Source organism: Thalassophryne amazonica, chromosome 18 (genome assembly GCF_902500255.1).
Source record: "Thalassophryne amazonica chromosome 18, fThaAma1.1, whole genome shotgun sequence".
Lineage (NCBI taxonomy): Eukaryota > Metazoa > Chordata > Actinopteri > Batrachoidiformes > Batrachoididae > Thalassophryne > Thalassophryne amazonica.
The window spans coordinates 14,764,370-14,836,458 of NC_047120.1; the positions used below are offsets into that span (position 1 = coordinate 14,764,370).

Sequence of the window (72,089 nt, forward strand, 5' to 3'; positions counted from 1 at the left end):
CAGACAGGATGCTTGAGGAAATGGAAAAGTTGACCTGTGTGATCTATGGCAGACCTAGAATCACCAATGTCAATGATCTACGGTACCAAATGGTAAAGAAGTGTGGTGCTGAAAATAACAAGCTGGATTTCTCCAAAACTATTGACCTGTCCTGCCTCCCTCCATGCAAGAGTACTCTGGAGCAACACATTCGGCGTGTGAATTATCAAGTTGGAATCTGGAAGAGGTCCCATGAGTGCTTCCCTGAGGTCCCCCCACCAACTGAGGGACATGGCTGGACAATGAGAGGTAAACTAATCTATGTCAAATTGCAATATAATGTGCATATATAGCGAAAATATGGATGTTAGTCTTAAATTGGTTATCAAGAAACCCAATATAATGTGCATATGCAAAGTTAATTTTAATACCTGTAATATAGTGTAAATATGTTAAGTTGATGTCATATATGTTTTTTCAGACAATTCACTAGAACCATTATGGATTGAAGATGACATCCACCCACCATCGCTTATAGATGTTGTAGAGACACTAGATAGTGAGAGTGATGAATCTGAGGATGAGACAGGACCACCAGATGACTTTGCATGTTCAGACAGTGATGATTAAATGTTGAGCTAACCAGCTCATGGCTAACTGTTTGTTTGTGAAACTTTTTGTGCTTTTGAACAGCATTTCTAGTATGTTCAGTTGTTTGGATGCCTGACATTTTAAAGTGTAACAAACTCTAGAACTTGAACTATTTTTGTTTCAACAACAACTTTGATATCAGAGAGATATTATTTGGTATACATAATAGATATTGCTTTGTAAGTAATATGTTATTGTAGCATATTTCAATTTAAAAGTTATATTATAACCTTGGTGAATGAGCATGTTTTATGCAGTTACTCATTTATGATGCCAGAAAGTAAAGATATCATTAACATGTACTATAAACATAAGTGTTAACAATAGGTGTTTTTTGATATGTTATAAGTCATTCAAAATTCCAAGGTATTAGTTCCTGATGATCAAACACAATACTTAGAACACCATTACTATTTTCATTGTATTTGGAACATATAACTTTGCAATAAATAGCACTTTAAAACCAGAGAATGACATTGTCCCATTTCTGAAGCCATAAATCTTCAACTGGAAATCTTTAATGTATAGTATATACTACTTTATATAAATATAGTTTTATTGAGAGCTATTTTAAAATTCAAAATGGCTGCTGACCAGATATATTCATATGCACACAATCAGCTTGACATACATGAAAACCTAATATTAGGCACCAAGAACATATTTCAAAGTGAAAATATTAGACTTGATACTTTTTTAAGGCAGCCATTTTGAAATCCAAGATGGCTGCCATATATTGACTTTCTAAACCCAACCTACAATATCTTTCCTAGCCTAAAAATGGGTTTGGGGGCCAATACCATGCACAGAGGTTTATAACAGAGTTTTATAACAGAATTGCTATTTTTTGTCGTAGTCAGTTTCCTGGGGGTTCCTTTAAAAACAACCGCCAAACCACTATCGGGATTGAGTTTATTCATAGGAACGTTTGAAATGAGTCCCAAATCATCAAAAAAATGTAGTGGCGCTGAGTCCTGGAGGGGGAAGGGGGGGGGGGTGCACGGTAGCCTACGGACTAACATGAAACTTAAGTTTCTGCAACGCAATAATCAAGCTCTGTCCAGACAGGTAAGAAAGTTTTATCAACATTTTTACATCATGTCATCCTCAGAAACAAAGGTGCATTTGACTGGAAACTTCCCGAATGTCCGAGGGTTCTGCAAGCGCCATACGAGCAGTCCGTCAGGGGCGCGCGTCTCTCTGAACGCGTTTCCTTTTGTCCCTTTGGAAAATATTTCTACCGATTAAAGGACTGTTTTCTTTAAAGAGACTTTACGGCCACGAGCCACTGCAGTGAACATATTAGAAACGGTTCATACGTTTATAAAACAGAAACAAAATTAATTTTTATGTTAGCTGCTATGCTAACTAGCTCCAAACTAGGCCCACTGCTAACGTCACGCTAAACTAGTCTGTTAATGAGTCCTCAGCGTCCATTAGTGTCCTTTGGCTCATGTACAAATAAAGTGTTACCTTCTGAAATGCTACGCTCCACGGACTCGGACAAATGAGAAGAATAAAAAAATAATTTGAAATGTTGGAGAAGAACAGAGAACGTCAGCGATCAGACAGACACCTCCATCCAAGCAGCACAGTGACTGGCTCAGACACATCAGCCAATCAGACAGTCGCTTCTTGGAGAGGTAAACGTTTTTCGCTCACTCTCTATATTAATCATCTCCTTGGACCAAATGAATGCCATTCATACCAAAAATAAAAGATTTTTTTGTTTCAAGTTTTAACGTTTATTCGGTTCTGGACTGGACGGATATTCAGACAGATATTCGCAATTTCAGGCCGATTTCCTATATTCTGCATCTCTGTGGATCTACTGGATGTCATTCATACCAAAAATAATTTAAAAAAATTGCTGAATAAGTGTCTGAATAAGTCACTAATAACCAACTTCACTCAGAATTATAAGTAAAGTAAGTAAATAAATGTCATTCTCCAGGATTCACAACCTGGTTCTTCTTTCCTGAAGCTTGTGGCCATCAGCAAGACAAGATTTTTTTTTTTTAAATTGAGCACAATAAAACAATATAGAAAATCATATATCTTGTAGGGACTATACATTTTCATACAATAAAAGTGTTGTCAAAATATAAAGAAATATAAAGTAAGAATTACAAAACAAAAAGAAGAAAGAAAATGCAAGAACTACCTAGAAAGCAATTTGAATTTAAGTTAATTTATTAGGCAGCAATGCAAAAAACAAAAAACAAAACAAAACAAAAAAACTCATTTACAGACCACAAAATCACTACAAAAAGATAATAATAAAACAAAAGTTACAGGAAAGAAAGAACAAAAAAAAAAAAACAATAAACATGGTGCCCAAAAGGTGTAGGCAGAAACAATGCTTATCGATGCCTACACCCACTCGTACAGTCAAATTAACCCAAGCTAAATGCCAGTTCATACACGTTCATTTCCAACAAAGTCCGACCAGTAGTAGCTCATAACTACAGCTGAGGGAAGTGAGTATTTCACAACAGCCCCTATTTCGTTCTAGTTATCCTGGTACATATTCAATAGTAAGAATTCAAATGAAGCGCATTCATCATACAACACAACTCAACGTTTTCCATCAGATACATGTCCGGCGAACACCATTTCTTTGTATAAATATTTAAACTGGTTGATATTTGGACATCGTTTGAGTTTCTCAGGTAGCTTATTCCATTTTTTGGGCCACAAATAGAGACACAGAAACATTTCCTGGTCGTCTTAGTGCCAGCAATTTGAAATGATACAAACCCCTTAAATTATATATTCCTTCTCTTTGCATAAAATATCCTTGAATTCTAAATGGTACTTGCTTATTTTTCACTTTATACATCAATTGCACAGTCTTAAATGAAATCATGTCATAGAGTTTTAAAATCATTGATTTGATAAACAGTGGATTGGTATGAGCCTGATAGCCTGTTTTATGAATTATTCTTAATGCTCTTTTTTGAAGGATGACTAATGGTTGCACTGTAGTTTTATAGTTATTGCCCCATACTTCAGCACAATAAGTCAAGTAGGTGCAATCAATGTGCAATACAGAGTATGTAGTGCTTTGCCCTACGTAATATTGCAATACGTTTTGATACTTTCTTTTGAATATATTGAATATGAGCGTTCAAGTTGATTCTATCATCAATGATCACACCTAACAACTTGTTCTCTTTGACACATACTATATTTACTCCCTGTGTTTAACTCTATTTGTTCATCTTTTTTATGGTTTCCAAATAACATTATTTTAGTTTTAGACCAATTTAATGACAATTTGTTCGTACTGAACCATCTCTTCAACTTTATCATTTCAGATCCCAAATCAACTAATAATTGTTGCAAATTATCTCCTGAACAAAATATGTTTGTATCATCTGCAAAGAGAACTGCTTTAAACACATCCAAGACTTTACATAAATCATTGATATACAATATAAATAACTTTGGTGCCAACACAGAACCCTGAGGAACCCCACAAACGATGTCCAGATATGAAGAACAGCAGTCCCCAAGTTTAACAAACTGTCTCTGGTTTTGTAAATAGCTTTTAGTGTTGTATGGCTGGGGGGCCTGGCTGCCTTTTTGTTTCTGTCTTTTGTTTTTCCTTCCAGGTGGCTTGCATTTGGGACTGAGTGGCTGTGTAGCTGAGTTTATCAGGACCTCACCCTGATCACCTGAGGCTGATCACCTGCGGCTCGTCAGGACTCACAGCTGTGGTGCATCTACATGGATTGGAACATGGTGGCATTTAAGACTGGAGTACACAGTATGTATTTGCCAGAGACTCGACCTTGTGACCAGATGGGTGAGATCGTCGTCTCAAGAGCCATCTCATCATCAGTGGATGCAGAGAACGTCCAGGTTTGATGCATGGTCTGTGAAAGAGGAGGGGGTGAGGTCTCACGCTCGTCAGCACACTTCCTGAGGTACGTTAGATTTTGTGACTAACATTTATACAGTCAGTAAATGTGGTGTCCCTCACACCTTTATTATATTGAGCTGTATGTTGGTCGTTTAAATCAGCTTCCACTGCAGTGGAGTTTTGTGAACAGGGTGTTCTATGCCTGCAGGGTGGGAAGCTGATTTGCAATTAAGCCAGGAAGTGTTTGCTGTTTGTACACCTTTGAGTGGTCTCTCTCTGTGTGTTGAGTGTGGACTCACATAAGGATTCCTTCTTTCACAGACTCGGTTTGTCGCGGCCACCTGGGGGGTGTCGGTGGGGTCCTTGGGTCCGAACTGGTTCTGGCTCCGGACCATTTTGTGCTGCTGGGAGCACACCGCAAATCCGCCACGCCAGACCGCGCACTTATTTGTATTTTTTCACAGCACTGTTATGTTCATTAAACTCTGTTATCCTTTGTACCGTGCTCTGCTTATTTTATACTGGGTCCTTCAAACGCTGGTCGGTTCTCCGGGCTGCGTCCGACACATAACATTTAGTCCAATTCAAAGCCACTCCTCTGATCCCATAAAGCTCCATCTTTTGAAATAATATGTTGTGATTGATTGTGTCAAAAGCCTTTTTTAAGTCAACAAATAATCCTATCACTATTTTCCTTTGGTCCACATGTTTATTCTACTGCATAAAACAAAGCCAGTGTTGTGGACCTTTTTGCTCTAAACCCATATTGACTATCATTAAGCAAGTTGTGTCGTTCAATAAATTTATCCAATCTGTTATTGTAAAGTTTTTCCAATATCTTTGAAAATTGTGACAATCAAGACACAGGCCTATAGTTAGTAAAAAGATGCTTGTCACCAGATTTGAATAAAGGTATCACATTTGCTACTTTCATCTTTTTTTTTTTTTAGCTTGGGACTCCGACGAGGGTGGTCGCATCTCCTCCACTCTCCCTTATCTCTCTGCTTTTAACCTTCAAGTCCCTACTTCACCAGGCTGTGAATTCCTCAAAAACTATATTGGATTCTGGATCTATTGGACTACTATAGGATTAACCATGGAATTGATCAGCTGGTCTCTGAACGCTATTGACACCATTTTTTCTACAAGAAGGTCAGGACTGGGGGATCCTGCCTGCCCAGATGGAACATATCCTGCGGGCTATGTCCTCCACTCCTGGAGTTCCTGGTGTGTGGCATGCTTGGCGCCTTTCTCCGTTGAGGATGTCGAGGATTTATTCATTTTTGGTCTCATGGCAGCAGGGCTGGTACTTTTTGGCTTATGTTCTGCCCTGATCTACCGGAAAATTGGCAAGACGGCGGCATTCGCTTGTCCGTCATGATTAACGAGGTTGGCAAGGCAGTGCATTCTCAGACTGCGTTGACTCTTGAACTCAGACACAAATTGGATGACACCTTGGAGCTGATGCGTGCCTTGCAGTTGAAGCTGAAGGTTTCAGAGGCCGGTGAATATTCTTAATTCATAATTGGGATTTGGCTGTTCAAGTGGAACTGTTAAAAAGTGTTTTTCACTGCTCAGCTGCAACACTACAGGCTATCTAACCTCAAGGTCAACTGCCCACTGTTTACCTCCAGAGGAATTTATTCAGACCTTGGTGAGATTATTCGACTCCATTCTTATCTCAACCCACAAAGACAATAACTGACTTACACATGGACTGAAGCATGCTCCAGTTTCTTCTTTTACCTCTCTTCCTGCCCCCCCCCCCCCCCCGCGGCAGGCCCCCATTCTTCCCAAGCTGACAGGTGGCGCGATTTGACAGTTGCAGCAGCTACTAACACACTAACATCGCCTCAATTGGAAAATGGACTGTTTCAAGTTTAGTGCACATAAACAGTGTCAAATGTATATGTGATGTCCTAATTCTGATGTGTGCCATTATTACGGTAAACAAGTAATAAGTGTAGATTAATTGCTGTTTGTATGTGGAATGTGAGTGCGTAAATCTCGTTGTTGTAATGACAATGACAATAAAAGCTATCTATCTATCTATCTTCATACCTATGGGACAATTCCAGTTTGAAATGATTTATTAAATATATGTTAATGGTTTAGCAATTTCTGTAATTATTTGCTTTACTAAGGGTATAATTCAAATGAGCAAGAAATGAGATATATCCCCACAAATCTTTATAGCTTTTTTTTTTTTTTTTTTGGAGCAGCAAGACAAGCTGCACATACAAGCAACAAGTTGTTCATCTTGTCGAGACACCAGCCATTTTCAGCCACAGTATACTCGCCACTGAGCGCTGACACCCACTTCCTCCAAATGGTTTGTCCCGTCACTGCACACTCAGCCACCCCTATTTTCTGAATAGCTCGTTCCACCACTGCACACTCAACCAGTGCGTTAGTCTCACCCGTGACGAGAATGACAGAGACATTGATTATATTTCCAGTTGGAGCATTGATTCCTTGAAAGATATTTTGTGAAAACGTGGTATTGCTGTCCAAGGAAGAAAAACTGAAGCTTATGCTGCACACAAACTGAAAATTCAGGTTTTGTCTGACTTGACCCACTGCCGGCCCAGACAGTGTCTATTCGCAAACATAGAATCAGCTGATCACTGTTTTGCTTTTCCAACCTCTATAAATCTTGTGCATGACATTTGTTTTTCCGAGAGTGTGAAATTGTCAGGCCGAGTGGCTGTCCGGCAACTATAGCGACTGTACCCGCAAAGCAGATTCCCAGACTTGGTGTAGGAGTAGGAAAAAACATGGTCTCTATTTCAGGCTTTGGTTCGGTGCACAGGTGGTCAAGAAGCAGAGCAGAGGTATAATTGGGGTCGGACAAAAATGCAGTCATGATCAAGCAGGGGTCAAGGCATGAGCAAACACAGTAATCAAAAACGAGGCAAAAGGCATGGTTGAGGAGAACAGAGCAATAATCGGTACATGGCTTGGCAAAAACAGGACTGAGAACAAAAGGCTGGGATGTGTGCAAGAAGCAACAACAAACTGGTAGTGAGCTGTGAGACTGTGATGGTTTAAATAAGGAACAAACAAATTAGGGTCATGTGAAGCAGGTGTTAATTTGGTGCAGGTGAAGGAACAATCTACAACCCCTGGCAAAAATTATGGAATCACCGGCCTCTGAGGATGGTCATTCAGTTGTTTAATTTTGTAGAAAAAAAGCAGATCACATGACACAAAATTAAAGTCATTTCGTCATTTCGTTTTGACTGTTGGGGTTTTTCCGTAATTATTGTATGGCCTTGCCTTACAATATAAAGCGCCTTGGTGGAACTGTTTGTTGCGATTTGGCGCTATATAAATAAAATTGATTGATTGATTGATTTCAAATGGCAACTTTCTGGCTTTAAGAAACACTATAAGAAATCAGGAAAAAAAAAAAACTGTGACAGTCAGTAACGGTTACTTTTTCAGACCAAGCAGAGGGAAAAAAAATATGGAATCACTCAATTCTGAGGAAAAAATTATGGACTCATGAAAAACAAAAGAATGCTCCAACACATCACTAGTATTTTGTTGCACCACCTCTGGCTTTTATAACAGCTTGCAGTCTCTGAGGCATGGACGTAATGAGTGACAAACAGTACTCTTCATCAATCTGGCTCCAGTTTTCTCTGATTGCTGTTGCCAGATCAGCTTTGCAGGTTGGAGCCTTGTCATGGACCATTTTCTTGAATTTCCACCAAAGATTTTCAATTGGATTAAGATCCGGACTATTTGCAGGCCATGACATTGACCCTATGTGTCTTTTTGCAAGGAATGTTTTCACAGTTTTTGCTCTATGACAAGATGCATTATCATCTTGAAAAATGATTTCATCATCCCCAGACATCCTTTCAATTGATGGGATAAGAAAAGTGTCCAAAATATCAACGTAAACTTGTGCATTTATTGATGATGTAATGACAGCCATCTCCCCAGTGCCTTTACCTGACATGCAGCCCCATATCATCAATGACTGTGGAAATTTACATGTTCTCTTCAGGCAGTCATCTTTATAAATCTCATTGGAACGGCACCAAACAAAAGTTCCAGCATCATCACCTTGCCCAATGCAGATTTGAGATTCATCACTGAATATGACTTTCATCCAGTCATCCACAGTCCACGATTGCTTTTTCTTAGCCCATTGTAACCTTGTTTTTTTCTGTTTAGGTGTTAATGATGGCTTTTGTTTAGCTTTTCTGTATGTAAATCCCATTTCCTTTAGGCGGTTTCTTACAGTTCGGTCACAGACGTTGACTCCACTTTCCTCCCATTCGTTCTTCATTTATTTTGTTGTGCATTTTCGATTTTTGATACATATTGTTTTAAGTTTTCTGTCTTGACGCTTTGATGTCTTCCTTGGTCTACCAGTATGTTTGCCTTTAACAACCTTCCCATGTTGTTTGTATTTGGTCCAGAGTTTAGACACAGCTGACTGTAAACAACCAACATCTTTTGCAACATTGCGTGATGATTTACCCTCTTTTAAGAGTTTGATAATCCTCTCCTTTGTTTCAATTGACATCTCTCGTGTTGGAGCCATGATTCATGTCAGTCCACTTGGTGCAACAGCTCTCCAAGGTGTGATCACTCCTTTTTAGATGCAGACTAACGAGCAGATCTGATTTGATGCAGGTGTTAGTTTTGGGGATGAAAATTTACAGGGTGATTCCATAATTTATTCCTCAGAATTGAGTGAGTCCATATTTTTTTTTCCCTCTGCTTGGTCTAAAAAGTAACTGTTACTGACTGCCACAATTTTTTTTCTTGATTTCTTATAGTGTTTCTTAAAGCAGAAAGTTGCCATTTGAAATGACTTTAGTTTTGTGTCATGTCTGTGATCTGCTTTTTTTCTACAAAATTAAACAACTGAATGAACATCCTCCGAGGCCGGTGATTCCATAATTTTTGCCTGGGGTTGTAGAACGAGGTGTGGCTAGTGAATGAAGACTAAACACAGTGCAAGATAGGGAGGAAGAGAGTGCACCAAGTGAAGTGATGTAGGATACAAAGATGCGTGAGCAGGTGCGAGTGAAAGAAAACACAGAGTGTTTACCAAAGCTGAAAAATAAAACTCAAGATTTGTTATTGTTATTTTTTTCAGCAACATAAATGGAAATGATGCTCAGTGAATACTTTGTATTTGTACTTGTAAACAATGGTCCTTATGGAAGCAGAATGTGCAAACAAGACAACATAAAACTATAATGTACCACTAAAGCTCATCCAAATCTAGTCCACCTTAACTGTCTACCTGTCTGCCTTATAACATCAGCACGGGGGTCCATCACTGCACCGTGCAGCTCCAGTTTGAATTATGATATCACATGAAATCTCTCTCAGTAGGATTTCCCAGTCACAAGTCATCTTCAAACGCTTATCCAGGGTCAGGTTGTGGGGCAACAGTTCCAGTAGGGGACCCTAAACTTTCCTTTTACCGGGCCACATTAACCGCCTCTGACTGTGGGATTCCGAGGCATTCCTAGGCCAGTGTCGAGATATAATCCCTCCACCTAGTCCTGGGTCTTCCCCGGGGTCTCCTCCCAGCTGGACATGCCTGGAACACCTCCCTACGGAGGCACCCAGGAGGCATCCTTACCAGATGCCCGAACTACTTCAGCTGTCTCCTTTCAACATGAAGGAGCAGTGGCTCTACTCTGAGCTCTTCATGAATGACTGAGTTTCTCACCCTATCTCTAAGAGAGACCCCAACCACCCTCCTGACGAAACCCATTTCGGCCCATATAGAGGGATTTCCCCTCTATATGTATCTTTAATTTAGTCCTTTAAAAAAAATAATACACCACGTACTTAGAGTATTTGGTGTATGAAGCTCCTGTTTGTTTGTTTTTTTTTTTTTTTTTGCAAAATGACTTTACTCTTCAATGCCAGTCTGCTCTGTGCCAGCCTGATCCCGACAGATCTCAGAAGCTAAGCAGAGCAGGATCTGGTTAGTACTTGGATGGGAGACCTCTTTGGAACACCAGCAGCTGTGTGCGTTTCTCCAGGTAAAACTGGAGTTGCGTCAGGAAGGGCATCCGGCGTAAAACTTCTGCCAAGTACCAATGCAGATCTGGTTGTATCCGCTGTGGCGACCCCAAACATACCGGGAGCGGCCGAATGAACAACAACTTTACTCTTCAATATTACAAATAGTAAGCCAATGATGTTAATATAAAAGTAAGTAAGTCCTTTTGGCTGCTTCCTTGTTTTCACTCTGTATCACCACAGCAGATCCACAGTCGAGCTGCATGTTGATTTAGCACAGTTTTTTTTTTTTATGCCAGTTGCCCTTCCTGACGCAACTCCACATTACATGGAGAAATGTGGCAGGGGTGGGGTTTGACCCGGGAACCTTCCGCACTGAAACCAAGCACACACACCACTTGGCCATCACCCCTGCATAACAATAATAAAAACAATATTTAATAATAATATATAATATTTTTTTCCAACGTGCAGGGGTGGTGGCCAAGTGGTTAGTGTGCTTGGTTTCAGTGCAGAAGGTTCCCAGTTCAAATCCCACCCCTGCCACATTTCTCCATGTAATATGAAGTTCCATCAGGAAGGACATCGGGCGTAAAACTTGTGCCATTTCTACATGCAGATCCACCTTGGATTTCCTGTGGCGACCCCAAGTGCAAACAAGAGAGCAGCTGTAGGGACTTACTATTTTTTTCCCAAAGTATTAGAATCTGATCATTATTATTATGATTATTAGTTGCAAGAAATGTATTTAAAATTGTTGCAAAAGTGGACCTTTAAGGGGTTTGGGGGGCCCTTCCCCACCTCTCACCCCTGTGGCTCCGCCCCTGCACCAGAGGCCTGCAGAGTTTGTCTGCAGCTGTAAAGAGTTTGCTGTCTGTTCTTATCGACTCCGTGCTCTCAAACAGTGACACAGATGATCTTAAATAGACTTGTTGCATATTTAAAGTGAAGCAGTGTGTTTGTATATTTTTGATATACACACAGTGCTGTGTCAACACCCATGAAGTGAAAGGACATACACTTTTTTTTAAAGTAAATCAACTGACTGATCAAAAACACCTTTATCAGATGGATTCTTATTGGATTTGATCAGAACTTTCATCTGTGCATCAACAGGGTGGATTTATCAAAGCAGCTTTTGTGTAAAAGCTTCACATACACAAGGCTGTTTTTCACAGGCTGTGGTCACAGCGTGCACGCGTACTGTCAGGAAAGCTCCGAAACTCACAACAACACAAAGAAATAAATGATTTGACTACTTTAGAAAGAAAACTTGGACTTGTCTGATTCAGGTAAAGTTCTAAAGGATCTGTGCTGTCCAAAAGGCAGAGTTCACCCTGACTGTGTCCTGATGCAAAATCATCAAGGCTGGACACAAGATAGACAATTTACTGCATCCCTGCATCCCTGCCTGCAGAATAAATTTAATTTAACTTTTCATAAAAACCAGGTGTTGTGTGGGCCGCCGAAGAGGAGGTACTGCTGGCTCACCACCAGATGGCGCCCTGCCATGCTGGCACTTTTTGCCCTGCAGAGGGTGCACGGACCGGTTGGATCCTCCAGGTGCACAGTTTTGGCTGTCAGCTGCCATTCATTATTCATCACCACATCCATAAGAACCTGGGAGAGACACCATAACCCTGTCGAGTTATCAGCTTACCGCGCGGGTAAACCAACTCAGCTGTTTTGTGCCGTACGCACATTCATTGTTACTGAAGTCTTTGCAGTTGTGACTTATACTTGCAGCTTGTAGCCGAGTTTGTGGAAGTTGGAGGAGCTGGCGTCTCCACTCCTCACTTCTGACTTACTAAGTACAGTATAACAATTGACACTGCACATCCTCCAGTTTTTCCTCTGCACTCTGGGAGTATTTGGATTTATTCCTACAAGAGGATTTCTGTGAGTTGCTGACTGTTTGCTGGGTGTTCACACACCCACCCTTAACCTGTTTTTGTTCCTGCCAGCAGTACCGGGTCTGACAGCCACGAGCGGTGGCCACCTGGGGGAATCAGGACTTGGCAGCTCTGGTGTGTTGCAGGTCTCCATTGGCGGTGAAACTTCGTGGGTTCCGGCTCTCCTCTGGATAGGCGTCTCCTACCCTCGGGCCTGCCCACGCATCACCTTTTTGATTACTGATTGACTGAAGCATATTTGGTTTTGTTTGCACATTTGCATAATAAATTGTCATTTATTTGACTTCCTATTGACCGTTCATTTACGCCCCCTGGCGTGGGTCCGTGTACTTCACTTTCCCAACAGGATAACTCGGCCACGTCATGGACTCCGAGGGACGTTCACCACCAATTGAACAGCCAATGGAGATGCAAGGTGCGCAGGCTCCACCAGGAGGTGCATCACATTCTCACCAACCTCACTGCTTGGTTGGATTTATTAACCGAGCAGGACATTCACCTCAGCCGTAGGATGGAGGCTCTCACCGCTCTGGTGGGGACGCACGCGTCAGGCGCGGCTGCAGCCCCTCCTCCTGTGGACCTGTCGCTAAACACAGAAAATCCAGTGGTCGTTCAAAGGTCTCCCCCCGTCACCCGAAGCTTACATTAGCCCCCCGGAACCGTACGGGGGTTGTGTCGAAACGTGCGCGGACTTCTTGATGCAGTGCGAGCTCGTTTTTTCGCAACGCCCCGTGATGTACACGTCAGACCATAGCCGGGTGGCTTATGTAATTAATTTGCTTCGGGCAAGGCACGCGCCTGGGATACGGCGCTCTGGGAGCAGGACTCACGGCTCATTTCAACATATACTGGGTTTATCAGGGAATTTCGACAGGTGTTCGATCATTCCAATAGAGGCGAGTCCGCTTCAAATATGCTGCTGTCAATGAGACAGGGACACCGGAGTGCAGCTGATTACGCAATCGACTTCGGTGTTGCGGCAGCGAGGTCTGGTTGGAACTCAGTAGCACTCCGCACTGCCTTTGTAAACGGGCTGTCTCCGGCCCTAAAGGAGCATCTGGTGGCTAAGGATCAACCGCGGGATTTAGATGGGCTTATTGATCTGGTTATTCGCTTAGACAATCGTTTAGAGGAATTTAAGTGGGAGTGAGACGAAGGGCGTGTGCGGGTGTGCGCTGTCCCTCTCCCATCCAGATCCGAGTTAGTGCCGTCCCCTCCCTGCTCCAAAGCCAGGGCTCTCCGCGTTACACCAGCTCCCCCTGCTGACGTTGCTATGGAAACGAGCAGGACAAAAATGACAAAAAAGGAAAAACAAGGGAGACTGACACGTGGAGAGTGTTTACTGCGGCTCGAATGAGCATGCGCAGAATAAGGGGCCCCAGGCGGTTAAACAACAAGGCTCAACTTTAGAGACTGGGCTAAGAGTGAGTCATACTAACCATACGGGTGTCCCATGCAAATGCGCACGACTCCCAGTCACAATCCTCTGTGGGGATTTAACCCTTACCGCTCCAGCACTGATCGACACGGGGTTGGAAGGGAACGTACTGGACAGTAGGTGGGCTAAGGAGGAAGGGCTCCCTCTGGTGGCCATTCCTTCACCATTGAAGGTGCGGGCACTAGATGGCACCCTACTACCAGAAATCACACACCAGACACAGCCTTTAACTTTGGTTGTCTCTGGAAATCACAGGGAGGAGATTGTGTTCTTTGTAACACCTTCTACCTCCAGGATTATTTTGGGATTTCCATGGATGGTTAAGCACAATCCCTGGATTGATTGGCCGTCTGGGGTTGTGGCTCAATGGAGCGAAACCTGCCACCAGGAGTGTTTAAGATCCTCGGTGCCACCCGGCGATGAAGTTAAAGAGGAGGTCAGAGTCCCCCCAATCTTACGGAGGTGCCGGAGGTGCATTGATTATAGAGGGCTGAACGAGATCACGGTTCACAACCGATACCCGTTACCTCTATTGGATTCAGTGTTCACGCCTCTGCATGGAGCCAAAATATTCACAAAACTGGATTTTAGAAATGCTTATCATCTGGTTCGGATACGGAAGGGAGACGAGTGGAAGACGGCATTTAACACCCCCTTAGGTCACTTTGAGTACCTGGTCATGCCGTTCGGCCTCACCAACGCCCCTGCGACGTTCCAAGCTTTGGTTAACGATGTTCTGTGGGATTTCCTGCATCGATTCGTCTTCGTATATCTAGACAACATCCTCATCTTCTCCCCGGACTCTGAGACTCATGTTAAGCATGCCCGTCAGGTCCTGCAGCGGTTATTGGAGAACTGGCTATTTGTGATGGCCAAGAAGTGTGAGTTCCACCGCACTTCTTTGTCCTTCCTGGGGTTTATCATCTCCTTTAACTCCGTCGCACCTAATCCGGCTAAGGTAGCGGGGGTGAGAGATTGGCCCCAACCGGTAAATCATAGGAAGCTGCAACGGTTCCTAGGGTTTGCCAATTTTTACAGGAGGTTCATTAAGGGCTATAGTCAGGTAGTCAGTCCCCTTACAGCCCTAACCTCCACAAAAGTCCCCTTCACCTGGTCGGATCGGTGAGAAGCCGCATTTAGGGAGTTGAAACACCGGTTTTCGACTGCACCAGTTCTGGTGCAACCCGATCCTAACCACCAGTTCATTGTTGAAGTGGATGCCTCTGACTCAGGGATAGGAGCCGTGCTGTCCCAGAGCAGGGAGTCCGATAGTGTTCTCCACCCTTGTGCTTACTTCTCCTGCAGGTTAACCCCCGCTGAACGGAACTATGACGTTGGCAATCGGGAACTCCTGGTGGGGAAAGAGGCTCTCGAGGAGTGGAGACATCTGTTGGAGGGAGCTGTGGTCCCATTTGTGGTTCTCACTGACCATTGGAACCTGGAATACATCCAGACCGCTAAACGTCTGAACCCCAGACAAGCCCGATGGTCACTGTTTTTCGGACGCTTCAACTTTAAGATCACCTATCGCCCTGGGACCAAGAACATCCGGTCTGACGCCCTGTCCCGGGTGCATGAAGAGAAAGTTGGAGCAAGGCTGTTGGACCCACCAGACACCATCATACCAGAATCCACTATCATCGCAGCCCTCACGTGGGACGTGGAGGGAGTGGTCAGAGAGGCCCTGACGTGACACCCAGATCCCGGAGGTGGTCCTCCCAACAGGCTGTATGTCCCACCAGATGCTCGGACTGCCATATTGGACTTCTGTCATGGTTCCAAGCTCTCCTGCCATCCAGGGGTGCAAAGAACCGTGGCAGTGGTCCGGCAGCGGTTCTGGTGGGCATCAGTCGAAGCCGACACTAGGGACTACATCCGGGCATGTACCATCTGCGCCAGGGGCAAGGCTACACACCAGCCGGAGAAGGGGCTCCTCAAGCCATTGCCTGTGCCTCGTCGCCCCTGGTCCCACATAGGAGTGGACTTCGTCACGGGTCTCCCTGCGTCCCAGGGTAAGACTGTCATCATGACGATAGTGGACCGGTTCTCCAAGGCGGCCCACTTCGTGGCCCTCCCGAAGCTCCCGACTGCCCAGGAGACTGCAGACCTCCTGGTCTACCACGTTGTGCGTCTGCATGGTATCCCGATGGATATAGTGTCAGACCGTGGTCCTCAGTTCTCCTCGCAGGTCTGGAGGAGCTTCTGTAAGGAGCTGGGGGCCATGGTGAGCCTGTCGTCCTGGTACCACCCTCAAACAAACGGTCAAGCAGAGCGGGCCAACCAGGATCTGGAACAAGCCTTAAGGTGTGTTACATCTGCGCACCCAACGGTCTGGAGTCAACACCTGGCCTGGATCGAGTACGCACACAACAGCCAAGTGTCGTCCTCTACCGGCCTGTCCCCATTCGAGGTCTGCTTGGGGTATCAACCCCCGTTGTTTCCAGCTGTCAAGGGAGAAGTCAAGGTGCCCTCGGCCCAGGCCCACCTCAGGATATGCCGTCGGGTGTGGAAGAAAGCCCGCTCTGCTCTCCTGAAGGCCCGAACGCGGGCTAAGGACCATGCAGACCGCCGACGAGCCCCGGCCCCAACTCATCAGCCCGGGCTATCCACTCAAAACATCCCTCTTCAGACCGACTCACCAAAGCTCACCGACCGTTACATTGGACCGTTTAAGCTCGTCAAAGTGATCAGCCCCGCCGCAGTGAAGCTTCAACTCCCGGCTTCACTGCGGATTCACCCGGTCTTTCACGTCTCCAAAATCAAACCGTATCACACATCGGACCTCTGCACCCCCGGACCGGTGCTGCCTCCTGCCCGCATCATCGACAGCGAACCGGCGTGGACTGTCAGGAAGCTCTTGGATGTACTTCGGAGGGGTCGGGGGTACCAGTACCTGGTAGACTGGGAGGGTTATGGCCCAGAAGAACGCTCCTGGGTGAAGAGGAGCTTCATTTTGGATCCCGCCCTCCTGGTGGATTTCTACAGGGAACACCCCAACAAGCTGGGTCGGGCGCCAGGAGGTGCCCGTTGAGGGGGGGGGTCCTGTTGTGTGGGCCGCCGAAGACGAGGTACTGCTGGCCCACCACCAGATGGCGCCCTGCCATGCTGGCACCTTTTGCCCTGCAGAGAGCGCACGGACTGGTTGGATCCTCCAGGTGCACTGTTTTGGCTGTCAGCTGCCAGTCATTATTCATCACCACATCTATAAGAACCTGGGAGAGACACCATAACTCTGCCGAGTTATCAGCTTACCACGCAGGTAAACCAACTCAGCCATTTTGTGCCGTACGCACATTCATTGTTACTGAAGTCTTTGCAGTTGTAACTTATATTTGCAGCTTGTAGCCGAGTTTGTGGAAGTTGGAGGAGCTGGCGTCTCCACTCCTCACTTCTGACTTACTAAGTACAGTATAACAATTGACACTGCACGTCCTCCAGTTTTTCCTCTGCACTCTGGGAGTATTTGGATTTATTCCTACAAGAGGATTTCTGTGAGTTGCTGACTGTTTGCTGGGTGTTCACACACCCACCCTTAACCTGTTTTTGTTCCTGCCAGCAGTACCGGGTCTGACAGCCACGAGCGGTGGCCACCTGGGGGAATCAGGACTTGGCGGCTCTGGTGTGTTGCAGGTCTCCGTTGGCGGTGGAACTTCGTGGGTTCCGGTTCTCCTCTGGATAGGTGTCTCCTACCCTCGGGCCTGCCCACGCGTCACCTTTTTGATTACTGATTGACTGAAACATATTTGGTTTTGTTTGCATATTTGCATAATAAATTGTCATTTATTTGACTTCTTATTGGCCGTTCATTTACGGCGTGGGTCCGTGTACTTCACTTTCTCAACACCAGGAACCTTTTCAAGTCAACACATACTGAACCACATTTGTGTTTAATGACTGCATGTCATTAAAGACAACACACTTATTAAACTGCACGTTGAGCGATTAGACAAAAAAATAATAATTAAATAATAAATGTGCTGCAGATTAAATTCATCCAACACGAATGACAAACTGTTAATGAAAAGAAGAGTTTGCATTTACACTCTCTGTCACGTTGTTAAAGTGTCTGATGCAGCTCTGATGTTCAGATTAAACCTACTTTGTGTAGATTTGTGAAAACTGCAGCAAATAAAAGCTCGCAAAAAGGTAATTTTATTTATCTTACAGATTTTAATTGGTGATGAATGAAGTAAAAGCTGTAGAAAATCTGTCCCCTTAAAATGTGTTTATCCTTAAGTATTTAAATAATGTGGAGGTTAAAGCCTTTCTATAATATGATGCTGCATTAGAAAAGAGCAGCAGTGGTTAGTGAGTGAAATATAATCTTCTTTAGCAGTCACCATCTCTCAGAGAGCCCTCGGATACAATACCAGCAATGTTTAGGGTCCAACTATAGACCCCGAGTCTGGGGCCTGTTGCATTTTATTAAAAAGAAATCCAACAGCAATTTAAAAGGTTTGGTACACAGGCTGTCAGTCAGTGGAGCAAAGGTACAAACAGGGCTAGGCAAACACGCAGTCATAATCAAGCAGGGGTTAGTGGCCTGAGCAAACATTTTTCAGGAATGAGGCAAAAAGAGCAAATTTCAAAAACACAGCTAGGCAAAACAGGACTGAATACAAGAGCTAGGATGGATACAAACTGGCAGCGGTGAGGTGGCTGGTAGAAGTTTAAATAGACAGGTGTTAACAGGGTGCACTTCAATCAATCAATTTTCAATCAATTTTTTTTTTATATAGCGCCAAATCACAACAAACAGTTGCCCCAAGGCGCTTTATATTGTAAGGCAAGGCCATACAATAATGATGTAAAACCCCAACGGTCAAAACGACCCCCTGTGAGCAAGCACTTGGCTACAGTGGGAAGGAAACTTGAGGTGAATGATCTAGAAAGGGGGAGTGGCTGGGGGACAAAGATTATACATGGACAAGATAGTGAGGAAGGGAGTGCACAAAGTGGAGTGATGTAAGAGACAAAGACGTGAGCAGGTGTCAAGAGTGAGAAGGGAATAGAAACACAAAGCAGAAAAACTAAGTGAAAGACAGACACAATGGCAGGTGCAGAGCGTGGAGTGACCACAAACAAATGGCGTGAAGGAAAAACTGAGAACAGAGATCAAACAGAAACCTAGCACAGACTATAACTATGAAGAGGGCCAGGACAGAGCATGAATCATGAGAACTAAAAGCGAACCAAGATATACAGTGGGGGAAATAAGTATTTGATCCACTGTCAATTTTGCAAGTTTTCCCACCTACAAAGAATGGAGAGGTCTGTAAGTTTTATCTTAGGTATACCTCAACTGTGACAGACAGAATCTAAAGACAAAATCACATTGTATGATTTTTAAAGAATTTATTTGCATTTTATTACATGAAGTAAGTATTTGACCCACAAGAAAAACAGACCTTAACATTTTGTACACAAACATTTATTTGCCATTACAAAGGTCAGACATTTCCTGTAGTTCTTAACCAAGTTTGAACACTGCAACAGGGATTTTGGTCCACTCCTCCATACAGATCTTCTCCAGATCTTTCAGGTTTGGAGTTTCAGCTCCCTCCAAAGATTTTCTATTGAGATCAGGCAGGACTGAAGACTGGGTCGGCCACTCCAGGACCTTGAAATGCTTCTTACGGAGCCACTGCTTAGTTGCCCTGGCTGTGTGTTTGGGGTCATTGTCATGCTGGAAGACCCAGCCATGACCCATCTTCAATGCTCTTACTGAGGGAAGGAAGTTGTTTGCCAAAATCTCACAATACATGACCTCATCCATCCTCCCTTCAATATGGTGCAGTCGTCCTGTCCCCTTTGCAGACAAGCACCCTCAAAAATGATGCTTCCACCCTTTGCAGAAAAGCACCCCCAAAGTATGATGTTTCCACCCCCATGCTTCACGGTTGGGATGGTTTTCTTGGGGTTGTTCTCATCCTCCAAACACGGCGAGTGGAGTTGATACTAAAAAGTTCTATTTTGGTCTCATCTGACCACATGGCCTTCTCCCATGCCTCCTCTGGATCATCCAGATGGTCAGTGGTGAACTTCAAACGGTGCGGATCGGTGCGAAGCTGCGTTTAAGGAGTTGAAACGTTGGTTCTCATCTGCACCCGTTCTGGTGCAGCCCGATCCCAATTGCCTGTTTGTTGTCGAAGTGGATGCCTCTGACTCAGGGATAGGAGCGGAGAGTCCGATAAGGTTCTCCATCCTTGTGCCTATTTTTCCCTTAGGTTGACCCTGGCAGAGCGGAACTATGACGTCTGCAATCGGGAACTCCTAGCGATGAAAGAGGCTCTTCAGGAGTGGAGACACCTGTTGGAGGGAGCTACGGTGCCCTTCACGGTTTTCACGGACCATGGAACCTGGAGTACATGTGGACTGCAAAGCGTCTGAACCCCAGGCAAGCCCGCTGGTCACTGTTCTTCGGGCGTTTTGACTTCTGGATCGCCTACCGCCCCGGGACCAAAAACCAGCGATCTGACGCCCTGTCCCGGGTCCACGAAGAGGAAGTCAAGGTCGAGCTGTCAGATCCACCGGAACCCATCATCCCCGAGTCCACTATCATGGAAGCCCTCACCTGGGACGTGGAGAAGACCGTCCGGGAGGCCCTGGCATGGAACCCGAACCCGGGGACCGGCCCAAAGAATGGACTTTACGTCCCACCAGAAGCCAGAGCTGCAGTCCTGGACTTCTGTCATGGATCCAAGTTCTCCTGTCATCCTGGGGTGCGAAGAACCGTGGCAGTGGTCCAGCAGCGCTTCTGGTGGGCGTCTATGGAAGCCGACGACCGGGAGTACGTCCAGGCCTGCACCACTTGCGCCAAGGGAAAGGCAGACCACCAACGGGCACAGGGAGTCCTCCAGCCGTTACCTGTGCCCCACCGCCCCTGGTCCCACATCGGCCTGGACTTCGTCACGGGACTCCCGCTGTCCCAGGGCATGACCACCATCCTCACGATAGTGGACCGGTTCTCCAAGGCGGCCCACTTCATGGCCCTCCCGAAGCTCCCGACGACCCAGGAGACTGCAGACCTCCTGATCCACCACGTCGTACGTCTGCATGGGATTCCATCCGACGTCGTCTCTGACCGTGGTCCCCAGTTCTCCTCGCAAGTCTGGAGGAGTTTCTGTAGGGAACTGGGGGCTACCGTGAGCCTCTCGTCCGGGTACCATCCCCAGACTAACGGACAGGTAGAGCGGGCCAACCAGGAATTGGAACAGGCCCTTCGCTGCGTGACCTCAGTGCACTCGACGGCCTGGAGCAACCATCTGGCCTGGATCGAGTACGCACACAACAGCCAGGTTTCATCTGCCACCGGCCTCTCCCCATTTGAAGTATGTTTGGGGTACCAGCCCCCATTGTTTCTGCTTGTGGAGGGAGAGGTCGGGGTGCCCTCGGTCCAGGCCCATCTGAGGAGGTGCCGTCGGGTGTGGCGCACTGCCCGCTCTGCCCTGCTCAAAGCCCGGATGAGGGCCGAGGCCCATGCAGACCGCCGGCGTTCCCCGGCACCTGCATACCAGCCCAGGCAGGAGGTTTGGCTGTCAACAAAGGACATCCCATTACAAGTGGAATCCCAGAAACTGAAAGACCGTTACATTGGCCCATTCTCAATCCTCAAGGTCCTCAGCCCGGCCGCAGTGAAGCTGGCAGCTTCAGCTTCACTGCGGATTCACCCAGTTTTCCACATCTCCCGGATCAAGCCTTACCACACCTCTTCCCTCTGCACTCCCGGACCGGCGCCGCCTCCTGTCCGGATCATCAATGGGGAGCTGGCTTGGACAGTGCGTAGGCTCCTGGACGTCCGTCGACAGGGCCGGGGTTTCCAGTATCTGGTGGACTGGGAGGGTTATGGACCCGAAGAACGCTCCTGGGTGAAGAGCAGCTTCATCCTGGACCCGGCCCTCCTTGCCGACTTCTACACCCGTCATCCGGACAAGCCTGGTCGGGCGCCAGGAGGCGCCCGTTGGGGGGGGGGGGGGGGGTCCTGTTGTGTGGGCCGCTGAAGAGGAGGTACTGCTGGCCCACCACCAGAGGGTGCCCTGTCTGAAGTGCGGGCTTCAGGCACGAGAGGGCACCGGAGCAACCGGGAGTGACAGCTGTCACTCATCAACAAGCACCATCTGTCACTCATCATCATCAACCACATCTCCATAAAAGCCGGGCAGCATCGTCTACCAATCAGGTAAACACTCAGCCGTGGTTTTGTGTCATACAACTTTCTGAACATTTGCAGGCGTACCTGTTTGACTGTTCAGCAGCTGGAAGCCTGGAGGAGACGTCTTCGCTCCTCGGATAAGTAGTCCTTCAGGCGCTGCACGTTTTTGTTCCTGTGTGACTGTGATTGAGAGGTGGAGGTGTTTCCCACCCTTTCTGACTGTTTGCTGGGTGTTCACGCACCCACCATCACCTGTCTGTTCTTCCTGCCAGCAGTACCCGATCTGACAGCCGGAGGCAGTGGCCACCTGGGGACCCTGCGCTTGGTGGCTCCGGGGTGCTTCAGATCCGGTGGCAGTGGAAAGCGTGTGGGATCCGGCTCTTTTCTGGACGGACGTCTTCTATCCTCAAGCCTGCCCACACGTCACCGTGAATTATTGACTGTTGATCTCAATTGTGTTGTGTGTTGCTCTGTTGTGCACATTCACAACATTAAATTGTTATATTTTGGCTTATTCCATTGTCCGTTCATTTGCGCCCCGTTGTGGGTCCGTGTCCCTACACTTTCACAACATTGTATTTTGTAATATTACAATTTTCTATCCATACAGAAGAAACATACTTTAATTGTACTGAAATTATAAGGCATTTCTGAGTAAACTTTGAGTATCTCATTGCCAGCCGAGTGTCCTGGTTTTCGGTAATCAAAATATGGTCCCACTAGACAGAAGGGACCTACGATGAATGGCTGCTTGATAGTTTGGCCCTTTTTACATGGTGCAGCCAGACAATCCTGGTTGGGAGGCAGCTAATGAGAATCTTATCTATATGTTCACTGAAACAAATAATACCTGGCAACATTCACATCTGAACATTCCTTTTGGTCATACGTTGCACAGACAAATCTCTCAGTGGTTGGCAGTAAAGATTCTGAAGTGTCCCACTCTGTGTCCAACTCAGCAAAACAAGGTTACAAAGTCCTCTGACTTCAGGAATTTGCCCTTTCCTTTGGAGACACTCACTGAGTCACATCCAGTGAATGTGTGGAAGTCAAGAAGTGCTCGCTGCATTTTTCTTTCCCAAGTGTTTCAGCAAGCTTGGAGATACAGATGATTCAAGTTATCTCCAGAACCAGTGAGGAAGAGCAAGTCAGCAGCTGGGATTTCATGAGCTGCTGCCAAAGAGACACAAAGACGTCTGTGTCAGGACTTCACCCAAGGCTCACACAAAAATTCAATCAGGTTTTCCTTACTTGACCCCTCAGCCAAAATCTTCTTGAATTGCGTCAGTGTTTTCTGCTCAGGCCTAGTGATTTTAACTGCTTGAGCCCACTGGCTGCCCTGCGTTCTCCTACAGTTTTTAATGATGTGTGATGGATAGTGATCACATACAAAGTCCACCCTATTGCATCCATATTTTTTGGTCATACCAACTAATTCATGCAGAAACGTGTCTGCTAACTGACCAATGTGACGGGGATGTTCTGTGCTTGCTGATCAAAGGCCATTGCATCAATAATCAAAGCTGAACCTCAAGGTATCTCTGGCACACACTCGGCCCCTTTTTCCAACTCATGCATCAATTTGGTTTCCCATTTCCAGTTCCAAAGATAAAGACACGTGTCAGGGAATAACTCAGTGGAGATTTTCACATCCACCTCCCTGCTTTCCCCAATAATTAGAGCAGTCTAAAACAGCCTAATTGGTATGATTAAAAAAGGCTAATTAAAAACTTTAGAGCAATTTTGATCTAGGAACATTTTGAAAATGACATTCTCTCTGAAAAAAGAAAAAAAAAAGAATTTAAGTTGCAATTTGAGAGTCATCACGAAGTGACAAGATACAGCTTTTGCCCCGTGGCTTATGGTTAGCATTAGCTGTTGCAGCTTACAGTAAAGCTAGTTTGTTTAGCTTGGCTTGCCGTTCTTAGAAAGTTATTTAATTACAGAAACGTAGCTGTAATACTTGCTAGTCAGCTTAGTTGATGTTTCATGAATGTTCCTTACATTTGTTGGTGTCTCAGAAAAGTGATTTTAATGGATGTTGGATGGTTGATGGTGCAACTATTGGCAAAGAAATATTCAAGAAAGAAAAATAAAAACTATTAACCTATTTAATAACTTATGTACCCAAAATGACTCGTCACAAGACATGATGAAGCAGAACAGACTTTACATTTGTGTTGCATATACACTGCCATACAAAAAAGTATTATAATTGTATTTTAACATAACAGGATTTAATTATGTTTTTACATACATTTTTTTCAAAAAATTGTTAATTCAATACACATCACAGGATGGTAAAGTTACAACAATCCATACTGACACTTAACAACAAAAAATATAGATAAGTACCCACAAAACATGTTAGGTAGTGATAAATAAACAATCCCTTGACAACAATTATGACAAATATATGCAAAACCGAGAACCCCGAATTACTGATAAAGTACATCACATTCAAATACTCAAAAAACAAGTGTTTAGATCTTGTACATTGCTATTCTTAGGACACGAGTGGTGGGAGAAGATTGTACAATGCTGCACACACAAGACCATGTCATCCAGGAGAGGCAACAGTGTAATTGGCATTTTGTTCTTGAGGATGCCAAACCGTTTCAGGCTGCCTATGGCTCACTCAACATGTATCTGGCATTTACAACTTTCTTGGTCTTGGCAACATCAAGGGAGTTTGCTGCTCAATCCCTGAGCTCAGAGATGATATGTGTAGCTGGGCTCTACGCACCAGCAACTCACTCTTTATTGAGAAACCCTGATCCGCCAGTATTTCATCACCAGGGTTCAAGAGATCCAGAAAGCCTGACTTCTGTAAAATAGCCTTATCTGAAGCTCTTCCCCCATAGCCATCTGATAAAAAGCTGATCATATCTTTGGTGACAATGCAACAAGGTATTTGGCAGTATTGTTCTTTTTGTAGTCAGACCAAGTCAGAACTTGAAGTTCAAGATGCCTTGGTCTTTCTAACAAAATTTCTGTGCAGTCTAGCGTACACCTAAGAGATGGATATTTTAAGGAGAGTCTAGCTGGCAGCATTTTCTTGACACTGTCCTTCTCTTAACTGTGGTGATAGAAAAGGCAGCCATGTATGGGTAATTTCTGCAGCAGACACCCTCCCTAATACTTTAAAGATCACCAAGGAAATCAGTTGACAGCAAGTCTAAGTTTAATAACAACCAAACAAACTCAATCTTTCTACTCAGTTTTCTCTCTGGTCCAAACGTTTTGGAGATTTCTTAAAACATCGCTTAATTACCTCCGCCAACTAAGTTGGAGGGGGTTATGCTTTGGCCACTGTTTGTTTGTCTGTCTGTTTCTTTGTGAACATGGAGCCCACAATTTTTCATATATCATTATGAAATTTTTACTTAAGATTCATATCGTGATTGGCAAGAAACTGATTAAATTTTCAAGGTCATAGATCAAAGTCAGGGAAAATTCTTAGCTTAAACATTGAATGAATTTTCAAAAATGCATACTGTCAAAAAAATATCGAATTTCACATTTGAGAGTGTTATGTAGGGTGGTATCCTTTATCAACTGACCAAGTTTGGTCCGGATCTGATCCAGATTACAGATTTTATGGCCATTTAAATTTCACATTGCAAACCCCATTTAATGAATATTTTATATTATATCTTAATCAAACGTGTTCCAATCACTCTCATAATTGAAAGGGAGGTGCAGACTGACACTCACGATTGCCTGACAAAGTTTGACCCTGACCTGATCCAATTGATTGTGGATTTTGTGGACATTTGAATTGAATATTGAAAAGCCCATTTGGTGTACATTTTGCATTATATCTCAGTCTCAATCACTCTCATTTTTCTGTTATAAATTTACTTACACCACCAAAACTTAATGGAGGTTCCATTTTATGTCTATTTGTCTATCTTCCAATCATCAGTCGGAAACCAAGTGCCAAAAAGCAATGACAAGTTATGTATAGCAGAGTTAACCAATGTTCTGTGAAAATGATCTGAAAAAGAACTGAGGAACTGAAAACGCTGAGGGGAAAAAATAAAAAATAAACTAAACCTGACAACACCACAAAAACTAAAATTCAAGTGCACAAACTAAATACATACTTATATTGCCCACAGCAGTACCTACTCTTCTTCCCGCTTCCACTGACTCTTTTCAAACTCTACCTGTTTCACTTCCTCAAGTGACTGGTGATCATTTATTGATTTTTCTTTGGCTTCTTCCTTTATACTTTGTATTAATTCTGCTGTTAAAAATGTTGGGATTTGAGAGGCAATTGGTTGTAGTTTGTATTTGTGGTATCTTTATTTCTTCACTGCTGGGAGATTCACCTCTTTTATCCTTCCTCAAATACTGCTTTTTTCCTGCCCCACTTCTCCATATTTTGGGTACTGATGCAGTGTAAGTTCTTTTTCTTTCTCCTCAATAGAACACTTTACTGTGCTGTAGTTAGGCTAGTTTCTTTTGGCCCTTTAAGGCTGCTGTTGCTGGGGTCCCAGGATCAGTATTTTTGAGATCTGGTGGTTATCTAGCTGAGTGCTGGCACAGGAGAGATGTCGCCCTACAGCACTTGAAGAAGTTGTATGAATTTTCATGTGTGTGTTCAGGTTGCTCTTTTGTCCAAATCGTCGACCACATTCAGAACAGCCAAATGGCTTTTGTCCAGTATGTATTATCATGTGTTTGTATAGGTTACTCTTTAGTCCAAACATTTTACCACACTCCGAACAGCCAAATTGTTTTGTCCCGAATGAATTATCACGTGTGTGTCCAGGTGGCTCTTTCGGCTAAATCTTTTACCACATTCAGAACAGGCAAATTGTTTTTGCCTTGTATGAATTATCATGTGTGTGTTCAGGTAGCTCTTTTGTCCAAATCTTTGACCACATTCAGAACAGCCAAATGGTTTTTCTCCTGTATGAATTATCATGTGTTTGTTCATGTCGCTCTGTTGTCCAAATCTTTTACCACATTCAGAACAGCCAAATTGTTTTTCTCCTACATGATTATCATGTGTCTATTCAGGTGGCTCTTTCGTCCAAATCTTTGACCACACTCAGAACAGACAAATGGTTTTTTGCCCTGTATGAGTTATCATGTGTTTATTCAGGTAGCTCTTTAGTCCAAATCTTTGACCACATTCAGAACAGCCAAATCGTTTTGTCCTGTATGAATTATCATGTGAGCGTTTAGGTTGCTCTTTTGTACAAATCTGTGACCACATTCAAAACAGCCAAATGGTTTTTGTCCTGTATGAATTATTGTGTGTGTGTTCAAATCGCTCTTTTGTCCAAATCTTTTACCACATTCAGAACAACCAAACTGTTTTTCTTCTGTATGAATTATCAGGTGTCTGTTCAGGTGGCTCTTTCGTCCAAATCTTTGACCACACTTGGAACAGCAAAACTGTTTCTGTCCTGTATGAATTGTCTTGCGTTTATTCAGAGTGCCCTTCTGTTTCTGTCTTGTACCCTGATCAGAACAGCTAAATGGTTTTAGGCTTACTTGCCTCCCCTTGTGTTGCTCTGAATTGTTCATGTGACCAGATGCTTTTACATACTGAGAGCAATTCAACTGTTTCTCATCAATGTTGCAATTGCTTGAACTAACAATATTGATATTTGTTCGACAGTTAAAACTTGACCGAAGTTCTCTGGTCTGTTTCCAGTCATAACTGTCATCAGTCTCACTTCCAGAGCTGTCTGAATTCCTGCCACTGGTATCTGGTTGTAAAGGACTGTTTGGACACTGAGCTGCTGGCTGGTTGTGGTCCTCCATCGTCCTGTCCATCAGCTTCTACTCTCAGTGTTCTGTGTACAGATGAGCTGCTGGCTACAGGCTCAGCCTCTGTGCTCTCATCACTTCGGCTTTGATGAAGTTGTGATGACTCTGGTTTTTCATCATCATTTTCACTCTTCACAGGGACGGCAGTGAAACCAAACTTGGTGAGATTTGCCTCCTCCAGCTGCTGAAGCTGCTCTCTCCATAGCTTCTCTTCTTCTTTAATGTCCTCCTGGTCAACACTCAGATTCCAGTCCTGGTGGTCAAGTAGAATTTCTTTTTCATAAACAACAATGACTGCATATCTGTGAAGAAACAATTAACAATACGAGGTCTATTAGAAAAGTATCCGACCTTATTATTTTTTTCAAAAACTATATGGATTTGAATCACGTGTGATTACATCAGACATGCTTGAACCCTCGTGGGCATGCGAGAGTTTTTTCACGCCTGTCGGTTACGTCATTCGCCTGTGGGCAGTCTTTGAGTGAGGAGTCGTCCACCCGCTCGTCGATTTTTTTCATTGTTTAGGAAGGGCTCAGAGACTGTTGCTTTGTTTGATAAAAAATTTTCAAAACTGTAAGGCACAACTGAGTGGACACCATTCAATAAATTCAGCTGGTTTTCGGTAAAAATTTTAACGGCTGATGAGAGATTTTGGTCTGGTAGTGTCGCTTTAAGGACGGTCCACGGCGCCTGAACGGCGATCTGCGCTTCGAGGCGGCAGCGTCTCGCCGTTTCAAGTTGAAAACTTCCACATTTCAGGCTCTGTTGACGCAGTAAAGTCGTCAGAGAACAGAGAACTTTCAGAAGAAGTCGGCATGAGGAGTTTATTCGGACATTCCATTGTTAACGGTCATTTTGTATGAAAGAACGTGCGGGCACAGTCGCATGTCGGGCTGGACCCGACCGCGGGGGTCCGCAGCAGGAAAAACACCTCCGTTGGAAATCTTAACGGGCAAGTTGGAACATGCCCAAGCTGTTAAACAATTTTCTCGAATAGTGTCCACTCGGATATTCCTCACAGGTCCAGAAAAAATTTTGATAAAGCAAACGCGCGCCGTCTCGAGCAGCGTGTGAAACAAGGAATTCAGCCGAGAGGGCGGGACCACATCTCACTCAAGGCCTGCCCACAGGGAAATGACGTCACCGACACGCGTGAAAAAACTCACGCATGCGCACGAGGGTTCAAGCATGATTGGTGTAATCGCATGTCATTCAAATCCATATAGTTAAAAAAAATATATAAAAGGGTCGGTTTATTATCTAAGAGACCTCGTAAATGTTAGAACAGCACTCATTAAAATAAAGAAGCAGAGTGGTGAGTTTGAACCTTTGAAGTTGTTTTTGCTTTTGTTTTTCATTTGCCTTCGATTTCTTTTAATAGAATGCAGTGGGTCCCAGACCCGGGGTCTAAAGTTGCACCCTAGGCTCTATAGTTACCCTAACCATAGCTGGCATTGTGTCCGAGGGCTCTCTTCAAGATGGCGATCGTTCCCTTATTTGCAGACAACTGCACCCCGTGTTCACTTGGGAGACCGGGAATTGCCTCAAGGTATTTCTTCGGGTTCTTCTTCTCATCAGGCCTGTTGCCCCACCACAACTGGATGATATCAATGTCTTGTCTATGTTAGCTAACATTTTCATTCGTGGATTACTTTCCAGATAACTTTGAAAACCATAAGCGGATCAATTAGCTTCCTGTAAATTTAGTTCCGATAACTTTAGAGCGCTAACATATTTTCGTGGGCATAGTGAATAAAGCATAACAGTTAAAAACATTTATAAAGTCCTGAAATCAAAGATTTAGTACCTGTCTGTTACATGTTTGTAGCAGACTGGCAGGTATGAATGACAAAGCTCTATCCTCTGCAGGCAGAGAAGAGCTCTGCCAGAGAGAAAGGAAGAGTAAAGGTCAACAAGTCTGACGTCATTGGATTCTATGGGCGTGGACATATGTTACCCCATAACCTAACTAAGCCTGAGACATGGTGCAAACTATTCCTTTTAAATGCTATTAACTCAACCAATAATTCAGATTAATACAAATTAAGATTGCAAGATTTAATTTTTGAAGAACAAATTTAATGCCTTTTGAGACTTATTAAGGCTCTGCAGGAACTCAAGGTACTGCAGATAGGCCATGAGAAATCACAAAATTAAATAAAAATGTCTGATGGTCAATCTTGTAAAGTTTAAAAATTACCCAAAATATTTGATTTTTTTTTTTAACAATGTATTCAGAAATAATAAACAAAGCCATAGGTTTTAAAATACGCATTATTCTTCATTTATGTGTCACATTTTAATAGAAAATATGTGGAAAATACTCATCTTAATCTCATGTGTTGTTCAAAATTGTGATGAAGGTTTGGGTGGGCTCCAGAAGGTTTTCAGATCCACAGTCTCAGCTCTGTCCTGCCCACTGGTGTCCTGCTTTAATTTGTGTGAGAATGCAGCATATCTCTGTGGGCACTGAGCTCTGGGTCTACTCTGTCCTTCTATGAGGCACTGTTAATGTGCTCATCATGTCCTTGTTGCTCACGTGTTCTAGTCTTCGTGTCACTCCCCTCGAGCTGTTCCAGACACTGTTAGAGGTTGTGAAGGTTCCTTCTAGAACCTGTAGATCATGAGCTGCTGATGCTGCTTCCTCAGACCTTTGACCTTTATTAACCTTTTGGCATTCAGATTATGAGCTAATGTGCTGGATTGGACCTCACAACTGTGGCAGCCCAACAAGAGTCTGAAAATTTTACTGATTTATTTGCTCACGACAATCAGAATGTTTTTTTTTTTTTTTTTTTAAATCACTTGTTTGCACAACCGGTGGATTATCCGTAGTGTCCGTGCATATCGGTGCATCTCTCATAGGTTTGTCAGTTATATGAAAGCAAATAGAGAGTTACACTAACCACAATAGTTCATTACAGACTCCCTCAATTTATTTTTTTTAGTTATCCACATCAAAAGTGGAAAATAAAAAGTGATATTTCGATTACATATATTGTACTGATTTATGATGCAGTTTATGTAACGGCCCGTGTCAAAACATTTGATGAAAGTACAGTTTAGTGTAATAAACTCTTATTTGCAAGATAATAACAAAGAGAAAATGGACATTAGTTTACCTGTGCTACATCCCGTCTTGATGGGGTGCCTGTAACTAGAGTTACGTGCATCAGTTCTAAACCGGTGACGCTTCCCGGCCTCACCTGAAGATGGTTTCTATCACCACTCAGACTACCAGGCTAAACTGGCTGCTATCACAAAACCAAAGATAGTTCTTGTTAACACAGAATGTTTCTGGGACCTGACCTCCAGCACAGCCTCTCTTTCTCTCTCTCTCTCTCTCTCTCTCTCTCTCTCTCTCTCACAAAGCCACATATGTGCACACTTCCACAGTTTACACACTGAAAAAAGAATCAATTTAAAATGTTTTACAATTGGTAACACCTGAATGAATTAAGTTCTTTGAACTTACACTTGTAAGTTAGAGTTGATCTAAGTTGCTAACTTAAGTTCAAACAACTTAATTCATTCAGGTGTTACCAATTGTAACACTTTTTTTTTTAAGTTGGTTCAACTATTCTCTTTTTTCAGTGCACTATTCAGGTCGACATATTTTAATGTATAACAGAAGATATACCTTACTGAATTTTCATGTCACAGCTGGTAGCAAAGCTGGATATTAATGCTACCAAGTTACCAAGGGAATGGAGGAAAATATTTGACGGTTTACAACATGTTCTAAAGCATCAGCAACACAAACAAAGCCGAGTGAACAAACTTGTTTTGTAGAAGAGATTTGGAGGAATAAAAACAGCATCCAGCCCTTTACCTCTTTTGTTCTCTTCTTTTAAATGCCTCATTTCTTCTTCCTGGTCTGTGATCATTCCTTCATCAGTGTTGGCTGTAGTTTCAACATGTCCGTCATCTGATGGACTCCAGATATGTTTGCAGAAAGACTTTGAAACACACAAAAGAAAGAGAGAGTCAACGACCAAGTGGAGGAAAGACTAAAAATAGGCTGATTTAATCATCTGCTGCTGCTCTGCTGCCCAGACTGACCAATCACAAGTGAGAGAATGTGTCCGAAATGTCTCTGTGCTGGGACAGACATCCTAAAACAGTAGACACCAACTCTGATCCCAGACAAATGTACATGTTTCCCTTACATACTTGCTGCAACCAGCTGATAATAGAGGCAGACAGAGAAAGGATATGATATTAATATCCATAAGATGATGTGTAATAAAATGAAGTGATCAGGAAGAGAAAAGAAGAGAATGAGACGTTGTCCCCATTCTGTAGATATTTCTGACATCCACCGAGGGTTAACGAGGACTCAAAATAACAGATATGTGATTCACATCGTGACCCGGACTTTACCTGGATCCGGATTCTACAACACAACGCAATAAGTGCATAATGATCCATTATGGTCCGACTCATCAAGATGTTGCAAACTGATATTTAATTGACAAGCTGAACCAAAATAGTGTCTTCCTGAACTTGGTTTTATATTGTGATGCCTTGTTGTGTGAATTTAATTTTCCAACTCAAAGGCTTAATTTGGGCTGGGCCATATGGCATAAAAACGTAACATTTTTTCTTCCCAAATCGATCAAATCTGATCTTTACTGTGATGCATAATTTGACTGAATCCTGAAGAAACCATGTCAGATTGAAAAATCAGATTAAAATAATTTGTCATATTGTAGTAAATACACTATCAAAGCATTTTGTAATTTAACAATGATTTGATACCAGTGTCAGAGACGAGGAAAATCACTCTGAAGCTCTGCTCTTGTGCCAAACATCAGGGGGACTCAAAGGGGTGACCCACTGCTTAGGCTATTCTAACTATTACAAGGTTTTTTTTTAAAGCTTATCAACATTTTATAAAGTTTGGAAGAAAAAAAAACATGTTCTGCAACAACTTCAGGCATGAGATCTCACCATCAGTACAGCATCCCACTGTCCACAGATGCCATTCTCGCATATTTCCCTCTGCACGTCGGACAGAGAGAAAACACTGAAAAATGCTACAGCAATAAAATGCAGTGGCCAATCCCATCTACTACTCGCAACGACAAAGACAACTGATGACGTCATGTAGCCTAGCAGTGGGTGATGTAGCCTCAGAATTAGAAATCAGACTCTATAACTCCTCCCTTTGCCACTAATTAACATAACAGCTGTCCCCTCCCTGTCTCACTGTGTCTCATCAGTCCTCCTTTTTATGCTCCTCAAATGTCCAATAATAACATGTCTGCAGCTGCTCAGATGTCCACAAACTCTTCCACTCTCAGAATGTGCAATAAATCATTTGTATGTGTGATATTATCAACACTATCAGGAGCCATAATTCACCCTCAGTGTTAAAGAGGTTTTTAAAGTCGACTTATCTGGACAGATCTTCAGTTTTATTTCTTTTGATATGGTTATTTTTATTATAGGGCAGCATGGGGGTTAGTGTACTTGCTTCCAAACCAGGACGTAGTTGGCTCAGGACCACCAGTGCCCATTTACCATGTCATGTGGAAAATGGGCACCGGTGTAAAACCTGTGCCAAATCAACATACAGATAGATATCAGATCTACCATGATGACCCTGAGCAAAAACAGAGAAACTGAAAAAATTTACAATAGTTATTTTTCTTATCCAGTCTCTTGCTCTTCATGTTAGCTTGTATCTCTGTTTCTGTGTAGTTGGAACATCAGCACTTTCCTTTGGCATAAATTAATGAACTGATTTGAGTGAAACCATGATGTTGTGCTCAGAGTTCAGCAGTTTGGAGTCATGATGTTGACACGTGAGCATCAGATTTTATGAATTGTGTGCATAGTTCCATTTTTGTGTGTATAAAATGAGGACAAACTGCAATCGATAGTATCGATTTATTGGCTTCATCAGTCCATCACCAAGCTGAACTGTCCTTCAATTATCAGTTTGTCTTATCTATTTTTGCTGATATTTGGTGTTCAGTCTATTATAAGAACTAACAGCTATCATTTGGATGTGGTGGAGTTGGTCTGAAATAAAGTTTAGTGGACAAACCTGCTCTGGATCAGCGAACTTCAGGCTTGAAAACAGCATCCAGCACGTTGACTAGTTTCTTCTCTTCTTTAAATCCACTCGTTTCTTCTTGCTGCTCTGCGATGTTTTTTGTTTCTACCAACTCAAATATCTCGCCATTAGCAGCAGTTAGCCGCTGTTTCAACAACCTTCTCAGCTGTTACACCTTTTCACGCTAACTTCGCCTTTTCTTCTTCTTCCGGTTTACTGTCGACCTTTGTACTTCTGGAGCTCTTCAAAAAACATATTCGAGGATCACAGAGTGAAGTTTGATCTGTTCAGAAAAGAGTTTCCAGCATCTCCCGCTAACTAGCTTTAGCCTCGGACGAAAACAGGAAACAATTCTTCTTCGTTGCAATATAATGGTGGTGACGAATTTATCGTTGCATTACCGCCCTCTGCTGGACTAGATCATGAACAAGCGATTTGCAGAGACGGAAAAGAAAGAAAAACGTTTTTGTCTGTCCATCAATCCTGTAATTCAAAGATGTTGAACTGTTGTGTTCTTCAATATGCTCTTCACATGCTGTCATTGTCAGAGTGCAGCAGATAATCAATAAATGACTGTGACTTTGCTCCTGGAAACTGCTCCACCTTTATGTTAAGACACGTATACCGGTCCTTTTATGATGCAACATCAACAGGTTATGGACTCAGGAAGGAGTTTGGAAGCTATTGAAACCGTTTATGTTTTGATGGAGGTTAGAAAAACTATGAGTTATGGGAAACTAAATTTTGGTCGAAAGAGGACCAAACTGCAAGAGCCAGATGAAGGCGACAAGGGTGCAGATGAAGACACTGAAAGAAATGAAGAGGTGTTTATTGAACTGATTGAAGTGTTGAATGATAAAAGTCTGATACTTCACTCAGCATGACCGTGTCATGCTGAGTGAAGTGTCAGACTTTTAATGCAGGCAGCATAACATTCTCCACGGCTTCTCCAGACTCTTTCGTGTCTGTCACATGTGCTCAGGTTGAACCTGCTCTCATCTGCAAAAAGCACAGTGGTGGACCAACCAATTCTAGTGTTCTATGGCAAATGTCAGTCGAGCTCCACGGTGCCGGTCAGTGAGCACAGGGTCCACTACAGGACGTCAGGCCCTCAGAACCCTTCATGAAGTCTGTTTCTGATTGTTTGGTCAGAGACATTCACACCAATGGCCTACTGGAGGTCATTCTGTAGGACTCTGGCAGTGCTCATCCTGTTCCTCCTGCACAAAGGAGCAGATCCTGGTCCTGCTGATGGGTTAAGGACATTCTGTTGCCCTGTCCAGCTGTCCTAGAATAACTGTCTCCTGTAATCTCCTCCGTGATCTTGAGACTGTGCTGGGAGACACAGCAAACCTTGGCAAAGGCATGTATTGATGTATGTGTTGGGTCCAGGTACCGCACCATGGTACCAGTGGTGACACTGACCCCAACCAAACGCAAAACTAATGAAAAATCAGTCACAAAATATGAGGGAGGAAAAATATCGGTGGCCTCCACCTGTAAAACCATTCCTGTTTAAATTAATAAGAAAATAGTATTTTTGCCATTGAGTTGTCATTATTATTGTTATTATTCGTACCGGAATGCCTAATGTAGTGTTTCGTATTTGTGAATATTTAAGTAAAATATAGAAATTGTTTTAGTTCACTGTTGTGTCCACCTGAGGGCAGTGAATTATCAAGATTTCGTTTAAATTCAAGCAGTTGTATTTTTTATGGACGATAATAGGCTTATATATTTATATTACATATTTTAAAATCCGTTCTAAAATCTGCATTATTCTACTGAAATTCATGACGTTGTAGTACAGCATTATGCCCACTTGAGGGCAGTAACACTCATGATTTTCATTTCAATCTCTGCAGTAATATCTGCATTATTCATTCAATGTATTTATCATTAAATATTCACAAATATACTAAATATATCTATATATGTGCTACATTGTTTTGTCTCTTCCGGAGAGTGATGGAGCTGGAGACATACTTCACGGGTCATGAACTGATTTTTGTGGATGAGGCAGGTTTCAACCTGGCAAAAACAAGGACACATGGCGGGAAGATTATTGGACACGTGACATCATCTACATCCCAGCAGGACAACAGGAGGCAGTGGTGGGCACACTTCCGCTAATCTGCTAATTATCAAAGCTAATGTTTTCATTATCGGATTAGCTTTTCAGATAACTTTGAAAACCATCATCGGACCAATTATCTGCCGATACATTTTGGTCTGATAATTTTTAGATCACCAACATGTTTTTGCAGGTGAAGTGAATAAATCTGAAACAGTTTAAAACCTTTGTTAAGTCTGATATCAAAGATTTTATCACTTACCTGTTAAATGTTTTGTAGCAGAGAAACATCAGCTATATGTTTTAGTTTTAAAGTATTGCATTAATTTTGAAGGTTTTAGTGTGGACATGCTGTGTCCAGGTGCATTGTGGGTAATCTCAGTACAGTCATGACAGGAGAAATGCATTTGGGATGCTCTGATCAAGTGTTCTGTGCATTTTGCCCCTGGTTATATCAGATGGTAATCACAACTTGACTTTTGGCTTTTGCAAATGACTTTTTTTTTTTTTTTTACATATGAATAAAATGGCATATTTTACAAAAGCGCATTCATATGTAAATACCAACACTCACATCACATTAACATGTTGACTTTTACATAGAATGAATGAGTCAACCAATCAGTGTTAGCCGAGGCTCATTTACCCATAATCCCTTTGGCATCTGTCTGTGTTTGTTACAAAACTTCAGAATTAGTGCATTATTTAAAATTAAAAGATATGTGTTATATTTTAACTTTGTACAAATGACAGAATTGACAATAATGGAGTTATTCTATCTGGATAATTTTTTTTATATCAAAACCATAAGTCAAAACTGCTTTTTTTCCCAAGACTTCTCCCTTACTGTGACACTGCTATATTCTGTTAAAGAATAATGGCGTGTGAGCGCAAGGACAGGTGCTGGAGGTAGTGATGGCAATTTCGAGGCCTCATGAACCAATGAGCCACTTCAACACAACTGGCTGAAAATCGACACACTGCTTCGAGGCATTTGATACAGTTTGAAGGGTGACATCTGCTGGATTGTTTTGAGAATTACCCTGAGCGAGTGCTGTGACAAATGTTTGCAGTAATTCATGACTGATGTGGTTTGTCCTTGAAAAATAGTAATAAAAAATGTCATCTTCATTATTGTGTCTTTCTTAATGTAATAAATAGTCCTTACAGATGTACACATACTGGTTATGAAAGCCTTTATTGTAGACTATATGTAGATTCATCAGTCCTCAATATTGGATGGAATGTGACGGGAAAAGTGAGAAAGACATGCTTATGATACTGTAATTTGTAAATTAGAATAGAGGGGATAGGAGACGGTGATTGTGCAACTATCAACAATTTTTATTCAAAAAAGAATAATTTCAACAGTGCTGGGCTTTAATCGGCTCCTCTTCTGCCTCACCACCTCTCCAGCTTTGGAGAAGACCCGCTCGCCAAAATCACAGCTCTTCAGTCACTCAGCTCAGTCTCTGATCTACCTATGAAATATAGTCTAACCTATAACCTATGTTGATGTACTGTGTGGATAAATGTTGTATATGAATAAATGCCTGTTGTGTATGGTGTGTGTCTGTCTATGTTAGGTCCTATGTGTATGTAGCTAACTATACTAAATGAACTCTAAACTAGACCTAAATATAAACTAATGCTGTCCCTGTCACGTATTAATTGGCAATAACACTGTCGCTAGCAGTCTCCTCCTCTCACAAACCCACAGTTTGTGCGATTCAGATCTCATTTAAATACTTGGCGGGTCGTATTGACACGCCCAAATTATTCGACTTTCCCGCGAAGCTCGACACGTGGTGTGACGTAACGAGGCCTCGCTCGCAGTGGTCACGTGATGAGGGCGTGCTCGAAATGCTGCTCACCGACACTTCTGGTTCACAAAGCTCGATGCTGTGTCGAGCAGCCTGACTCGAGCTTAACATCACTAGCTGGAGGTGGGCGATCCCAGAAATTTTGGTATTGATCCGATACCAAGAAAATACAGGCCCAGTATCGCCGATATCGATACTGATACTTTTTCATATTTAAGCTTCATAGATCTAAAGGATCCAAAAGACCTAGGATAGAGTTTTGTCAAACATTGTACGTGACATTTTTGTTTAAAAAAAAAAAATCACTCAACTTAAAACAAATTCTCCTGAGGTAGAGGATTGACAAACCATAATACAAGGGTGTGCTGCTCCATGTTGTGTGACATAGCGCAGCGCTGCTCTTACAGAGAGTAGACTTTGATGAATCTGTGTGCGCAGCAGTGAGTGCGTGCGGGAGAGACAAAAAAGCTTGAATATCGATCTTTTTACACAAGGATCGTTCAATATCAATACCAGCGTTGGTATCGATATTATTGATATTAGGATCGATCCGCCCACCTCTAACAGGTGCACAAAGACAGAAGTGCTGACTCACTGTGATCATGGTGTTAAGACTCAAAATCAGCTTGTTAGTAGTTGCAAGAGTACCGGAGACAATACTGAAAGTTATCGGTTAGCTGTAGCTTCGATAAATTTTTGTGTGCTTTATCGGTTTAGCTTTATAAAAGATAACTTTTCAGTTAGTTGATTAGCTGTTATCGAAGCTAACTTTTTTGGTTGGCTGTGCCCACCACTGACAGGAGGGTAATATAACTATGTGTGCAGCTGGAAGACAAAATGGTGACGTTCAGCATCATTCAACCCTGGACCCAAACAACACAGCCCCCATGATCATCTCTCGTGTTGGAGCCATGATTCATGTCAGTCCACTTGGTGCAACAGCTCTCCAAGGTGTGATCACTCCTTTTTAGATGCAGACTAACGAGCAGATCTGATTTGATGCAGGTGTTAGTTTTGGGGATGAAAATTTACAGGGTGATTCCATAATTTATTCCTCAGAATTGAGTGAGTCCATATTTTTTTTTCCCTCTGCTTGGTCTAAAAAGTAACTGTTACTGACTGCCACAATTTTTTTTCTTGATTTCTTATAGTGTTTCTTAAAGCAGAAAGTTGCCATTTGAAATGACTTTAGTTTTGTGTCATGTCTGTGATCTGCTTTTTTTCTACAAAATTAAACAACTGAATGAACATCCTCCGAGGCCGGATTCCATAATTTTTGCCTGGGGTTGTAGAACGAGGTGTGGCTAGTGAATGAAGACTAAACACAGTGCAAGATAGGGAGGAAGAGAGTGCACCAAGTGAAGTGATGTAGGATACAAAGATGCGTGAGCAGGTGCGAGTGAAAGAAAACACAGAGTGTTTACCAAAGCTGAAAAATAAAACTCAAGATTTGTTATTGTTATTTTTTTCAGCAACATAAATGGAAATGATGCTCAGTGAATACTTTGTATTTGTACTTGTAAACAATGGTCCTTATGGAAGCAGAATGTGCAAACAAGACAACATAAAACTATAATGTACCACTAAAGCTCATCCAAATCTAGTCCACCTTAACTGTCTACCTGTCTGCCTTATAACATCAGCACGGGGGTCCATCACTGCACCGTGCAGCTCCAGTTTGAATTATGATATCACATGAAATCTCTCTCAGTAGGATTTCCCAGTCACAAGTCATCTTCAAACGCTTATCCAGGGTCAGGTTGTGGGGCAACAGTTCCAGTAGGGGACCCTAAACTTTCCTTTTACCGGGCCACATTAACCGCCTCTGACTGTGGGATTCCGAGGCATTCCTAGGCCAGTGTCGAGATATAATCCCTCCACCTAGTCCTGGGTCTTCCCCGGGGTCTCCTCCCAGCTGGACATGCCTGGAACACCTCCCTACGGAGGCACCCAGGAGGCATCCTTACCAGATGCCCGAACTACTTCAGCTGTCTCCTTTCAACATGAAGGAGCAGTGGCTCTACTCTCTGAGCTCTTCATGAATGACTGAGTTTCTCACCCTATCTCTAAGAGAGACCCCAACCACCCTCCTGACGAAACCCATTTCGGCCCATATAGAGGGATTTCCCCTCTATATGTATCTTTAATTTAGTCCTTTAAAAAAAATAATACACCACGTACTTAGAGTATTTGGTGTATGAAGCTCCTGTTTGTTTTTTTTTTTTTTTTTTGCAAAATGACTTTACTCTTCAATGCCAGTCTGCTCTGTGCCAGCCTGATCCCGACAGATCTCAGAAGCTAAGCAGAGCAGGATCTGGTTAGTACTTGGATGGGAGACCTCTTTGGAACACCAGCAGCTGTGTGCGTTTCTCCAGGTAAAACTGGAGTTGCGTCAGGAAGGGCATCCGGCGTAAAACTTCTGCCAAGTACCAATGCAGATCTGGTTGTATCCGCTGTGGCGACCCCAACATACCGGGAGCGGCCGAATGAACAACAACTTTACTCTTCAATATTACAAATAGTAAGCCAATGATGTTAATATAAAAGTAAGTAAGTCCTTTTGGCTGCTTCCTTGTTTTCACTCTGTATCACCACAGCAGATCCACAGTCGAGCTGCATGTTGATTTAGCACAGTTTTTTTTTTTATGCCAGTTGCCCTTCCTGACGCAACTCCACATTACATGGAGAAATGTGGCAGGGGTGGGGTTTGACCCGGGAACCTTCCGCACTGAAACCAAGCACACACACCACTTGGCCATCACCCCTGCATAACAATAATAAAAACAATATTTAATAATAATATAAATATTTTTTTCCAACGTGCAGGGGTGGTGGCCAAGTGGTTAGTGCACTTGGTTTCAGTACAGAAGGTTCCCAGTTCAAACCTCACCCCTGCCACATTTCTCCATGTAATATGACGTTGCATCAGGAAGGACATCGGGCGTAAAACTTGTGCCATTTCTACATGCAGATCCACCTTGGATTTCCTGTGGCGACCCCAAGTGCAAACAAGAGAGCAGCTGTAGGGACTTACTATTTTTTTCCCAAAGTATTAGAATCTGATCATTATTATTATGATTATTAGTTGCAAGAAATGTATTTAAAATTGTTGCAAAAGTGGACCTTTAAGGGGTTTGGGGGGCCCTTCCCCACCTCTCACCCCTGTGGCTCCGCCCCTGCACCAGAGGCCTGCAGAGTTTGTCTGCAGCTGTAAAGAGTTTGCTGTCTGTTCTTATCGACTCCGTGCTCTCAAACAGTGACACAGATGATCTTAAATAGACTTGTTGCATATTTAAAGTGAAGCAGTGTGTTTGTATATTTTGATATACACACAGTGTGTCAACACCCATGAAGTGAAAGGACATACACTTTTTTTTAAAGTAAATCAACTGACTGATCAAAAACACCTTTATCAGATGGATTCTTATTGGATTTGATCAGAACTTTCATCTGTGCATCAACAGGGTGGATTTATCAAAGCAGCTTTTGTGTAAAAGCTTCACATACACAAGGCTGTTTTTCACAGGCTGTGGTCACAGCGTGCACGCGTACTGTCAGGAAAGCTCCGAAACTCACAACAACACAAAGAAATAAATGATTTGACTACTTTAGAAAGAAAACTTGGACTTGTCTGATTCAGGTAAAGTTCTAAAGGATCTGTGCTGTCCAAAAGGCAGAGTTCACCCTGACTGTGTCCTGATGCAAAATCATCAAGGCTGGACACAAGATAGACAATTTACTGCATCCCTGCATCCCTGCCTGCAGAATAATTTAATTTAACTTTTCATAAAAACCAGGTGTTGTGTGGGCCGCCGAAGAGGAGGTACTGCTGGCTCACCACCAGATGGCGCCCTGCCATGCTGGCACTTTTTGCCCTGCAGAGGGTGCACGGACCGGTTGGATCCTCCAGGTGCACAGTTTTGGCTGTCAGCTGCCATTCATTATTCATCACCACATCCATAAGAACCTGGGAGAGACACCATAACCCTGTCGAGTTATCAGCTTACCGCGCGGGTAAACCAACTCAGCTGTTTTGTGCCGTACGCACATTCATTGTTACTGAAGTCTTTGCAGTTGTGACTTATACTTGCAGCTTGTAGCCGAGTTTGTGGAAGTTGGAGGAGCTGGCGTCTCCACTCCTCACTTCTGACTTACTAAGTACAGTATAACAATTGACACTGCACATCCTCCAGTTTTTCCTCTGCACTCTGGGAGTATTTGGATTTATTCCTACAAGAGGATTTCTGTGAGTTGCTGACTGTTTGCTGGGTGTTCACACACCCACCCTTAACCTGTTTTTGTTCCTGCCAGCAGTACCGGGTCTGACAGCCACGAGCGGTGGCCACCTGGGGGAATCAGGACTTGGCAGCTCTGGTGTGTTGCAGGTCTCCATTGGCGGTGAAACTTCGTGGGTTCCGGCTCTCCTCTGGATAGGCGTCTCCTACCCTCGGGCCTGCCCACGCATCACCTTTTTGATTACTGATTGACTGAAGCATATTTGGTTTTTTTGCACATTTGCATAATAAATTGTCATTTATTTGACTTCCTATTGACCGTTCATTTACGCCCCCTGGCGTGGGTCCGTGTACTTCACTTTCCCAACAGGATAACTCGGCCACGTCATGGACTCCGAGGGACGTTCACCACCAATTGAACAGCCAATGGAGATGCAAGGTGCGCAGGCTCCACCAGGAGGTGCATCACATTCTCACCAACCTCACTGCTTGGTTGGATTTATTAACCGAGCAGGACCATTCACCTCAGCCGTAGGATGGAGGCTCTCACCGCTTGGTGGGGACGCACGCGTCAGGCGCGGCTGCAGCCCCTCCTCCTGTGGACCTGTCGCTAAACACAGAAAATCCCAGTGGTCGTTCAAAAGGTCTCCCCCCGTCACCCCGAAGCTTACATTAGCCCCCCGGAACCGTACGGGGGTTGTGTCGAAACGTGCGCGGACTTCTTGATGCAGTGCGAGCTCGTTTTTCGCAACGCCCCGTGATGTACACGTCAGACCATAGCCGGTGGCTTATGTAATTAATTTGCTTCGGGCAAGGCACGCGCCTGGGATACGGCGCTCTGGGAGCAGGACTCACGGCTCATTTCAACATATACTGGGTTTATCAGGGCAATTTCGACAGGTGTTCGATCATTCAATAGAGGCGAGTCCGCTTCAAATAGCTGCTGTCAATGAGACAGGGACACCGGAGTGCAGCTGATTACGCAATCGACTTCGGTGTTGCGGCAAGCGAGGTCTGGTTGGAACTCAGTAGCACTCCGCACTGCCTTTGTAAACGGGCCTGTCTCCGGCCCTAAAGGAGCATCTGGTGGCTAAGGATCAACCGCGGGATTTAGATGGGCTTATTGATCTGGTTATTCGCTTAGACAATCGTTTAGAGGAATTTAAGTGGGAGTGAGACGAAGGGCGTGTGCGGGTGTGCGCTGTCCCTCTCCCATCCAGATCCGAGTTAGTGCCGTCCCCTCCCTGCTCCAAAGCCAGGGCTCTCCGCGTTACACCAGCTCCCCTGCTGACGTTGCTATGGAAACGAGCAGGACAAAAATGACAAAAAGGAAAAACAAGGGAGACTGACACGTGGAGAGTGTTTACTGCGGCTCGAATGAGCATGCGCAGAATAAGGGGCCCCAGGCGGTTAAACAACAAGGCTCAACTTTAGAGACTGGGCTAAGAGTGAGTCATACTAACCATACGGGTGTCCCATGCAAATGCGCACGACTCCCAGGTCACAATCCTCTGTGGGGATTTAACCCTTACCGCTCCAGCACTGATCGACACGGGGTTGGAAGGGAACGTACTGGACAGTAGGTGGGCTAAGGAGGAAGGGCTCCCTCTGGTGGCCATTCCTTCACCATTGAAGGTGCGGGCACTAGATGGCACCCTACTACCAGAAATCACACACCAGACACAGCCTTTAACTTTGGTTGTCTCTGGAAATCACAGGGAGGAGATTGTGTTCTTTGTAACACACTTCTACCTCCAGGATTATTTTGGGATTTCCATGGATGGTTAAGCACAATCCCTGGATTGATTGGCCGTCTGGGGTTGTGGCTCAATGGAGCGAAACCTGCCACCAGGAGTGTTTAAGATCCTCGGTGCCACCCGGCGATGAAGTTAAAGAGGAGGTCAGAGTCCCCCCAATCTTACGGAGGTGCCGGAGGTGCATTGATTATAGAGGGCTGAACGAGATCACGGTTCACAACCGATACCCGTTACCTCTATTGGATTCAGTGTTCACGCCTCTGCATGGAGCCAAAATATTCACAAAACTGGATTTTAGAAATGCTTATCATCTGGTTCGGATACGGAAGGGAGACGAGTGGAAGACGGCATTTACACACCCCCTTAGGTCACTTTGAGTACCTGGTCATGCCTGTTCGGCCTCACCAACGCCCCTGCGACGTTCCAAGCTTTGGTTAACGATGTTCTGTGGGATTTCCTGCATCGATTCGTCTTCGTATATCTAGACAACATCCTCATCTTCTCCCCGGACTCTGAGACTCATGTTAAGCATGCCCGTCAGGTATCCTGCAGCGGTTATTGAGAACTGGCTATTTGTGATGGCCAAGAAGTGTGAGTTCCACCGCACTTCTTTGTCCTTCCTGGGGTTTATCATCTCCTTTAACTCCGTCGCACCTAATCCTGCTAATGGTAGGCGGGGGTGAGAGATTGGCCCCAACCGGTAAATCATAGGAAGCTGCAACGGTTCCTAGGGTTGCCAATTTTTACAGGAGGTTCATTAAGGGCTATAGTCGGTAGTCAGTCCCCTTACAAGCCCTAACCTCCACAAAAGTCCCCTTCACCTGGTCGGATCGGTGAGAAGCCGCATTTAGGGAGTTGAACACCGGTTTTCGACTGCAACCAGTTCTGGTGCAACCCGATCCTAACCACCAGTTCATTGTTGAAGTGGATGCCTCTGACTCAGGGATAGGAGCCGTGCTGTCCCAGAGCAGGGAGTCCGATAGTGTTCTCCACCCTTGTGCTTACTTCTCCTGCAGGTTAAACCCCCGCTGAAACGGAACTATGACGTTGGCAAATCGGGAACTCCTGGTGGGGAAAGAGGCTCTCGAGGAGTGGAGACATCTGTTGGAGGGAGCTGTGGTCCCATTTGTGGTTCTCACTGACCATTGGAACCTGGAATACATCCAGGAACCGCTAAACGTCTGAACCCCCAGACAAGCCCGATGGTCACTGTTTTTCGGACGCTTCAACTTTAAGATCACCTATCGCCCTGGGACCAAGAACATCCGGTCTGACGCCCTGTCCCTGGTGCATGAAAGAGAAAGTTGGAGCAAGGCTGTTGGACCCACCAGACACCATCATACCAGAATCCACTATCATCGCAGGCCCTCACGTGGGACGTGGAGGGAGTGGTCAGAGAGGCCCTGACGTGACACCCAGATCCCGGAGGTGGTCCTCCCAACAGGCTGTATGTCCCACCAGATGCTCGGACTGCCATATGGACTTCTGTCATGGTTCCAAGCTCTCCTGCCATCCAGGGTTGCAAAGAACCGTGGCAGTGGTCCGGCAGCGGTTCTGGTGGGGCATCAGCTCGAAGCCGACACTAGGGACTACATCCGGGCATGTACCATCTGCGCCAGGGGCAAGGCTACACACCATCCGGAGAAGGGGCTCCTCAAGCCATTGCCTGTGCCCTCGTCGCCCCTGGTCCCACATAGGAGTGGACTTCGTCACGGTTCTCCCTGCGTCCCAGGGTAAGACTGTCATCATGACGATAGTGGACCGGTTCTCCCAAGGCGCCCCCTTCGTGGCCCTCCCGAAGCTCCCCGACTGCCCGGAGACTGCAGACCTCCTGGTCTAACCACGTTGTGCGTCTGCATAGGTATCCCGATGGATATAGTGTCAGACCGGGGTCCTCATTCTCCTCGCAGGTCTGGAGGAGCTTCTGTAAGGAGCTGGGGGCCATGGTGAGCCCTGTCGTCCTGGTACCACCCTCAAACAAACGGTCAAGCAGAGCGGGCCAACCAGGATCTGGAACAAGCCTTAAGGTGTGTTACATCTGCCCTCACCCAACGGTCTGGAGTCAACACCTGGCCTGGATCGAGTACGCAACACAACAGCCAAGTGTCGTCCTCTACCGGCCTGTCCCCCATTCGAGGTCTGCTTGGGGTATCAACCACCGTTGTTTCCAGCTGTCAAGGGAGAAGTCAAGGTGCCCTCGGCCCAGGCACCCTCAGGATATGCCGTCGGGTGTGGAAGAAAGCCCGCTCTGCTCTCCTGAAGGCCCGAACAGCGGGCTAAGGACCATGCAGACCGCCGACGAGCCCCGGCCCCAACTCATCAGCCCGGGCTATCCACTCAAAACATCCCTCTTCAGACCGACTCACCAAAGCTCACCGACCGTTACATTGGACCGTTAAGCTCGTCAAAGTGATCAGCCCCGCCGCAGTGAAGCTTCAACTCCCGGCTTCACTGCGGATTCACCCGGTCTTTCACGTCTCCAAAATCAAACCGTATCACACATCGGACCTCTGCACCCCCGGACCGGTGCTGCCTCCTGCCCGCATCATCGACGGCGAACCGGCGTGGACTGTCAGGAAGCTCTTGGATGTACGTCAGCGGGGTTGGGGGTACCAGTACCTGGTAGACTGGGAGGGTTATGGCCCAGAAGAACGGTCCTGGGTGAAGAGGAGCTTCATTTGGATCCCGCCCTCCTGGTGGATTTCTACAGGGAACACCCCAACAAGCTGGGTCGGGCGCCAGGAGGTGCCCGTTGAGGGGGGGGTCCTGTTGTGTGGGCCGCCGAAGACGAGGTACTGCTGGCCCACCACCAGATGGCGCCCTGCCATGCTGGCACCTTTTGCCCTGCAGAGAGCGCACGGACTGGTTGGATCCTCCAGGTGCACTGTTTTGGCTGTCAGCTGCCAGTCATTATTCATCACCACATCTATAAGAACCTGGGAGAGACACCATAACTCTGCCGAGTTATCAGCTTACCACGCAGGTAAACCAACTCAGCCATTTTGTGCCGTACGCACATTCATTGTTACTGAAGTCTTTGCAGTTGTAACTTATATTTGCAGCTTGTAGCCGAGTTTGTGGAAGTTGGAGGAGCTGGCGTCTCCACTCCTCACTTCTGACTTACTAAGTACAGTATAACAATTGACACTGCACGTCTCCAGTTTTTCCTCTGCACTCTGGGAGTATTTGGATTTATTCCTACAAGAGGATTTCTGTGAGTTGCTGACTGTTTGCTGGGTGTTCACACACCCACCCTTAACCTGTTTTTGTTCCTGCCAGCAGTACCGGGTCTGACAGCCACGAGCGGTGGCCACCTGGGGGAATCAGGACTTGGCGGCTCTGGTGTGTTGCAGGTCTCCGTTGGCGGTGGAACTTCGTGGGTTCCGGTTCTCCTCTGGATAGGTGTCTCCTACCCTCGGGCCTGCCCACGCGTCACCTTTTTGATTACTGATTGACTGAAACATATTTGGTTTTGTTTGCATATTTGCATAATAAATTGTCATTTATTTGACTTCTTATTGGCCGTTCATTTACGGCGTGGGTCCGTGTACTTCACTTTCTCAACACCAGGAACCTTTTCAAGTCAACACATACTGAACCACATTTGTGTTTAATGACTGCATGTCATTAAAGACAACACACTTATTAAACTGCACGTTGAGCGATTAGACAAAAAAATAATAATTAAATAATAAATGTGCTGCAGATTAAATTCATCCAACACGAATGACAAACTGTTAATGAAAAGAAGAGTTTGCATTTACACTCTCTGTCACGTTGTTAAAGTGTCTGATGCAGCTCTGATGTTCAGATTAAACCTACTTTGTGTAGATTTGTGAAAACTGCAGCAAATAAAAGCTCGCAAAAAGGTAATTTTATTTATCTTACAGATTTTAATTGGTGATGAATGAAGTAAAAGCTGTAGAAATCTGTCCCCTTAAAATGTGTTTATCCTTAAGTATTTAAATAATGTGGAGGTTAAAGCCTTTCTATAATATGATGCTGCATTAGAAAAGAGCAGCAGTGGTTAGTGAGTGAAATATAATCTTCTTTAGCAGTCACCATCTCTCAGAGAGCCCTCGGATACAATACCAGCAATGTTTAGGGTCCAACTATAGACCCCGAGTCTGGGGCCTGTTGCATTTTATTAAAAGAAATCCAACAGCAATTTAAAAGGTTTGGTACACAGGCTGTCAGTCAGTGGAGCAAAGGTACAAACAGGGCTAGGCAAACACGCAGTCATAATCAAGCAGGGTTAGTGGCCTGAGCAAACATTTTCAGGAATGAGGCAAAAAGAGCAAATTTCAAAAACACAGCTAGGCAAAACAGGACTGAATACAAGAGCTAGGATGGATCAAACTGGCAGCGGTGAGGTGGCTGGTAGAAGTTTAAATAGACAGGTGTTTAACAGGGTGCACTTCAATCAATCAATTTTCAATCAATTTTTTTTATATAGCGCCAAATCACAACAAACAGTTGCCCCAAGGCGCTTTATATTGTAAGGCAAGGCCATACAATAATGATGTAAACCCCAACGGTCAAAACGACCCCCTGTGAGCAAGCACTTGGCTACAGTGGGAAGGAAACTTGAGGTGAATGATCTAGAAAGGGGGAGTGGCTGGGGGACAAAGATTATACATGGACAAGATAGTGAGGAAGGGAGTGCACAAAGTGGAGTGATGTAAGAGACAAAGACGTGAGCAGGTGTCAAGAGTGAGAAGGGAATAGAAACACAAAGCAGAAAAACTAAGTGAAAGACAGACACAATGGCAGGTGCAGAGCGTGGAGTGACCACAAACAAATGGCGTGAAGGAAAAACTGAGAACAGAGATCAAACAGAAACCTAGCACAGACTATAACTATGAAGAGGGCCAGGACAGAGCATGAATCATGAGAACTAAAAGCGAACCAAGATATACAGTGGGGGAAATAAGTATTTGATCCACTGTCAATTTTGCAAGTTTTCCCACCTACAAAGAATGGAGAGGTCTGTAAGTTTTATCTTAGGTATACCTCAACTGTGACAGACAGAATCTAAAGACAAAATCACATTGTATGATTTTTAAAGAATTTATTTGCATTTTATTACATGAAGTAAGTATTTGACCCACAAGAAAAACAGACCTTAACATTTTGTACACAAACATTTATTTGCCATTACAAAGGTCAGACATTTCCTGTAGTTCTTAACCAAGTTTGAACACTGCAACAGGGATTTTGGTCCACTCCTCCATACAGATCTTCTCCAGATCTTTCAGGTTTGGAGTTTCAGCTCCCTCCAAAGATTTTCTATTGAGATCAGGCAGGACTGAAGACTGGGTCGGCCACTCCAGGACCTTGAAATGCTTCTTACGGAGCCACTGCTTAGTTGCCCTGGCTGTGTGTTTGGGGTCATTGTCATGCTGGAAGACCCAGCCATGACCCATCTTCAATGCTCTTACTGAGGGAAGGAAGTTGTTTGCCAAAATCTCACAATACATGACCTCATCCATCCTCCCTTCAATATGGTGCAGTCGTCCTGTCCCCTTTGCAGACAAGCACCCTCAAAAATGATGCTTCCACCCTTTGCAGAAAAAGCACCCCCAAAGTATGATGTTTCCACCCCCATGCTTCACGGTTGGGATGGTTTTCTTGGGGTTGTTCTCATCCTCCAAACACGGCGAGTGGAGTTGATACTAAAAAGTTCTATTTTGGTCTCATCTGACCACATGGCCTTCTCCCATGCCTCCTCTGGATCATCCAGATGGTCAGTGGTGAACTTCAAAACGGTGCGGATCGGTGCGAAGCTGCGTTTAAGGAGTTGAAACGTTGGTTCTCATCTGCACCCGTTCTGGTGCAGCCCGATCCCAATTGCCTGTTTGTTGTCGAAGTGGATGCCTCTGACTCAGGGATAGGAGCGGAGAGTCCGATAAGGTTCTCCATCCTTGTGCCTATTTTCCCTTAGGTTGACCCTGGCAGAGCGGAACTATGACGTCTGCAATCGGGAACTCCTAGCGATGAAAGAGGCTCTTCAGGAGTGGAGACACCTGTTGGAGGGAGCTACGGTGCCCTTCACGGTTTTCACGGACCATGGAACCTGGAGTACATGTGGACTGCAAAGCGTCTGAACCCCAGGCAAGCCCGCTGGTCACTGTTCTTCGGGCGTTTTGACTTCTGGATCGCCTACCGCCCCGGGACCAAAAACCAGCGATCTGACGCCCTGTCCCGGGTCCACGAAGAGGAAGTCAAGGTCGAGCTGTCAGATCCACCGGAACCCATCATCCCCGAGTCCACTATCATGGAAGCCCTCACCTGGGACGTGGAGAAGACCGTCCGGGAGGCCCTGGCATGGAACCCGAACCCGGGGACCGGCCCAAAGAATGGACTTTACGTCCCACCAGAAGCCAGAGCTGCAGTCCTGGACTTCTGTCATGGATCCAAGTTCTCCTGTCATCCTGGGTGCGAAGAACCGTGGCAGTGGTCCAGCAGCGCTTCTGGGGGGCGTCTATGGAAGCCGACGACCGGGAGTACGTCCAGGCCTGCACCACTTGCGCCAAGGGAAAGGCAGACCACCAACGGGCACAGGGACTCCTCCAGCCGTTACCTGTGCCCCACCGCCCCTGGTCCCACATCGGCCTGGACTTCGTCACGGGACTCCCGCTGTCCCAGGGCATGACCACCATCCTCACGATAGTGGACCGGTTCTCCAAGGCGGCCCACTTCATGGCCCTCCCGAAGCTCCCGACGACCCAGGAGACTGCAGACCTCCTGATCCACCACGTCGTACGTCTGCATGGGATTCCATCCGACGTCGTCTCTGACCGTGGTCCCCAGTTCTCCTCGCAAGTCTGGAGGAGTTTCTGTAGGGAACTGGGGGCTACCGTGAGCCTCTCGTCCGGGTACCATCCCCAGACTAACGGACAGGTAGAGCGGGCCAACCAGGAATTGGAACAGGCCCTTCGCTGCGTGACCTCAGTGCACTCGACGGCCTGGAGCAACCATCTGGCCTGGATCGAGTACGCACACAACAGCCAGGTTTCATCTGCCACCGGCCTCTCCCCATTTGAAGTATGTTTGGGGTACCAGCCCCCATTGTTTCTGCTTGTGGAGGGAGAGGTCGGGGTGCCCTCGGTCCAGGCCCATCTGAGGAGGTGCCGTCGGGTGTGGCGCACTGCCCGCTCTGCCCTGCTCAAAGCCCGGATGAGGGCCGAGGCCCATGCAGACCGCCGGCGTTCCCCGGCACCTGCATACCAGCCCAGGCAGGAGGTTTGGCTGTCAACAAAGGACATCCCATTACAAGTGGAATCCCAGAAACTGAAAGACCGTTACATTGGCCCATTCTCAATCCTCAAGGTCCTCAGCCCGGCCGCAGTGAAGCTGGCAGCTTCAGTTTCACTGCGGATTCACCCAGTTTTCCACATCTCCCGGATCAAGCCTTACCACACCTCTTCCCTCTGCACTCCCGGACCGGCGCCGCCTCCTGTCCGGATCATCAATGGGGAGCTGGCTTGGACAGTGCGTAGGCTCCTGGACGTCCGTCGACAGGGCCGGGGTTTCCAGTATCTGGTGGACTGGGAGGGTTATGGACCCGAAGAACGCTCCTGGGTGAAGAGCAGCTTCATCCTGGACCCGGCCCTCCTTGCCGACTTCTACACCCGTCATCCGGACAAGCCTGGTCGGGCGCCAGGAGGCGCCCGTTGGGGGGGGGGGGGGGGTCCTGTTGTGTGGGCCGCTGAAGAGGAGGTACTGCTGGCCCACCACCAGAGGGTGCCCTGTCTGAAGTGCGGGCTTCAGGCACGAGAGGGCACCGGAGCAACCGGGAGTGACAGCTGTCACTCATCAACAAGCACCATCTGTCACTCATCATCATCAACCACATCTCCATAAAAGCCGGGCAGCATCGTCTACCAATCAGGTAAACACTCAGCCGTGGTTTTGTGTCATACAACTTTCTGAACATTTGCAGGCGTACCTGTTTGACTGTTCAGCAGCTGGAAGCCTGGAGGAGACGTCTTCGCTCCTCGGATAAGTAGTCCTTCAGGCGCTGCACGTTTTTGTTCCTGTGTGACTGTGATTGAGAGGTGGAGGTGTTTCCCACCCTTTCTGACTGTTTGCTGGGTGTTCACGCACCCACCATCACCTGTCTGTTCTTCCTGCCAGCAGTACCCGATCTGACAGCCGGAGGCAGTGGCCACCTGGGGACCCTGCGCTTGGTGGCTCCGGGGTGCTTCAGATCCGGTGGCAGTGGAAAGCGTGTGGGATCCGGCTCTTTTCTGGACGGACGTCTTCTATCCTCAAGCCTGCCCACACGTCACCGTGAATTATTGACTGTTGATCTCAATTGTGTTGTGTGTTGCTCTGTTGTGCACATTCACAACATTAAATTGTTATATTTTGGCTTATTCCATTGTCCGTTCATTTGCGCCCCGTTGTGGGTCCGTGTCCCTACACTTTCACAACATTGTATTTTGTAATATTACAATTTTCTATCCATACAGAAGAAACATACTTTAATTGTACTGAAATTATAAGGCATTTCTGAGTAAACTTTGAGTATCTCATTGCCAGCCGAGTGTCCTGGTTTTCGGTAATCAAAATATGGTCCCACTAGACAGAAGGGACCTACGATGAATGGCTGCTTGATAGTTTGGCCCTTTTTACATGGTGCAGCCAGACAATCCTGGTTGGGAGGCAGCTAATGAGAATCTTATCTATATGTTCACTGAAACAAATAATACCTGGCAACATTCACATCTGAACATTCCTTTTGGTCATACGTTGCACAGACAAATCTCTCAGTGGTTGGCAGTAAAGATTCTGAAGTGTCCCACTCTGTGTCCAACTCAGCAAAACAAGGTTACAAAGTCCTCTGACTTCAGGAATTTGCCCTTTCCTTTGGAGACACTCACTGAGTCACATCCAGTGAATGTGTGGAAGTCAAGAAGTGCTCGCTGCATTTTTCTTTCCCAAGTGTTTCAGCAAGCTTGGAGATACAGATGATTCAAGTTATCTCCAGAACCAGTGAGGAAGAGCAAGTCAGCAGCTGGGATTTCATGAGCTGCTGCCAAAGAGACACAAAGACGTCTGTGTCAGGACTTCACCCAAGGCTCACACAAAAATTCAATCAGGTTTTCCTTACTTGACCCCTCAGCCAAAATCTTCTTGAATTGCGTCAGTGTTTTCTGCTCAGGCCTAGTGATTTTAACTGCTTGAGCCCACTGGCTGCCCTGCGTTCTCCTACAGTTTTTAATGATGTGTGATGGATAGTGATCACATACAAAGTCCACCCTATTGCATCCATATTTTTTGGTCATACCAACTAATTCATGCAGAAACGTGTCTGCTAACTGACCAAATGTGACGGGGATGTTCTGTGCTTGCTGATCAAAGGCCATTGCATCAATAATCAAAGCTGAACCTCAAGGTATCTCTGGCACACACTCGGCCCCTTTTTCCAACTCATGCATCAATTTGGTTTCCCATTTCCAGTTCCCAAAGATAAAGACACGTGTCAGGGAATAACTCAGTGGAGATTTTCACATCCACCTCCCTGCTTTCCCCAATAATTAGAGCAGTCTAAAACAGCCTAATTGGTATGATTAAAAAAGGCTAATTAAAAACTTTAGAGCAATTTTTGATCTAGGAACATTTTGAAAATGACATTCTCTCTGAAAAAAGAAAAAAAAAAGAATTTAAGTTGCAATTTGAGAGTCATCACGAAGTGACAAGATACAGCTTTTGCCCCGTGGCTTATGGTTAGCATTAGCTGTTGCAGCTTACAGTAAAGCTAGTTTGTTTAGCTTGGCTTGCCGTTCTTAGAAAGTTATTTAATTACAGAAACGTAGCTGTAATACTTGCTAGTCAGCTTAGTTGATGTTTCATGAATGTTCCTTACATTTGTTGGTGTCTCAGAAAAGTGATTTTAATGGATGTTGGATGGTTGATGGTGCAACTATTGGCAAAGAAATATTCAAGAAAGAAAAATAAAAACTATTAACCTATTTTAATAACTTATGTACCCAAAATGACTCGTCACAAGACATGATGAAGCAGAACAGACTTTACATTTGTGTTGCATATACACTGCCATACAAAAAAGTATTATAATTGTATTTTAACATAACAGGATTTAATTATGTTTTTACATACATTTTTTTCAAAAAATTGTTAATTCAATACACATCACAGGATGGTAAAGTTACAACAATCCATACTGACACTTAACAACAAAAAATATAGATAAGTACCCACAAAACATGTTAGGTAGTGATAAATAAACAATCCCTTGACAACAATTATGACAAATATATGCAAAACCGAGAACCCCGAATTACTGATAAAGTACATCACATTCAAATACTCAAAAAACAAGTGTTTAGATCTTGTACATTGCTATTCTTAGGACACGAGTGGTGGGAGAAGATTGTACAATGCTGCACACACAAAGACCATGTCATCCAGGAGAGGCAACAGTGTAATTGGCATTTTGTTCTTGAGGATGCCAAACCGTTTCAGGCTGCCTATGGCTCACTCAACATGTATCTGGCATTTACAACTTTCTTGGTCTTGGCAACATCAAGGGAGTTTGCTGCTCAATCCCTGAGCTCAGAGATGATATGTGTAGCTGGGCTCTACGCACCAGCAACTCACTCTTTATTGAGAAACCCTGATCCGCCAGTATTTCATCACCAGGGTTCAAGAGATCCAGAAAGCCTGACTTCTGTAAAATAGCCTTATCTGAAGCTCTTCCCCCATAGCCATCTGATAAAAAGCTGATCATATCTTTGGTGACAATGCAACAAGGTATTTGGCAGTATTGTTCTTTTTGTAGTCAGACCAAGTCAGAACTTGAAGTTCAAGATGCCTTGGTCTTTCTAACAAAATTTCTGTGCAGTCTAGCGTACACCTAAGAGATGGATATTTTAAGGAGAGTCTAGCTGGCAGCATTTTCTTGACACTGTCCTTCTCTTAACTGTGGTGATAGAAAAGGCAGCCATGTATGGGTAATTTCTGCAGCAGACACCCTCCCTAATACTTTAAAGATCACCAAGGAAATCAGTTGACAGCAAGTCTAAGTTTAATAACAACCAAAACAAACTCAATCTTTCTACTCAGTTTTCTCTCTGGTCCAAACGTTTTTGGAGATTTCTTAAAACATCGCTTAATTACCTCCGCCAACTAAGTTGGAGGGGGTTATGCTTTGGCCACTGTTTGTTTGTCTGTCTGTTTCTTTGTGAACATGGAGCCCACAATTTTTCATATATCATTATGAAATTTTTACTTAAGATTCATATCGTGATTGGCAAGAACTGATTAAATTTTCAAGGTCATAGATCAAAGTCAGGGAAAATTCTTAGCTTAAACATTGAATGAATTTTCAAAAATGCATAACTGTCAAAAAAATATCGAATTTCACATTTGAGAGTGTTATGTAGGGTGGTATCCTTTATCAACTGACCAAGTTTGGTCCGGATCTGATCCAGATTACAGATTTTATGGCCATTTAAATTTCACATTGCAAACCCCATTTAATGAATATTTTATATTATATCTTAATCAAACGTGTTCCAATCACTCTCATAATTGAAAGGGAGGTGCAGACTGACACTCACGATTGCCTGACAAAGTTTGACCCTGACCTGATCCAATTGATTGTGGATTTTGTGGACATTTGAATTGAATATTGAAAAGCCCATTTGGTGTACATTTTGCATTATATCTCAGTCTCAATCACTCTCATTTTTCTGTTATAAATTTACTTACACCACCAAAACTTAATGGAGGTTCCATTTTATGTCTATTTGTCTATCTTCCAATCATCAGTCGGAAACCAAGTGCCAAAAAGCAATGACAAGTTATGTATAGCAGAGTTAACCAATGTTCTGTGAAAATGATCTGAAAAAGAACTGAGGAACTGAAAACGCTGAGGGGAAAAAATAAAAAATAAACTAAACCTGACAACACCACAAAAACTAAAATTCAAGTGCACAAACTAAATACATACTTATATTGCCCACAGCAGTACCTACTCTTCTTCCCGCTTCCACTGACTCTTTTCAAACTCTACCTGTTTCACTTCCTCAAGTGACTGGTGATCATTTATTGATTTTTCTTTGGCTTCTTCCTTTATACTTTGTATTAATTCTGCTGTTAAAAATGTTGGGATTTGAGAGGCAATTGGTTGTAGTTTTGTATTTGTGGTATCTTTATTTCTTCACTGCTGGGAGATTCACCTCTTTTATCCTTTCCTCAAATACTGCTTTTTTTCCTGCCCCACTTCTCATATTTTGGGTAACTGATGCAGTGTAAGTTCTTTTTCTTCTCCTCAATAGAACACTTTACTGTGCTGTAGTTAGGCTAGTTTCTTTTGGCCCTTTAAGGCTGCTGTTGCTGGGGTCCAGGATCAGTATTTTTGAGATCTGGTGGGTTATCTAGCTGAGTGCTGGCACAGGAGAGATGTCGCCCTACAGCACTTGAAGAAGTTGTATGAATTTTCATGTGTGTGTTCAGGTTGCTCTTTTGTCCAAATCGTCGACCACATTCAGAACAGCCAAATGGCTTTTGTCCAGTATGTATTATCATGTGTTTGTATAGGTTACTCTTTAGTCCAAACATTTTACCACACTCCGAACAGCCAAATTGTTTTTGTCCCGAATGAATTATCACGTGTGTGTCCAGGTGGCTCTTTCGGCTAAATCTTTTACCACATTCAGAACAGGCAAATTGTTTTTGCCTTGTATGAATTATCATGTGTGTGTTCAGGTAGCTCTTTTGTCCAAATCTTTGACCACATTCAGAACAGCCAAATGGTTTTTCTCCTGTATGAATTATCATGTGTTTGTTCATGTCGCTCTGTTGTCCAAATCTTTTACCACATTCAGAACAGCCAAATTGTTTTTCTCCTACATGAATTATCATGTGTCTATTCAGGTGGCTCTTTCGTCCAAATCTTTGACCACACTCAGAACAGACAAATGGTTTTTGCCCTGTATGAGTTATCATGTGTTTATTCAGGTAGCTCTTTAGTCCAAATCTTTGACCACATTCAGAACAGCCAAATCGTTTTTGTCCTGTATGAATTATCATGTGAGCGTTTAGGTTGCTCTTTTGTACAAATCTGTGACCACATTCAAAACAGCCAAATGGTTTTTGTCCTGTATGAATTATTGTGTGTGTGTTCAAATCGCTCTTTTGTCCAAATCTTTTACCACATTCAGAACAACCAAACTGTTTTTCTTCTGTATGAATTATCAGGTGTCTGTTCAGGTGGCTCTTTCGTCCAAATCTTTGACCACACTTGGAACAGCAAAACTGTTTCTGTCCTGTATGAATTGTCTTGCGTTTATTCAGAGTGCCCTTCTGTTTCTGTCTTGTACCCTGATCAGAACAGCTAAATGGTTTTAGGCTTACTTGCCTCCCCTTGTGTTGCTCTGAATTGTTCATGTGACCAGATGCTTTTACATACTGAGAGCAATTCAACTGTTTCTCATCAATGTTGCAATTGCTTGAACTAACAATATTGATATTTGTTCGACAGTTAAAACTTGACCGAAGTTCTCTGGTCTGTTTCCAGTCATAACTGTCATCAGTCTCACTTCCAGAGCTGTCTGAATTCCTGCCACTGGTATCTGGTTGTAAAGGACTGTTTGGACCTGAGCTGCTGGCTGGTTGTGGTCCTCCATCGTCCTGTCCATCAGCTTCTACTCTCAGTGTTCTGTGTACAGATGAGCTGCTGGCTACAGGCTCAGCCTCTGTGCTCTCATCACTTCGGCTTTGATGAAGTTGTGATGACTCTGGTTTTTCATCATCATTTTCACTCTTCACAGGGACGGCAGTGAAACCAAACTTGGTGAGATTTGCCTCCTCCAGCTGCTGAAGCTGCTCTCTCCATAGCTTCTCTTCTTCTTTAATGTCCTCCTGGTCAACACTCAGATTCCATTCCTGGTGGTCAAGTAGAATTTCTTTTTTCATAAACAACAATGACTGCATATCTGTGAAGAAACAATTAACAATACGAGGTCTATTAGAAAAGTATCCGACCTTATTATTTTTTTCAAAAACTATATGGATTTGAATCACGTGTGATTACATCAGACATGCTTGAACCCTCGTGGGCATGCGAGAGTTTTTTCACGCCTGTCGGTTACGTCATTCGCCTGTGGGCAGTCTTTGAGTGAGGAGTCGTCCACCCGCTCGTCGATTTTTTTCATTGTTTAGGAATGGCTCAGAGACTGTTGCTTTGTTTGATAAAAAATTTTTCAAAACTGTAAGGCACAACTGAGTGGACACCATTCAATAAATTCAGCTGGTTTTCGGTAAAAATTTTAACGGCTGATGAGAGATTTTGGTCTGGTAGTGTCGCTTTAAGGACGGTCCACGGCGCCTGACGGCGATCTGCGCTTCGAGGCGGCAGCGTCTCGCCGTTTCAAGTTGAAAACTTCCACATTTCAGGCTCTGTTGACGCAGTAAGTCGTCAGAGAACAGAGAACTTTCAGAAGAAGTCGGCATGAGGAGTTTATTCGGACATTCCATTGTTAACGGTCATTTTGTAATGAAAGAACGTGCGGGCACAGTCGCATGTCGGGCTGGACCCGACCGCGGGGGGTCGCAGCAGGAAAAACACCTCCGTTGGAAATCTTAACGGGCAAGTTGGAACATGCCCAAGCTGTTAAACAATTTCTCGAATAGTGTCCACTCGGATATTCCTCACAGGTCCAGAAAAAATTTTGATAAAGCAACGCGCGCCGTCTCGAGCAGCGTGTGAAACAAAGGAATTCAGCCGAGAGGGCGGGACCACATCTCACTCAAGGCCTGCCCACAGGGAAATGACGTCACCGACACGCGTGAAAAAACTCACGCATGCGCACGAGGGTTCAAGCATGATTGGTGTAATCGCATGTCATTCAAATCCATATAGTTAAAAAAAATATATAAAAGGGTCGGTTTATTATCTAAGAGACCTCGTAAATGTTAGAACAGCACTCATTAAAATAAAGAAGCAGAGTGGTGAGTTTGACCTTTGAAGTTGTTTTTGCTTTTGTTTTTCATTTGCCTTCGATTTCTTTTTAATAGAATGCAGTGGGTCCCAGACCCGGGGTCTAAAGTTGCACCCTAGGCTCTATAGTTACCCTAACCATAGCTGGCATTGTGTCCGAGGGCTCTCTTCAAGATGGCGATCGTTCCCTTATTTGCAGACAACTGCACCCCGTGTTCACTTGGGAGACCGGGAATTGCCTCAAGGTATTTCTTCGGGTTCTTCTTCATCAGGCCTGTTGCCCCCACCACAACTGGGATGATATCAATGTCTTGTCTATGTTAGCTAACATTTTCATTCGTGGATTAACTTTCCAGATAACTTTGAAAACCATAAGCGGATCAATTAGCTTCCTGTAAATTTAGTTCCGATAACTTTTAGAGCGCTAACATATTTTCGTGGGCATAGTGAATAAAGCATAACAGTTAAAAACATTTATAAAGTCTGAAATCAAAGATTTTAGTACCTGTCTGTTACATGTTTTGTAGCAGACTGGCAGGTATGAATGACAAAGCTCTATCCTCTGCAGGCAGAGAAGAGCTCTGCCAGAGAGAAAGGAAGAGTAAAGGTCAAACAAGTCTGACGTCATTGGATTCTATGGCGTGACATATGTTACCCCATAACCTAACTAAGCCTGAGACATGGTGCAAACTATTCCTTTTTAAAATGCTATTAACTCAACCAATAATTCAGATTAATACAAATTAAGATTGCAAGATTTAATTTTTGAAGAACAAATTTAATGCCTTTTGAGACTTATTAAGGCTCTGCAGGAACTCAAGGTACTGCAGATAGGCCATGAGAAATCACAAAATTAAATAAAAATGTCTGATGGTCAATCTTGTAAAGTTTAAAAATTACCCAAAATATTTGATTTTTTTTTTAACAATGTATTCAGAAATAATAAAACAAAGCCATAGGTTTTAAAATACGCATTATTCTTCATTTATGTGTCACATTTTAATAGAAAATATGTGGAAATACTTCATCTTAATCTCATGTGTTGTTCAAAATTGTGATGAAGGTTTGGGTGGGCTCCAGAAGGTTTTCAGATCCACAGTCTCAGCTCTGTCCTGCCCACTTGTGTCCTGCTTTAATTTGTGAGAATGCAGCATATCTCTGTGGGCACTGAGCTCTGGGTCTACTCTGTCCTTCTATGAGGCACTGTTAATGTGCTCATCATGTCCTTGTTGCTCACGTGTTCTAGTCTTCGTGTCACTCCCTCGAGCTGTTCACAGACACTGTTAGAGGTTTTGAAGGTTCCTTCTAGAACCTGTAGATCATGAGCTGCTGATGCTGCTTCCTCAGACCTTTGACCTTTATTAACCTTTTGGCATTCAGATTATGAGCTAATGTGCTGGATTGGACCTCACAACTGTGCAGCCCAACAAGAGTCTGAAAATTTTACTGATTTATTTGCTCACGACAATCAGAATGTTTTTTTTTTTTTTTTTTTAAATCACTTTGTTTGCACAACCGGTGGATTATCCGTAGTGTCCGTGCATATCGGTGCATCTCTCATAGGTTTGTCAGTTATATGAAGCAAATAGAGAGTTACACTAACCACAATAGTTCATTTACAGACTCCCTCAAATTTATTTTTTTTTAGTTATCCACATCAAAAGTGGAAAATAAAAAGTGATATTTTCAGATTACATATATTGTACTGATTTATGATGCAGTTTATGTAACGGCCCGTGTCAAAACATTTGATGAAAGTACAGTTTAGTGTAATAAACTCTTATTTGCAAGATAATAACAAAGAGAAAATGGACATTAGTTTACCTGTGCTACATCCCGTCTTGATGGGGTGCCTGTAACTAGAGTTACGTGCATCAGTTCTAAACCGGTGACGCTTCCCGGCCTCACCTGAAGATGGTTTCTATCACCACTCAGACTACCAGGCTAAACTGGCTGCTATCACAAAACCAAAGATAGTTCTTGTTAACACAGAATGTTTCTGGGACCTGACCTCCAGCACAGCCTCTCTTTCTCTCTCTCTCTCTCTCTCTCTCTCTCTCTCTCTCTCTCTCACAAAGCCACATATGTGCACACTTCCACAGTTTACACACTGAAAAAAGAATCAATTTAAAATGTTTTACAATTGGTAACACCTGAATGAATTAAGTTCTTTGAACTTACACTTGTAAGTTAGAGTTGATCTAAGTTGCTAACTTAAGTTCAAACAACTTAATTCATTCAGGTGTTACCAATTGTAACACTTTTTTTTTTAAGTTGGTTCAACTATTCTCTTTTTTCAGTGCACTATTCAGGTCGACATATTTTTAATGTATAACAGAAGATATACCTTACTGAATTTTCATGTCACAGCTGGTAGCAAAGCTGGATATTAATGCTACCAAGTTACCAAGGGAATGGAGGAAAATATTTGACGGTTTACAACATGTTCTAAAGCATCAGCAACACAAACAAAGCCGAGTGAACAAACTTGTTTTGTAGAAGAGATTTGGAGGAATAAAAACAGCATCCAGCCCTTTACCTCTTTTGTTCTCTTCTTTTAAATGCCTCATTTCTTCTTCCTGGTCTGTGATCATTCCTTCATCAGCAAGTGTTGGCTGTAGTTTCAACATGTCCGTCATCTGATGGACTCCAGATATGTTTGCAGAAAGACTTTGAAACACACAAAAGAAAGAGAGAGTCAACGACCAAGTGGAGGAAAGACTAAAAATAGGCTGATTTAATCATCTGCTGCTGCTCTGCTGCCCAGACTGACCAATCACAAGTGAGAGAATGTGTCCGAAATGTCTCTGTGCTGGGACAGACATCCTAAAACAGTAGACACCAACTCTGATCCCAGACAAATGTACATGTTTCCCTTACATACTTGCTGCAACCAGCTGATAATAGAGGCAGACAGAGAAAGGATATGATATTAATATCCATAAGATGATGTGTTAATAAAATGAAGTGATCAGGAAGAGAAAAGAAGAGAATGAGACGTTGTCCCCATTCTGTAGATATTTCTGACATCCACCGAGGGTTAACGAGGACTCAAAATAACAGATATGTGATTCACATCGTGACCCGGACTTTACCTGGATCCGGATTCTACAACACAACGCAATAAGTGCATAATGATCCATTATGGTCCGACTCATCAAGATGTTGCAAACTGATATTTAATTGACAAGCTGAACCAAAATAGTGTCTTCCTGAACTTGGTTTTATATTGTGATGCCTTGTTGTGTGAATTTAATTTTCCAACTCAAAGGCTTAATTTGGGCTGGGCCATATGGCATAAAAACGTAACATTTTTTCTTCCCAAATCGATCAAATCTGATCTTTACTGTGATGCATAATTTGACTGAATCCTGAAGAAACCATGTCAGATTGAAAAATCAGATTAAAATAATTTGTCATATTGTAGTAAATACACTATCAAAGCATTTTGTAATTTAACAATGATTTGATACCAGTGTCAGAGACGAGGAAAATCACTCTGAAGCTCTGCTCTTGTGCCAAACATCAGGAGGACTCAAAGGGGTGACCCACTGCTTAGGCTATTCTAACTATTACAAGGTTTTTTTTTAAAGCTTATCAACATTTTATAAAGTTTGGAAGAAAAAAAAAACATGTTCTGCAACAACTTCAGGCATGAGATCTCACCATCAGTACAGCATCCCACTGTCCACAGATGCCATTCTCGCATATTTCCCTCTGCACGTCGGACAGAGAGAAAACACTGAAAAATGCTACAGCAATAAAATGCAGTGGCCAATCCCATCTACTACTCGCAACGACAAAGACAACTGATGACGTCATGTAGCCTAGCAGTGGGTGATGTAGCCTCAGAATTAGAAATCAGACTCTATAACTCCTCCCTTTGCCACTAATTAACATAACAGCTGTCCCCTCCCTGTCTCACTGTGTCTCATCAGTCCTCCTTTTTATGCTCCTCAAATGTCCAATAATAACATGTCTGCAGCTGCTCAGATGTCCACAAACTCTTCCACTCTCAGAATGTGCAATAAATCATTTGTATGTGTGATATTATCAACACTATCAGGAGCCATAATTCACCCTCAGTGTTAAAGAGGTTTTTAAAGTCGACTTATCTGGACAGATCTTCAGTTTTATTTCTTTTGATATGGTTATTTTTATTATAGGGCAGCATGGGGGTTAGTGTACTTGCTTCCAAACCAGGACGTAGTTGGCTCAGGACCACCAGTGCCCATTTACCATGTCATGTGGAAAATGGGCACCGGTGTAAAACCTGTGCCAAATCAACATACAGATAGATATCAGATCTACCATGATGACCCTGAGCAAAAACAGAGAAACTGAAAAAATTTACAATAGTTATTTTTCTTATCCAGTCTCTTGCTCTTCATGTTAGCTTGTATCTCTGTTTATCTGTGTAGTTGGAACATCAGCACTTTCCTTTGGCATAAATTAATGAACTGATTTGAGTGAAACCATGATGTTGTGCTCAGAGTTCAGCAGTTTGGAGTCATGATGTTGACACGTGAGCATCAGATTTTATGAATTGTGTGCATAGTTCCATTTTTGTGTGTATAAAATGAGGACAAACTGCAATCGATAGTATCGATTTATTGGCTTCATCAGTCCATCACCAAGCTGAACTGTCCTTCAATTATCAGTTTGTCTTATCTATTTTTGCTGATATTTGGTGTTCAGTCTATTATAAGAACTAACAGCTATCATTTGGATGTGGTGGAGTTGGTCTGAAATAAAGTTTAGTGGACAAACCTGCTCTGGATCAGCGAACTTCAGGCTTGAAAACAGCATCCAGCACGTTGACTAGTTTCTTCTCTTCTTTAAATCCACTCGTTTCTTCTTGCTGCTCTGCGATGTTTTTTGTTTCTACCAACTCAAATATCTCGCCATTAGCAGCAGTTAGCCGCTGTTTCAACAACCTTCTCAGCTGTTACACCTTTTCACGCTAACTTCGCCTTTTCTTCTTCTTCCGGTTTACTGTCGACCTTTGTACTTCTGGAGCTCTTCAAAAAACATATTCGAGGATCACAGAGTGAAGTTTGATCTGTTCAGAAAAGAGTTTCCAGCATCTCCCGCTAACTAGCTTTAGCCTCGGACGAAAACAGGAAACAATTCTTCTTCGTTGCAATATAATGGTGGTGACGAATTTATCGTTGCATTACCGCCCTCTGCTGGACTAGATCATGAACAAGCGATTTGCAGAGACGGAAAAGAAAGAAAAACGTTTTTGTCTGTCCATCAATCCTGTAATTCAAAGATGTTGAACTGTTGTGTTCTTCAATATGCTCTTCACATTGCTGTCATTGTCAGAGTGCAGCAGATAATCAATAAATGACTGTGACTTTGCTCCTGGAAACTGCTCCACCTTTATGTTAAGACACGTATACCGGTCCTTTTATGATGCAACATCAACAGGTTATGGACTCAGGAAGGAGTTTGGAAGCTATTGAAACCGTTTATGTTTTGATGGAGGTTAGAAAAACTATGAGTTATGGGAAACTAAATTTTGGTCGAAAGAGGACCAAACTGCAAGAGCCAGATGAAGGCGACAAGGGTGCAGATGAAGACACTGAAAGAAATGAAGAGGTGTTTATTGAACTGATTGAAGTGTTGAATGATAAAAGTCTGATACTTCACTCAGCATGACCGTGTCATGCTGAGTGAAGTGTCAGACTTTTAATGCAGGCAGCATAACATTCTCCACGGCTTCTCCAGACTCTTTCGTGTCTGTCACATGTGCTCAGGTTGAACCTGCTCTCATCTGCAAAAAGCACAGTGGTGGACCAACCAATTCTAGTGTTCTATGGCAAATGTCAGTCGAGCTCCACGGTGCCGGTCAGTGAGCACAGGGTCCACTACAGGACGTCAGGCCCTCAGAACCCTTCATGAAGTCTGTTTCTGATTGTTTGGTCAGAGACATTCACACCAATGGCCTACTGGAGGTCATTCTGTAGGACTCTGGCAGTGCTCATCCTGTTCCTCCTGCACAAAGGAGCAGATCCTGGTCCTGCTGATGGGTTAAGGACATTCTGTTGCCCTGTCCAGCTGTCCTAGAATAACTGTCTCCTGTAATCTCCTCCGTGATCTTGAGACTGTGCTGGGAGACACAGCAAACCTTGGCAAAGGCATGTATTGATGTATGTGTTGGGTCCAGGTACCGCACCATGGTACCAGTGGTGACACTGACCCCAACCAAACGCAAAACTAATGAAAAATCAGTCACAAAATATGAGGGAGGAAAAATATCGGTGGCCTCCACCTGTAAAACCATTCCTGTTTAAATTAATAAGAAAATAGTATTTTTGCCATTGAGTTGTCATTATTATTGTTATTATTCGTACCGGAATGCCTAATGTAGTGTTTCGTATTTGTGAATATTTAAGTAAAATATAGAAATTGTTTTAGTTCACTGTTGTGTCCACCTGAGGGCAGTGAATTATCAAGATTTCGTTTAAATTCAAGCAGTTGTATTTTTTATGGACGATAATAGGCTTATATATTTATATTACATATTTTAAAATCCGTTCTAAAATCTGCATTATTCTACTGAAATTCATGACGTTGTAGTACAGCATTATGCCCACTTGAGGGCAGTAACACTCATGATTTTCATTTCAATCTCTGCAGTAATATCTGCATTATTCATTCAATGTATTTATCATTAAATATTCACAAATATACTAAATATATCTATATGTGCTACATTGTTTTGTCTCTTCCGGAGAGTGATGGAGCTGGAGACATACTTCACGGGTCATGAACTGATTTTTGTGGATGAGGCAGGTTTAAACCTGGCAAAAACAAGGACACATGGCGGGAAGATTATTGGACACGGTGACATCATCTACATCCCAGCAGGACAACAGGAGGCAGTGGTGGGCACAGTTCCGCTAATCTGCTAATTATCAAAGCTAATGTTTTCATTATCGGATTAGCTTTTCAGATAACTTTGAAAACCATCATCGGACCAATTATCTGCCGATACATTTTGGTCTGATAATTTTTAGATCACCAACATGTTTTTGCAGGTGAAGTGAATAAATCTGAAACAGTTTAAAACCTTTGTTAAGTCTGATATCAAAGATTTTATCACTTACCTGTTAAATGTTTTGTAGCAGAGAAACATCAGCTATATGTTTTAGTTTTAAAGTATTGCATTAATTTTGAAGGTTTTAGTGTGGACATGCTTTGTCCAGGTGCATTGTGGGTAATCTCAGTACAGTCATGACAGGAGAAATGCATTTGGGATGCTCTGATCAAGTGTTCTGTGCATTTTGCCCCTGGTTATATCAGATGGTAATCACAACTTGACTTTTGGCTTTTGCAAATGACTTTTTTTTTTTTTTTTTACATATGAATAAAATGGCATATTTTACAAAAGCGCATTCATATGTAAATACCAACACTCACATCACATTAACATGTTGACTTTTACATAGAATGAATGAGTCAACCAATCAGTGTTAGCCGAGGCTCATTTACCCATAATCCCTTTGGCATCTGTCTGTGTTTGTTACAAAACTTCAGAATTAGTGCATTATTTAAAATTAAAAGATATGTGTTATATTTTAACTTTGTACAAATGACAGAATTGACAATAATGGAGTTATTCTATCTGGATAATTTTTTTTATATCAAAACCATAAGTCAAAACTGCTTTTTTTCCCAAGACTTCTCCCTTACTGTGACACTGCTATATTCTGTTAAAGAATAATGGCGTGTGAGCGCAAGGACAGGTGCTGGAGGTAGTGATGGCAATTTCGAGGCCTCATGAACCAATGAGCCACTTCAACACAACTGGCTGAAAATCGACACACTGCTTCGAGGCATTTGATACAGTTTGAAGGGTGACATCTGCTGGATTGTTTTGAGAATTACCCTGAGCGAGTGCTGTGACAAATGTTTGCAGTAATTCATGACTGATGTGGTTTGTCCTTGAAAAATAGTAATAAAAAATGTCATCTTCATTATTGTGTCTTTCTTAATGTAATAAATAGTCCTTACAGATGTACACATACTGGTTATGAAAGCCTTTATTGTAGACTATATGTAGATTCATCAGTCCTCAATATTGGATGGAATGTGACGGGAAAAGTGAGAAAGACATGCTTATGATACTGTAATTTGTAAATTAGAATAGAGGGGATAGGAGACGGTGATTGTGCAACTATCAACAATTTTTATTCAAAAAAAGAATAATTTCAACAGTGCTGGGCTTTAATCGGCTCCTCTTCTGCCTCACCACCTCTCCAGCTTTGGAGAAGACCCGCTCGCCAAAATCACAGCTCTTCAGTCACTCAGCTCAGTCTCTGATCTACCTATGAATATATAGTCTAACCTATAACCTATGTTGATGTACTGTGTGGATAAATGTTGTATATGAATAAATGCCTGTTGTGTATGGTGTGTGTCTGTCTATGTTAGGTCCTATGTGTATGTAGCTAACTATACTAAATGAACTCTAAACTAGACCTAAATATAAACTAATGCTGTCCCTGTCACGTATTAATTGGCAATAACACTGTCGCTAGCAGTCTCCTCCTCTCACAAACCCACAGTTTGTGCGATTCAGATCTCATTTAAATACTTGGCGGGTCGTATTGACACGCCCAAATTATTCGACTTTCCCGCGAAGCTCGACACGTGGTGTGACGTAACGAGGCCTCGCTCGCAGTGGTCACGTGATGAGGGCGTGCTCGAAATGCTGCTCACCGACACTTCTGGTTCACAAAGCTCGATGCTGTGTCGAGCAGCCTGACTCGAGCTTAACATCACTAGCTGGAGGTGGGCGATCCCAGAAATTTTGGTATTGATCCGATACCAAGAAAATACAGGCCCAGTATCGCCGATATCGATACTGATACTTTTTCATATTTAAGCTTCATAGATCTAAAGGATCCAAAAGACCTAGGATAGAGTTTTGTCAAACATTGTACGTGACATTTTTGTTTAAAAAAAAAAAAATCACTCAACTTAAAACAAATTCTCCTGAGGTAGAGGATTGACAAACCATAATACAAGGGTGTGCTGCTCCATGTTGTGTGACATAGCGCAGCGCTGCTCTTACAGAGAGTAGACTTTGATGAATCTGTGTGCGCAGCAGTGAGTGCGTGCGGGAGAGACAAAAAAGCTTGAATATCGATCTTTTTACACAAGGATCGTTCAATATCAATACCAGCGTTGGTATCGATATTATTGATATTAGGATCGATCCGCCCACCTCTAACAGGTGCACAAAGACAGAAGTGCTGACTCACTGTGATCATGGTGTTAAGACTCAAAATCAGCTTGTTAGTAGTTGCAAGAGTACCGGAGACAATACTGAAAGTTATCGGTTAGCTGTAGCTTCGATAAATTTTTGTGTGCTTTATCGGTTTAGCTTTATAAAAGATAACTTTTCAGTTAGTTGATTAGCTGTTATCGAAGCTAACTTTTTTGGTTGGCTGTGCCCACCACTGACAGGAGGGTAATATAACTATGTGTGCAGCTGGAAGACAAAATGGTGACGTTCAGCATCATTCAACCCTGGACCCAAACAACACAGCCCACATGATCACACTCCTGGACACCCTGCATCACACACTCACTAACCATCAGACCCCAGACCAGACCAGGGACCTCATCATTTGAGACAATCTTTGTTTCAGTAGGGCTGCTTTGGTCCTCAGCTGGTTTACAGACCACTAAAGGAATATATCCTAAATCTGCTTAAATATGCATTAACCATTTGTGCTTTTTTTTTCCCCCATTCAGAATCATCATATTATGTTTTATCTTTTATGGAGCCAAGAATATATTGTTACATTTATGAGTGTGTTCTAATGTTTAGAAGTGATCATTTGTATATTAATAGAGCCTGTTGCTGTTGAATAATATATTATTCATATCCACACAGTTATCAGTATTTATCAATGCTTATTAAACATGAGAGAGAAAACTGACCCACCTTTCGTCAAAAAAGTGACAGCTGCCAATCAAAATCGGCCACGTCACTAAGCCCCGCCCCCTCTATGACGTCATAGCCAATCAGAATCGATGACGTCACTATGTCCCGCCCCTAAGCCCCTCCCCTAGTCCCGCCTCCAAGCCCCGCCCCTTATGACGTCACAGCCAATCATAATCGATGACGTCATTATGCCCCGCCCCTAAGCCCCGCCCCTGATCCCGCCTCCGAGCCCCCGCCCCTTATGACGTCACATCCAATCAGAGTCGATGACGTCAGTATGCCCCGCCCCCAGCTCCTCCCCTAGTTCCGCCCCTGGCTCCTCCCCTAGCCCCACCCCCAAGCTCCTCCCCTAACCCCGGCCAAGCACCGCCTCCAAGCCATACCTCCCCTCCCACCCAGGGTCTAATATTTTAATGTCATTTTATTTCATGAATTAAAGAACGATTAAAAATACCTAGATCTTTTTAATGTATTAAAGAATTAACTAATTCTGAAATAATTAAACATAAATCACTGTCTATTATTTAATGACCCTTTAATATCTTTAATTCTTAAATTATTACGTTTCCTTTTCTGTTTTTTAATTCGTAAATTAAAGAAGGGGAACAAATACCCGTCTCTCTCGGCTGTAAGTCTTTGCAGCAAGACGGTCAAATACCCACGCATAGAGCCGCTCGCGGAAACATGACCCCACGGCTGTAAAACCTGTTGCAGACGCTGTGTCTGTGTGAGTGCGTGTGTGTGTGCGTGTGTGTGTGTGTGTGTGTGTGTGTGTGTGTGTGTGTGTGGCGGGACACCCGCTGAGCGGAGATGCTGCCCCGAGGTGATGAACCCGAAGAACAATAAACAATGCTCCTTATCACTCACGCCAGATGATGTTTTCTTTTAAGATATTAGCCGATCGATCATGGGGCGCGGGACACCCGCTGAGCGGAGATGCTGCCCCGAGCCCGAACAATAAACAATGCTCCTTATCACTTACGTCCCTGGGAACGAGTCAGCGAGCATTTCCACTACGACCGGTGAAGAGTGAAGATGCCTGGACCCCCAGCTATGGGTATAAAATAGAATAAATTTGCGGAAAAAATCCTGGAAAACCATGTTGTTTAATTAAGTTTTCTTGTCTTCGAGCAGAGTGCGAAAACCGCATCAGCTTTCAGGGTAAGTGATTTAAGTAATCTGTTTTGATAGAAATGAGTGTTTTTAAATGATGCACGCCGTCTGAAACTGTTTTTTTTTATTTTTTTTTAGACAAAACCACGCAGACGGTCCAGAGCGCGTTCGGACCCGTCCTCGGTAATATATTTGAAATAGTACAGAATATCCGCTTGCGAGGGTGATGCTTTGTATTCATTTATTTATGTTAATTCTAGAAATCAAGTCAGAGCCCCCTGAAGAAGTTCGAAGGCTGGAAGCCCCGACTTCACCACGCAGATGTAAGTACAGCGATCGAGATTAAATCACGATTAAAACTCTGGAATAACCCGATTTTTTCTGTCACAGCCCATGGAGAAGCGGGTCAGTGGGAGAGACCCGTAAAACGATCCGCGGATGTACACGGTAAGGAGTCGGAGTTTATGTATTTATTTATTTTAAATATTTAATAACTAACGATTTTCTCTTTTTTCAGCACGCGGTGGAGGGAGACCGTCTATTTTCCACAGAGACGCAAGGCTCGAAGATATTCTGAGCTGGGATTAACCTCATCACGCAACTTTCTTGAAAATGTGTAGTCTGTTTTTATTTTTTTATTTTTTCTCTTATTCCGATGGAACGGGAGAATTCATTTTGAAGAGGTATATTAACTGAATTTCTTGAGGTAGATTCTTCCTGCTACAGATTTTAAAAGATGGAAGGAGAGAATTCACATCGGGAAAATAACTTCGGACGTGTATTGGATTTAAACGCTTCAATAATCGACTCAGCGGGGAGCGCTCCTGGAGCAGATGGTCCATTACCCGAGGCGTTAAATTCGCCGCCTCAAAATAACATCGAGTCCGGAGAGAGACTTTTAAGCCGTGTTCGTTTAACACCGTTAAATGAGGCTCTTAACAATTTAGCGGCTGAACGAGAATCGGAAGAAATTAACCCCTACATCATTTCTGCGATTAACGCTATAAATTCGACGGTCCAGTCTGATACTGAAGAGCCCCCTGACCCCCCGCACACCTCACCTCCAGACGAGTCCGGTCCCGCGGCGTTGAACCAGGTACGTCTGACTCCGTTAAATAACGCCGTAAACCTCCTCGCGTGTGAAGTTAATCCTCACGTCCAATCCGCGGTGGATGAATTAAATCAAACGCCTAACGACGCTCGCGCTTTTTCACCTTTAAGAAGTCCCTCCCCGCGCAATGCGCGCGGAGAAGAGATTTTAAACAGAGCTCGTTTAACCCCGATAAACGCGGCGATCTCTGTTTTGATGGAAGACGGAGATGATGCACGACCGGGGTCCAGCCGACACTCTCCCATGACGGGTGGTGGGGCTGCTAACGTCATCAGGAGACCTGCTTTTAACAATATCGAAATCAGGCTGCCTCTCAATTTCCAGCGCGCCGACGAAATTCCCGACTACGCGGAATTTTACCGTAACGTCGTTGGGGCTCTTCATAACTCGGTCGAAAAGGCTTTAACACACGCCAGGGCCGGGGACTTTATCCAAATGGAGATTCGTGGGGACTCAGTCTACAACGAGGCCGCTTTGATCAGCTCATATAACGACGCTGGCGATGTGACGGGCTTCCAAAATCTGTTAGAACGATTGATACAATCAAATTCCAACGTTTTAGCCGACGAGTCTCTGGAATTAGTGGTTCAAGTCATCCGCAACCAGAACGGCGCGGGGAAGCGCAGAATAGATGACCTCCTCCATCACGAGGTTCTGAGGAAAAAATCCAAATGCCTTAATATCGTGTATAATCCTGACAACAGTTTATGTTTCGCGATAAACCTCGTTCAGTTATTGAATCCTCATCTGAGTACGCACGAGGCGGAGCAGCGCGGACTGGCGTTACAAAATAGCGTCGGATTAACGGAAGCTACGCCGGTATCTTTAGAGCAGGTGGGAAAATTTGAAAACGCTCTGGGTTGTAAAATTGTGGTGTTTTTCAGACCCGAAGGGGAGAGAAAGCTGACAAAATTCCAGACAGGAATACCGGCGCAGCAGAAAACTCTTTTCGTTTTTCTGTTTAATAATCATTTTTACGGAATCATCGATTTAAAGAGATTTTTGGGAGTGAAATATGTATGTAAGTTTTGCTTTGAGGGGTACAATAACCACGCCTCCCATAATTGTCCGTCATATTGTAAAATTTGTGAATCCACGCAGTGTTATGAGAAAAATAACCCTGTATTCTGCAGCGAATGTAACAAGGAGTGTCGCTCTCCCACCTGTTACAGCC

At 43.8% G+C, this 72,089-nt stretch overlaps 1 protein-coding gene and 3 long non-coding RNA genes across 4 annotated transcripts in view; 1 reads left to right on the top strand and 3 right to left on the bottom strand.

Annotated features, from left to right (window-relative positions):
- Nucleotides 1-2,233, bottom strand: part of LOC117530301 — a 6,963-nt gene extending 4,730 nt beyond the window's left edge. Inside the window, exon 1 of the mRNA XM_034193193.1 lies at nucleotides 2,104-2,233. The gene's annotated coding sequence lies outside the window, so the exon portion shown is untranslated. The remainder of the gene's footprint in view (nucleotides 1-2,103) is intronic.
- Nucleotides 2,234-26,646: 24,413 nt separating this feature from the next.
- On the top strand, nucleotides 26,647-27,365 carry LOC117530312. Its single transcript, XR_004566302.1, has 3 exons — nucleotides 26,647-26,955; nucleotides 27,039-27,123; nucleotides 27,207-27,365. It is a non-coding gene; the product is annotated as an uncharacterized LOC117530312 (long non-coding RNA).
- Nucleotides 27,366-31,648: 4,283 nt separating this feature from the next.
- Nucleotides 31,649-33,902, bottom strand: LOC117530327. The gene is made up of 2 exons (XR_004566317.1): nucleotides 33,856-33,902; nucleotides 31,649-31,759 (listed from the first exon to the last, which is right to left on the bottom strand). It is a non-coding gene; the product is annotated as an uncharacterized LOC117530327 (long non-coding RNA).
- A 23,688-nt stretch (nucleotides 33,903-57,590) lies between these two features.
- On the bottom strand, nucleotides 57,591-63,559 carry LOC117530330. Its single transcript, XR_004566320.1, has 3 exons — nucleotides 63,498-63,559; nucleotides 61,267-61,397; nucleotides 57,591-57,723 (listed from the first exon to the last, which is right to left on the bottom strand). It is a non-coding gene; the product is annotated as an uncharacterized LOC117530330 (long non-coding RNA).
- Between the last annotated feature and the right edge of the window lie 8,530 nt (nucleotides 63,560-72,089).